This window comes from Anoplophora glabripennis, unplaced genomic scaffold (assembly GCF_000390285.2).
Source record: "Anoplophora glabripennis isolate ALB-LARVAE unplaced genomic scaffold, Agla_2.0 scaffold1247, whole genome shotgun sequence".
In the NCBI taxonomy this organism is placed as follows: Eukaryota; Metazoa; Arthropoda; class Insecta; order Coleoptera; family Cerambycidae; genus Anoplophora; species Anoplophora glabripennis.
The window spans coordinates 33,052-94,274 of NW_019417328.1; the positions used below are offsets into that span (position 1 = coordinate 33,052).

General features: G+C 31.9%; 3 protein-coding genes across 5 annotated transcripts in view; 2 read left to right on the forward strand and 1 right to left on the reverse strand.

Moving 5' to 3' along the window:
• Positions 1-24,138, forward strand: part of LOC108916080 (cadherin-86C-like) — a 34,597-nt gene extending 10,459 nt beyond the window's left edge. The window contains exons 3-5 of the mRNA XM_018722278.2: positions 16,511-16,819; positions 19,910-20,888; positions 22,227-24,138. Coding sequence (XP_018577794.1) covers positions 16,511-16,819; positions 19,910-20,888; positions 22,227-24,138 — 3,200 coding nt within the window. The remainder of the gene's footprint in view (positions 1-16,510; positions 16,820-19,909; positions 20,889-22,226) is intronic.
• Positions 24,139-34,444: 10,306 nt separating this feature from the next.
• On the forward strand, positions 34,445-42,243 carry LOC108916084 (ecdysone 20-monooxygenase). 2 transcript variants are annotated; one of them, XM_018722283.1, is made up of 5 exons: positions 34,445-34,588; positions 37,560-38,044; positions 38,176-38,608; positions 40,942-41,454; positions 41,508-42,243. In XM_018722283.1, exons 3-5 carry the CDS (start codon positions 38,176-38,178, stop codon positions 42,032-42,034), a joined length of 1,473 nt encoding a protein of 490 aa, XP_018577799.1. In that variant the 5' UTR covers positions 34,445-34,588; positions 37,560-38,044; the 3' UTR covers positions 42,035-42,243. The 2 variants fall into 2 exon arrangements, with proteins under 2 accessions (XP_018577799.1, XP_018577800.1); XM_018722284.1 differs by lacking the exon at positions 37,560-38,044.
• Positions 42,244-48,205: 5,962 nt separating this feature from the next.
• LOC108916083 (kanadaptin) lies at positions 48,206-60,681 on the reverse strand. 2 transcript variants are annotated; one of them, XM_018722282.2, is made up of 7 exons: positions 60,041-60,681; positions 59,844-59,982; positions 58,746-58,962; positions 57,048-57,368; positions 56,836-56,990; positions 54,617-55,208; positions 48,206-48,969 (listed from the first exon to the last, which is right to left on the reverse strand). In XM_018722282.2, the coding sequence occupies exons 1-7, from the start codon at positions 60,484-60,486 to the stop codon at positions 48,326-48,328; spliced, it is 2,514 nt and encodes an 837-aa protein (XP_018577798.1). In that variant the 5' UTR covers positions 60,487-60,681; the 3' UTR covers positions 48,206-48,325. The 2 variants fall into 2 exon arrangements, with proteins under 2 accessions (XP_018577798.1, XP_018577797.1); XM_018722281.2 differs by having other exon boundaries at positions 54,527-55,208; positions 60,041-60,680.
• Positions 60,682-61,223: the final 542 nt, after the last annotated feature.

The window sequence follows — 61,223 nt, forward strand, 5'->3', positions numbered from 1 at the left end:
GATCAATTGGTGATCTTAAACACTGTGGCCGTTCTTCAACAAGTCGTTAAACGCAAATCATCGAAACAGTTCGTGAGAGTGTTGCTGAGAGTCAAGGAACATCAATGCAGCACCGTGGCCCATAATTGGACATTTTGAGAAGCTTTCTACATCAGCGTACCTACCTATTCTTACGAAAGATTCACAGATTCAGTACAATTGACTCAAGCAAAATCATCTTCAGCAAGGAAACTCATTTTCATCTTGATGGCTTCGCATTTGGGGTTTAGAAAATCCACGAGTGATTGAGAAATAAATGCATCAACACCGTGTCACTGTTTATTGCGGATTTTGGGCAGGAGCCATCATCGAACTATTCTTCTTAGAAAATACGGCTAGTCAGGCAGTAACATTAATGGTGCTCGCTATCGTGACATGATAATCCAGTTTTTTTTGTGTCTAAATTGCAAGATATGGATGTAGATGACATGTGGTTTTAACAAAACGGTGCGCCACATAACATAGTTCGAGAAACAATTCAATTACTGCATGAGCATGAGTAATTTTCTGGTCGTGTAATTTCCCGTTTTGGTGATCAGAATTGGCCTCCCAGATCATGCGATTTAACGCCGTTAGACTTTTTTCTTTGTTTTTTTTTTTTGATGTCCAAGGTTTATGTCAACAAGCTCACGATCACCCACGCCTCGAACGAGGAAATTGAACGCTGTATCAACAAAATTCAGTCCCATTTATGCAAAATGGTCATGGAAAATTTCGACAAAAGGAGAGCGTATGTGCCAACAAAGCCGTGGGGGCCATTTAGCTGATATGCTATTCCATACATAACCCTATCTGAAGCTCTAGGAATAAAAGAAAATACAATTTTTAAAAAACCTATGTTTTCAGTCAAAATTACTTCTTACGTGAAATTTGGAACACCCTTTAGTATACTCTATGATTCACGATTACAAAATAAGAAACTTTAAAAAATGTACGATTGTTTTCTGTTTTGGGACTAATAATTTGCAAATTTTGGTTATTATTAAGATATTTGAAAATACTTTGAGGAAAAAAACGTTATCTACATGGATTTGAAAATACTGAGGACATCATAGTATTACACTTTTCTTTCAATCCAATTTTTCCCGGCGTTACACACTACATAACGTTATATTTAGAATCTCGTAACATCAACCCCCACTAATAATAGCTTAATAAGCATGGAAACCTTATCACTCACAAAATTAGAACTCAATTATCTTCCGTTATTAATGGTTGAACAATTAACATCAATTTCTGACATTTCGACCTGCACCACATTTAAAATTTCAAATGGTCCTAGATTCGCCACCAAATCGCATGATAAAACTCCAATGCTAATCGCAGTAATTACAGCTTGCCATAAATACTGGGTCAACGTATACTGACGACAAATTGGCGCAATGAGTGTGATCCTGTCAGAAAAATAGGATTTCCAAAATACTAAAAAATATCTCTCGTGTTGATACTAGAACTCGAACAAGTTTTTGTTTCTCTGGAGATTTCAATTTTCTTTTTGTAATTTTTTTTAAATGAAATTAAGAATTTGCAGTTCGATTCGCTGTTGCTTAGTGTAATTCAAATGTGATGATTTATTATTTAATGCGTGAAATGTACATAGTATTGAGAGAGTCTTCGCCTTATTATTTTTAATAAAGTTCACTACATTGTATGTTTACCACGAAGGAATTACTTGAGTTAACCAAGATAAATGAGGCGTAAGATTGGAAAGGAAGCAACCTCTTGTAAATTAACAGCTTTAGACTACTCTTGATGATAAAGTCGTAAGTGTCGTGAGTAACTATAAAGGCATCTCAAACTTATGGATACAAAATAAATCGATATCCAATACTTCTTGAAACACTTTAATATGAAAATTGCTTAATAATTTCCAGCTACTCAGGTTATTGTCCTTAACGTCCGTAATAATTTTAAGAAAAAAATAATTGTTTTCTTTTACGCTTTGAATGTATTTAAATATTAACGCTAAAGAAATTGATAATACATACTGTATTTATTCAAAAATAATTAAAACCAATAACGGTGTTAAAAAATATATCGTAGCTATCCAAAACTATGAAGATAGTTAATTTATATATGTACATGCCTTGGTCAATTTGTTGCTCCTTTACGTTCTACAGGGTGTTAAAGTTGAAAAATATTTTCAATTTTTTGCTATATTTTAAGTATGTATGGACCGATTGTTTTGAAAAATTGTAGTTTAACGTTTTTTGAGGTGGCAAATACGAATATGCAAACAGTGTTGGTGTTACGTCTAGGGGGCGCTAGTTATACTATCCTATCGATGTAAAAACATCTGTAACTTTTTGTATTTTACAATTAAGAAGTAAGAGAATATATTAATAGAAATTCCTCGCACCGTTGGATTGGACGCGGTAGGAAAGTATGTACCTTGGCCTGCACGTAACTCTGATTTAAATGCGCTGGATTTTCCTTTTGGAGCTATCTTAAATCTCTAATTTACAAAGACATTGTTAACAGTCAAGAATAACTGTGAACAAATATTCAAGAATCAGTTTATATTATCAAACAACATAGAACTTTATTTAACATCAGACAAAATTTTAATAAGTGCATTGAAGTCGCTGGTGGTTGCTTTGAGAAAACTTTATGATTAATAATTTGTTAAGATATGCATAATAAAATTATTCAGGCTTGGTATCTTATGACCTGCTAATTTTCTAATTTAATTTCCGCCGAATCTCAAAAACTTAAAATGTCTGTATCCCGAAAACTGTTGAGTTTAACAATTGCTAACAAGTATACTTTTTTTAAAATTGAACGTAGTTCAATAATTTCTGGTTAAAAAATTCAAAATTGTAAAATACAAAAAGTTAGCCATATTTTTACATCGGTAGGACAGTATAACTAGCGCCCCCTAGACGTGACTCCAACACTGTTTGCATATTCGTACTTGCCACCTCAACAAACGTTAAACTACAAATTTTCAAAACAATCGGTCCATACATACTTAAAATATAGCAAAATATCGAAAATATTTTTTCAACTTTTTAGTACGATATCCATCCGATTGGCGTTACAAGAATGTTTGTAATTTTAGATATTTTCCAATATCGATGTTGTTGTAGACATTGAAAGTAGCTCTGAGCATCGCATAAGTTGACCATAATGAAGAAGATTTCATACCTACTTCATTTTTCGAATACCTGTGCAAAAAGTACAGAAAAATCCTACAAGTTCACATTTTTTACAAAATTATCTGCCCCAATATAGGGTTTCTGGTCGAGACTTCTCGAAGCGAGAATTCCCGGGAAATCTGGCCTTACTGGAGACGAGAAAAAAGTGTCGAGAAATCGAGAAATTTAAAAATCACGCGCGTCTTAAGTTCTTGACTGGAGTTCGTTTCGTTCATGCGTTCAATTCGTTTCTCGACAAATAACTGAGCGGTTAAAGTGGTTTCTCTACCAGCTCATGATTTATTTATTTTAAGTTTTTAAGGCTTTAGTTTACTTTGATGATTTTTTTTTTACTGTACAGGGTGATTGACTATATTTTGACCCCCCCTTTAACTTTTTTGTTTTAAGAGTTATAAAACAAATGTGAAATACAAAAGTTGCACGATTTTTTATGATGTTTTCGAAAATGATAGTAGAAAAACAAATTAAATTCAAACAAAATGGCCGCGGATGTTAACTTTGTTAATTTAAATGGAACACCCTGTATATTTTTACATATTTGGATAGAACGTTCCTTGTCGAGCATAGTCATATAGGGTTTGTTGGGACCATCTCTAATAATAGGCGATATAATATTAAAAAACGAAATATTGTTTTTTTATTAAGAAAATAAGACATATTGTAATTGTTAGACCTCTTTCAGGCATTTCTGCCTTTTTACCAATTACGTAAGGATTTAGATTTAGTTGTAATATATTTTGACATATCGGACATTGATATAGTCCAAAATGCGTATAGGTATTTTAAGTAAATCTCACTAATTAGACCGTGTGAGGCCAATTACTCATGGACAATCTTATATATGGTAGGTCGTGACAGTGACAGGTAGTAATGTCATGATAAAATTGTTATTGTTTGACAGTTTGTATTAGTATTTAATTAAAATGGGTTACACAGAAGTAGAAAATTGAAATATTATTAGGAATTAAAATAAACTATGGAGAATATCTTAACTACTCTATCTTAATTCCTATAATATTTAAATTTTCTACTTCTGTGTAACCCATTTTAAATAAATAATAATACAAACTGTCAAACAATAACAATGTTGTCATAATATTACCTGTCACTGTCACGGCCTACCATATAACATTGTCCATGAGTAAATAAGCCCTTCACGGACTAATTAGTGCGATTTAGTTAAAATACTTATACCCATTTTGGACTATATCAATGTTCGATATGTCAAAATATATTGCAAATAAATCTAAATCCTTACGTAATTGGAAAAAAGGCAGAAATGCCTGAAAGAGGTCTAACAATTACAAGATGTCTTATTTTCTTAATAAAAAAACAATATTTCGTTTTTTAATATTATCTCGCCTATTATTAGAGATGGACCCAACAAACCATATATGACTGAGCTCGACAGGGAACGTTCTATCCAAATGTGTAAAAATATATAGGGTGTTCTATTTAAATTAACAAAGTTAACATCCGCGGCCATTTTGTTTGAACTTCATTTGTTTTTCTACTATCATATTCGAAAATTTCATAAAAAAATCGTGCAACTTTTGTATTTCACATTTTTTTTATAACTCTTAAAACAAAAAAGTTAAAGGGGGTGTCAAAATATAGTGAATCACCCGTACCTAGTTATAAGTCTGCGTAGAAATTTTATTATAAGCAGATACCTAATGTTGATGTTGATTATGAAAATATTTAGTTCCTGTTCCTTTAGTTGATTATTTTATTTTTGTTTTGTTAATTAAAAGATTGTGATTATAAGGGAGAAATTAATAGGAAGAACACTTCTGTATCTTTAAATTAAAGCTTGTTTTTTTAAGATTTCTTCCGTTAAATTCCTTATTTACTATTTATTTAATTAAAAGACATGCATGATTAATGATTATTAATAATTATTATTGGAAGAAAACTACGATTCAAAAACATTGAAATAAACATAAGTATATTGAGTGTTTAATAAAAAAACAAGTTAAAGGTTTTTAAGAAGAAACTCAAAGTTTAATTTAGTTTTGTTAGTAGAAGTAGAAACATAAGTAATTAATAAAAATACTGAATAAATAATAAATGTTAATGATGATTGTTAAGTATAATAGCATGTTTATATTTCGCACTGCAATACCAAAATTATGACTTTTTTAAGTTTTAGAAATTTCTCGAGATTTCGAGAATTCCCGGGAATTTCTAGTCGAGAATTCTCGAGACCCGAGAAAAGAAATAGGCCGAGAAATCAGAAACCCTAGCCCCAAATAAACAAGTTAAGTTATTTACTTAATAACGCTCGTCTCATAACAGCCACAGACGACCTGATGAAATTATTATTCATGCAAGAAGTATCATACAATTTTAATAATATAAAATAAATAGCTTTGTATGCTACTATTATGATAAAATTAAAATTGATCGGCGAAATAATTAGTGTTTAAGTTGGCAGTAAAGAAAATTAAATGCCTTGGCTGCTTTAATAGACTCGGCTACGCCTCTTCTATTAAATACCAGCTACGGCATTAAATCTTGTACTTTACTGCCTCGTTAAACAAGTACCTATTTTTAATGTCGTTACAAATTAAATGTTGAAGAAATGGCATATAAGCTGTCAAAAAAATTTCGAATTAAATAAGGGCGTTATAGGACATCATTGGTCGGCGTACATCGCTCGGGCCAGTTAGGTACACTGTCGACCTCGACACTTTATTATCCTTGTAACACCCTAAATACCTTAATTACTATAAATAAATTAAAGATATGTACTGCTTTAAAGTCGGTTAAATATTATACAAGTATTTAGGTATAAAATATTTGTTCTTAAAATTGTATTTATTTATAAGTTTCTAATAACTAACTGCTTCATCAGAACACATTATTTAATAAAAAAAAATGTAAAGAAAATAATCGCTATGGTCCTTGCTATCAATGTTCGTAAATATGTTTTTAAGAATATGTCGTCAGAAATGGAAAGCGAATTTAAATCAAGAATTACTCAATCACATACGAAGGTAAGATTTTATCACCTTCATGTTACTCCACCGAAGGTCACTATTTGTCATGGACGGAAAACCCTCAAAGGCCACTGAATATGACTTCATCTTTATTTATAAAAGCAACCAAATTTTCGCATTTAGGCGTACGTAATATCGACCCGAGTGGACTGTTTCGTGCTAGATGTAGTGATATGCAGCTTCCGGAAGGGCGAGTGCCCCCAGACGTCCATTACAACTGGGGATTTATTCAAATCAGATCCCCCACCTCACACGTGAACAAGGATTTGAAAGTGAAATAAGGGCTTCGTGAGTAAATTCTGCGGCCATTTTGTCTGTGATGGAATCGCTTTGCGTGGATAAGTGGATTTTCCGTTACGAAGACTGGAAAATAGTATTACATGACGCTTGACAAATTGTTATGCTAATTTTCTCTGCAGGCGTTATATTTTGCACTTTGAGGAAATTTCCTCTTTACGAGCTTGAAGGCTACTTCAAAAAAAATCAAGGACGATTTGGAACAAAAGTACGAAAGTATTTATAGCTATTATTGTTTCGTTTATCGGAAATAGCTTACGTATGCAAAAATAAAGGCAGGTCAAGTATAATGTTAAATACATGGAAAAAAGTATATAAAAAGTTTGCATAATTGTAGCATCCCAAGTAACAATTTATGAAAAAGCCTTGTACAGGGTGGTCCCGAGATAATGGGCCAAAATTCATGGTAGATTCCCGAAACAAAAATAATACATCAATATGCGGATGACACGCAAATCTATCATTCATTTGCGAGTAATGAAATTAATATGTAATGCGGTTGATAGAATTAATGCTGATTTAAAGTTAATGTATAACTTTTGTATTGCTCATAAACTTATTCTCAATGAAGCAAAGACACAGTTACTTTTATTTGGTGACCAGAGACAAATAATTAGAGTGCACCCTGATTTTCAGATATTTTTAAATGGTAAAATAATAAAACCTCAAGATAATTGTAAAAACCTGGGCGTATATCTAGACGTTATCTTAAGGTTCCAGAGTCATGTTAACTATTTGGTTAAAAAGTCTTTTGGGAAATTGAGGTTACTTTATATGCATAAAGACTCTCTTTGCAAAGAAATTAAATTAAAATTATGTGTGTAACACCATGTTATCAAGAGTCTCAATGGCTCAAATTAAGCGAACAGTATGATCTACGTTTGTCCTCCCTGATGTATAAAGTAAATAAAAACAAATATCCTGCATATTTACATGACAAGCTTGTGAAACGTAATGTTATTCATGGCCGCACCACAAGATTCCGGAATCTGAATACTGTCCCGAGGCACCGCTATGCCGAGTATTCAAAATCTTTTTCCTGTCATGCCGCAAAGCTGTATAATAGAATCGATATTAATATTAAAAATGCCCCCCTGTATCATCTTTTCGCAAACGTCTAAAACAATTCATTTTATCACAAAGAACTATGTAGTTGTATTAGCTGATGTTGTATTATTATTTATTTAGTTACGTTAGTTTTTAGTTATTTTTTTGTTATACTATGTATTTCCAATTACTTATTTTTCTGGTGGTTACGTGGAAGAGCGAGTAAAATCGAACGGCGCCACCAGTTTGCTTAAATCTTTGTTATAAATTAGTCAAATCTACCTAGAAGTTTAGGCAGATGTTTATTAAAATCTTTATAAAACATAACTATTATAACGCAATAGAACCATTGGATTTCGACAACGGCTCCTTCTTTATGTCGTATTCCGTTTTGACCATGCGTCGTCTATTTTGACCTATGTTTTTGGAAGAACTTACAATACAATTATTTCATTACTTATCTGTGTAAAAAACTTTACTTTAATACAAACAAATTATATTAACTAGGCTTTATAATGTTGATAATCAAATCGTCGATTATCCGAAAAAAACATTTTTTATAAAATATAAGAATTTTAATAAAAGTGAAAACATCGTGAGGGGTACAGAATTAGATTTAATTTTATATGTACCTATATTTCAAAAGTAATCTGTTTGTCTTTGAAAATTTTGACGCAATGAAAACTTATTGTTTCGCTGTAAATTTAGCTTTTAATGGCACCATGAAAATGTAAATAGTTACAGTTTTATTAAGCTCTTATGGCTTGCCCAGAGGTAACATACTAAGTTCTTCATAAATGGAATAAGTTTTATAATAGCTTTAAGTATTTACCTTTGACAATATTCTGAAGACCGTTATTCGTTGAGCCGTTTCTGGGTTTATAATCCTCCTATGATTACTGTCACAGAAATGTAGATTTATCAATAGTTTTATAAACATCCTATGAATGTCGCGTAGATTATTAAAAAACTTAAATTTGTATTTAGAATTTTTTACTATACCTAATTAATATAAGAAACACGACTAATTACAAATTGCAACAACCACCAAATTGTATTCAAATTGATGTATTTAACTTTACTACAGTTTTATTAATATATTCACTTTCTATTTTGCTATAGGATACACATAATTTTGTTAAATAAATACTAAAATATCAAAATTTCATAGCTCTCATAAGAAAATATTGTAGCATCGTTTTCAAATTAGTACTAAAATTTAGGTGCCACAAATTATGACATATATAAATTTTATTTAAACAATGATTACATTTTTTATTAGTTGTAAAAGCAATAGACATAAGTATAGTCAGAAAATATTACAATCTTGAAGTAAAACACAAACAGTATTAAATTGTAGCCAACAAACGAATTTAGAAAGCACTATTAAAGACAACTACTCATGTCTGCATAATGAATATCATATTACCATTTTGCAGTTAACAAGTGCGAATAAACAAGACAAGATTTTGACATCATATTGATAACCTCCAGTTTTTTAAGCAAATCCAATTATTATAATTTGTACAATTATTCACAACCGGAATAGATACCAACAACCTTAATACGTCTGCAAACGTCAGAACTAAAGCTGACCAATCTATTATAATAGAGGCGTAAAAGCCAGTGTAACCAAAATTTTTGGTGAGTTCTAAAACGTATCTCGATATTTTTTTAAAAATTTCCATAATAAATTTTTAATTAAAACAACATTGTGGTAAAGCATGTTTTAGTAAATAATTTCACAATAATATACTACTTTCTATTACAATCACAATATTATTAAATTTGCTGCTATAATACAGGATACCTCACAAACAGTGACCAAAAATGAAACCTCGTATTCTTTGGTGAATTTTAAGGAGGGTCTTTCGTATAAAGTGTTTATCTAGGACGCTTCGTTAAAAAGATACAGGGTGTTAAACATAAAAAAAATATTTTTAACTTTTTTAAATACTTAAAAACTATTAAGTGAAATAGTTTTAAATAGGGCAAATATATTTATATAAACATTGTCCAAAATCTGAAGCCTTTTTCTAAAATTTAAATACTCCAGTGGCGGAGATACAGGGTGGTATATTTTTCTAAATAAAATAATAATACGCCATTGCTTTACGGTAACAATCATGATATTTTCGGATTTGTCTTTCAATTTTCTACAAATTATGTTGAAGACTAATTTTCGAGTAAAACTTAATGATTTTATTTGAGTCAACTCAACAATACCTCCATTTCCACGAACATAGGCGCGACATCTTTTTAGTAACGAAAATGTAATTTGTTCGAAATTTATTGTTGCTTGAATCTGATGAAAAGTATATTTTTTCTTCTAAATGCTAAGGTATATTAATTTGTTTACTGTATACCAGTCGTTTAACAGCACCCCATAAAAAGAAATCCAGTGGGTTAAGGTCCGGTATTTTCTGTTCGTTTTTTAAGTTTTACTCGAAATTCAGGCTTTTTTCGAAAAACATAAGAAAGTAGTAATTTGAAGAAAACTGAAAAACGAATCCGAAAATATCATGATTGTTGCCGTAAAGCAGTGGCGTACTATTTTATTTAGAAAAATGTGCTACCGATATCATGTATCTCCGCCACTGGAACATTTAAATTTTAGAAAAAAGCCTACGGTTTTAGACACTGTTTACATAAATACATGTGGACTATTTCAAATTATTTCACCTACTATTTTTTAAATTATTTAACGAAGCGTCCTAGATAAAAACTTTATACGAAAGACACCCCTTAAAATTCACCAAAGAATACGAGGTTTCATTTATGGTCACCGTTTGTGAGTCACCCTGTATATTATTTTGTGGAATTCTACTAGAATGCTTTTTATACATTATTACAATTAATTATGACAGTCTTTTTGCACAAAATGAAATACGACAATGATATTTTTTATTATAAGGTTTTTATTTTGTTTATGTAGACTTAGTACCCACTAAGCTGCAGAAATGGAAAAATTAAATGCAGAGATCTAATTCGGTGGATAAGTGAAATTCAATAACAAGACAATACGTATCTGCGTCCTATTGCTATTAAACTAAAAAAAAAGTTTGCAATGATGTACTACAAATGTTCTAGATAAATAAATCTCAGGGTACATCAACTCGAATTCGGGAAACTTCATTTAATTTCTAATAGTAATAATGTGAATTAAACATGTGTTGTTTTTACATGTAACTATGGGAAATATATTAAGGAAAACCAAAAAAAATAGATACTAAAAAATTAAGTAAACTATACTATAAAATACATAAATTTTTCTTATTTACAATTTTGTGTGTCCATGTATTTCATTGTGTATATGTTTATGTCATTGTAGGTGGAACTGCGATCAATCTCAGTTTTGTTATGTCTAAGAACCCTGTACAGGTTTTCGATTACGCGTTAAACATTCCCGAAAATCAGTACAGTAAGTAGTTTGTCAAAAAGATAAACAGGTATTTTAAAGTTAGGTACCTATTTCGTAGACTAAACAATACAGATGATATTAGAATTGTTCCGTGTTGTTGAAGCTATCTTGTATGAAGATGAAATCTGATCAAATTAACGTTAAATTCTAGGAATATCACAAACAATTATGAATTTAGAATACTTTACTTAACTTAAATTTTAACATCACGTTTCTGAAAAGCGAAAAAATGAGAAATCTTTCCTTGATCAGTGGTACAGGTTTTTTATAATACTTTGTATACTTCAAGAGTTGCTCTCTTGGAAGGAAATAAACATATTTAGATTAAATTACCAAAACAGAATTTTACTCCCTAAATTAATTAAATCCTTTGAAAATTATTTTTAAATTTCATTTATTTTGAGATATCGCCGTCACATTTTTAGATATTTCAATGAAATTTGGCATATTAAATAAAACTTGATCTTTTTGCTAAATCGATTGCCATTTTAAATACTTCTTTACGATTCAGATTAATTTCCCTGTATCCAAATATCAGACACAGCCCTTAAAGAATGTAGTTCAGTGAAACAACATTCAAAGGCTGATATCTTATTGCGTCGACATTTGAATAGAGTTAAGTAGTCTAAATATTTAAAAATATTTAAGTAACACTATAAAATTAGCATAAGGCAAGGATACAGTTTAATTAGAATAGAAAATATCTCTAAATACTTGTTATTTATAACAGACAACAGAGGCAAAAATTTAAATATTTTTTTTCTGTGAAACGATGTATTTGGTTGTTTATTTGCAATAAATAAAACGATTTCTAACAACAAATCAGAATATAATAAAAAAACTACTTCTGGTATTCTTAGTGTTCCAAAAAATCTGGCCAAACCAAATTTCATTAAAATACCTATTTAAACAAGCAAGAATTATCTTAAAAAAATGGAATAAAAATTTATTTTTGTAGAGTGGTGCCTTTTTTCGAAAGAAAAATTGTACTAAATAGATTGATCCAAATAGGTTTATTTTCACCTATCTGAGAAAGCTACCCTTGAAGTATGGCTTATTCGCTTCCGCACACCCTGTGTTGTACACCGACTAAATGGTTATAAATATTTCCCTAGGTACTGAATTTAAAGTTGAGAATGCTCGATCCACTCTTTTATGTCTGGAGTAATATTCTGCATCTCTGCAGTGACCCACAACAGTTACAGTCGAACCTTGTAAAAAAGCAGGATTTTTACGTTCGGGCCTTTACTGAAAACGGTGAAGATAATTGAAATAACTGTGCATCAACTTCGTCAGATTTACCGCTAGTTGCGGTGAGCTGAGAATTCAACTGTACAGTGATTGAACGTTAAAGATCACGAACATATTTTAATTCCGGTTGCTTTTGTTTATTTAACTTTAAAACTCCAAACACTTTCAGTAGGTGGTTGAAGGGTTAAAAAGAAGAACTGTGAACGGTTGCGTGACTGCAACTTTTACTAGTAGAAAGTACGCGTGTCACCTACTCGGTTTACACCATACGCCTGTGTTTGCAATATAGCGATATTTAAATTGAATAATTCATGAAACGTACTATTTGTTTTTATCGCCTACCGACTGACCCATATTTTTATGAGATCAATATTTATTACTGCCCCATCAATCACTTAGGCGTCTTCTATTTTTCCATGTGGGTGGTTTTCTTGAATGCGGCTGTTGTTATTCCTGATACAAAGTTGTCCGATAAGTGACAAACCAACACAGTTATTGTTATTAATCACTCTGGTTATCATTCCACGAAAACCTTGGCTCTTCCAACAATATTAAAAGTGTTTCCAAGTATAGTGACCCCCTTACGACAATTTATTTTGGTTGAGCTAATTAGCCTAAGGCTTTTGTTAATCAAACTTGTCTCTCGCATATATTATCTTGATTAGGATGATGACTCTCAATATGTTGTATTCTACAGTGTGTCCATGTTAATTGTTTTTGTTATTATGGTTATATAGAACTTGAAATCTTACCATCCTATATGCTTAGACAAATTTTGGAGATATGAAAATATTCACGCGGTACTTTGAATTTATACCGCGAGCATTGGTTCTAAAATATATAGGATTTTAAGAATTCGAGAAAACGGAGGTTCTCCAATTTTTTGTCAGCGAACAGATATAGTCCCGTATTCGAATGCTAAACTCCTACAGGATGTTCCTTGGCCAAAATTAACACAAAAAATTCAAGTGCACTAAGGATCCTTACAAAGCTATAGTGGCTGGAAGATGGCCTGTCCACAATGATTTTTAAAAAATATCTATTTTCTAAACCAGTTAAGGTATCAGTACAGTCCGTACGATATTTATTGAGATAGAATTCCATGAAAAGAATAAGCCAATAAAGTTCTGTTATTGGAACTACTGTAACAATTTACCGCAGCAGGGGCGTGTCTTGACATTTTCCTCCAATGTCTTTCTACCTCGGATGTCCATTACTGCGACAAAAGCGTGCCTTGAAATTTTCTGCCAATATCGTTCTACCTCCAGTGTCGAATGCGGTTAATTCCAAGAAAGTGACTCAGGGGTCTTCTTGGAATCCTATCTAAATATCTAAATATTGTCCGAATCTGGTGCAGGTTTTTAGCTATTTATTGTATATATTTATACCTACACAGTCACAAAAAATTTTGTCTTTTAGATCAGACCCTTTTCCCTATGTATTTTGATGTTCTGGAAACGAATTTTAGGCTTTGGGTAACATCATCAATACTTATGTGATATGAAAATAATTCTGATTTTCAACGTTTTTGACATAAGAGACTGCGTATGAAAGGTTGAGGTACAGATTTTCAAGCTATGGAGATTCATCGATTGTCAATTGACTGTCAAGAGTGGTTAGAGCTCCATATTCCCAATGGAACTGGGTGTCTGCGCATCTCTACCTTCTGTCAAAAAACCTATAATGAACGGTTCAAGAGGATGAAAATCTTACTCGACAGGGTTTCGGATGCCCAGAAAGGGTAGGAATAGAAGTGGGCAAGCGGGCTGCACTGGTCCGTCACTTAACAGACAGATCATCGATGCAACGACATCAGATCACTCATCAGAAGCTTGAAAAACCGATAAACAATGAGTTCCTTCATCAACTGGAAAATGCTTGATCTGCTGGTCTATATCGGCATCTGTTGACAGTCAATTATTGACGATACTCCATAACTAGGAAAACTGTACCTCAAAATTTAACACTCAGTCTCTTATATCAAAAACTTTGAAAATCAGCATTTCGTTCACATGCATGTGTTGATGAGTGGCATGAGGTAACCCAAAAAATGCCAGAAAACCTGATATATCGCTCATTCGAAGGTGATTTGTGGAAACGCCTTGAAGCAGAATTTTGTCTAACCCTTAAATTCGTTTTCAGAACACACAAAATATATAGGAAAAACCGGGTACCTATGATCTAAAAGACAAAAACTTTTTTTTGTATTATTTCTTTGTTTAGGAATCGAAATTTATATGAATCTATAATCCAGAGATAAACGGTGTTAAAATTTTAGAAAAATATTACGTTTATGTAAATATCCTTGACATAGACTGACGCAATTTTAATAGGTAATGGCAAAAATTTACATTTCATCGGTTTATTTTCTATTAAGTATACAAAAGTTGCCTTTTATTTTATTCGTAAAATTATTTTTTCTTAATTTAAAATAAATTTCACACCGTTGAATAAATCGACAGTAATTGGAATACTACTTAGTTGCCAAAAAAAAACTACTAACTTTTTGTTAGAAATTCAGTTTTAAATACAGGGTAACCAATAAAAGTCAGAAAAATGTATATTGGCGTAGTGATTTAAATTCTTTTAAGAGTAATTAATATTTTAAATTTTTGTACCAATAATTTTTTGAGACTAGTAATGTAACTTATTTAAAATTCTATATATAATAAAAAAATATCTTTTTTCCGCGAAATGAGTAGTTGTACAATTACTGTCGATTTATTCAACTATGTAGTATGTTTATTTTACACAAAAAGATAAAGATTGATGACTGGTATCTTGAATAAATTAAAGAGAATTTTTCTCTTAGAAAAATAATTATGAATCAAATGCACCGATCAAATTTTCAAAATGTTCCATGATGTTGAAATTCTCAGATTTTTATCCGCAACGTCTCCCAGAAGTTTCGTTAGTGATTGACGTAATTGTATCCAAAATCAATGAATTTTTACTAACCTTTATTTAGTTAAAACATTAACCCGGGCCTCATTATTTTTATTTAATTTTATACTTTTCAAAAATTTCAACTATCGTATCAACTATATTCTTAAAATGGTCCAAGGAATCACCGATTAAAATATTTTTGTCTGGATAATTTGCTACTTGTGAAATTAAAAATTAATTGAAGATACCCTTGTACCAGAAGCACAATTCAAAGGTTATTAATATTATCTCTGTGAAGCTCTTGCTATTTTATTTCTTTTTGTTGTCTGCTTTAGATTGCATTATTATATTTATCTGTTTATTTCGCCTTGTTAATCGTTTTGAATTAAGGATTCCGTTACAAGAGCTGTAACATAACGTTCCATATCATTTTGATTATACAGACATTCCTGCAGGTATCAAGATTATTTATAAAATAAAGCCGCAGTTTATAAATTCAAGTCCGCTTCATATTTTTCATTTCTTCTCAGTAAATGTGCTTATCAATATTCTCTACAAATAGAATTACGCCATTCTGCCTTAGTTTTATTTACTAACAAATATAAATAAAGTCATGGGTATTTAAAGATATAAAAATGATATAAATGGAAGGCAATATCCACATTAAAATAAAAAAGTACATAAGAGGCGTCTCTCTGACATTTATTGACGATATAAGATATCAATTTGTTTATAAATATTGGTTCCAAACTTTGATAAATCTTGTTTTTCATTCACAGTAATTAATAAAATTGAAAGTTAGCCTGTAATCAAATATATCTCGTCACGTCGAGTTAAATTGATAATTCATTCTTCAATTTAAATTGTGGAGCAACATCAACGACAAAAATTCGATGAATTAAGTTCGGCAATTTACATTGACAGAAAATGTTTGCTTATGTTTTGCATATCGAGAACCAAATGTTGAACTAAAGAAACTTTCAAATAGATTTAAGGTAAAATTTCAATAGATCGTGTATCAATTAAAAATGGGAAAGTAATAATGTATTACCCACTCTAAATGCTAGTAAGCTGGACTGGATCATTTTAGTAATAGTAAGGTGAAAAAAGTACCTATGAGTAGCTGAAAAAAACTGCGTTTCACATACTAAAAATGTTGAATTCAAATTCATTCAATGAACATTCAAGTTGTGACTACTGTACAAAAAATTTATTATTGACATAAAGATTAACACTACTAGTCAGTTTTTTAATTACAAACGATAAATCTAATTGTACGTTGCAATTGGAGGGCTATATGAGTGAAGAATCCAAATTAGAATGTGTTTTCTTTATATGGAATCCTACTTACACTATGGATATAACGCTGAGGGTAATCGGCGAAGATCTATTTTCGTTTTTTTTTTTAGGTGAATTGCTGCTTGCCCGACCCCTTTCAGACATACTCTCCGTTTCCCACACGGGCCAACCAATTCTCCTCACGGTGACAGCTGAGGAAGTCCGTTCTAACCCCGAAGAGGCTCCAGCTCAGTCCTCGAGTGTGCAGTTGGCTGTGATACCACCAGGCATAACACCAGGTTCACCAACGTTCGGAGCCATAGAATACAACGCCTTGCTAGATGAAAACTCTCCCACTGGGACTGTCTTGGATTTACCCCAAGCTGAAATCAATACCCAACCTGGGGATGTCGTTACTTTGGAACTAATTAATAACAATGGTAAAGAAACTGTCAGAATTAATTCGATTTAATTGTTTTAATGAATACTTCTGACGTGATTTACACAAAATATTTTCTGTAATATTAACCACTGGCTTTATATCTCATACGTAGTAAATGTCCTCATTATTGAATGACCCCATTCCATTTTATGGTTGGTTGTCGTGCGTTGTCTTTGTTTATATAAATTATTTTCATCTAGTGCACCCTGTAGAGTTTGAAGTTTAAAATCGATGTTTCGTTATAAATTTTATGTATCTCATTAAATTTAGATATATTTTTTAGATGTTATATGAAACTATTTCTACCGATATATTCAGTTTACCGATAGTTACTTTGGGTATCTTGGCTCCCAAAACATAGCTCTGGAAAATAATGTGGTACCCATTTGACCAGACATTCGTTGGCTCAGAATAATCCTATTTAGCTCAATATTGGAGAATATACTGTATTTTATGATCGGAAATTAATATCCATCATTTTATAGAATGTGGAAGGTAATCGAAAGATCAGAAAAAGCCAATAGAGCATAATTTGAATGTAGAAATTTCCAAAAAATGATTAAAATCGTGGACATGTATTTGAGTGAGAAAAAAAACGAACACTTTTCGCGAATTTGCAGCCCTCTAACAGCTGAATTAAGCGAATTTGAATTTAGAGTTCTAATAGCCCAGAAATCTCTGGTCAAATGCTGTCAATTTTCTGAATAGCTCGCATAAAATTAAATGCCATTTAACACTACGCAATTATTTTGTAGTTTTCAGGTGGCACATAAATAATGATATAATTTTATCTATAAATAAACAAGTATATATTAGTCAGTTAAAAAAATACAAAAATCTTAAAAACGTCGATAAAAATTTAAAAAGTAAAAAAAATCGTTTGCATTAGTTTATATGACAAATTTCGTTACAGATTTAGCTCAGAGCTGAAATAGGTGTATCATTTAGATAGAACATAATGGAGATGTAAATACATACTGATAAGTAACAGAATGTAAAATAAGCATAAATTATATAAGTTGATACCTGATCCGATACCCGTGTTTTTTTAATGGTTTTGTCTAGAATCACATAATGTTATTCCCTAGGTTTAAACTGGATTAAAGTGCCAATGTTGCACAATATTCTGCGACGGTTAAAGGACAAGCACATGATACGTATTTGCGTAATGAATTTAAAAATGGGCATTCCCTTTCGTTAGTTACGAGTAGAATGGAGTGATTCTCTTTTAGAAAACGCAACTTTGTAAAAAAAAAATATAACTCTAATGTTAATATAAAATGATAGTAAAATAATAAAACAAATAAATATAAAATAAAATAATAAACGTGAATGTGCAAGAATAAAAAATAGATTACTTAATGATTTAATCAAACACCTGATAGATCGTACACGTACACACTTTTTTTCGTAAATATTATTTACATTTGATGAATCCTTCTTCAGAATGTATCTGTCTCATATTACTTAATTTATTTTTTTGTATTCTCTTTACTGATTCGTATATTTCGTTTCAACTTTTTCGGAAAAGCATCTTTAATGATTTATTGGAAGTTTTTCTAGTTCTTGCACTAGGCACTGAATTATATTAAGTGTCTAAGGGTTGTTGATTTTAAACCTACATTTTATTGCAGTTTTAAGTTGCAGTATCTGTTTCATTTACCTCCACGTTGACTAAATAAATGAATTTATTACTACCGTAGACCTTTTAACTTTGCATTTCCGTTGCAAATGGTATTTATTATTCTATAAAAATGTAGGTATCAGTGCTTCAAATTCTGGTCTAACTATCATCCGAAGTTGAACCACCATACCCATTTCATAGAAATCAATGAGTGATAATACAACATATTTTGAAAGTTATTGCCAATGGTATCTCCTATAGGTTCAACTCTCCTCGCTATACTTTAATTACAAAAACAACTCTTTTTGCGGGCCTGTAACACATCTTTGAAACATGGAAAAAGTAATAGAACTTAGTGATTTTGATGATGTATGTATTAGAATCTCCTAATATATAAAACATGTAGAAAAAGTACTAAGTATATGCAGAACGTTTTGACCATTCTATTAGTAATTTAGTGGCCTCGGTAGCCCAAACTAGTTTTCGAGATATTTTGAGTGAAAGAATCTTATTTTTTTTATTTTCACGATTTTTTGAAACTTTGCAAAGAATTTTATTTTGAATTTTTATTTCAAAGTTGTGGTTCCGTTCATATTTAAAATTTAATATGAAGAATGTAAGAAATATAACAATAGATAAAGTTGAAGAGGAACGTTGATACCAAATGTGTCGACACTGAAATTGTATGCAAAAAACTGTTGTAATAAAGTTTAATAGATTTAAAAAACCTGTAAAAATAAAAAATAATTATTTTTGCTTAATAAGTAGTTTGAAAATCGGATACCTAGAGTCGGTCCAGGTAACCATTTTTTTTATTTCTTATATGTAGTACCTGAGAACTCAATACATGCATCAATAATTACATTACAGAGTGTGTACCAGTATTCCATGTACATGGAATTGCAGCAAATTCTGAGAGTTTGAAATAAGATGGCTGAACTAAACTTATCGCTATCCAAAGTTGCTTCAAACGAAGCTAAATAGCCATTACAGAGCGTCAAAAATGGTAAAAAAAATTTTTTTTCAGATAACTAAAACGTTTTATGAAATTTAAATAAAATGTGTTACAGAAATTGGAAAAATACCCTCGCCTTTAATACAATTTATATTTGTATTTGCTAAGAGTTTACAACCTCACTTATCATTTTCATAAAGTCATAAAGGCAAAGGTTTTCTTCAGATTTTTTCGCTTGCAATTTTTTTTCAGTCCTATATGTTTCCCCATAAATAATTATTTTGTTATCATCACAGAATTTTTGGAACAAACTTTCTATTGTATTATTTACCTGATGATAAATAATGCCTTACGCAGTTTGGGAACCAATTGCCATTTACAGTGACACACAAGTCAATCCAAAAAATAAATAAATAATATTCAGTTAATACCAAATTTTCCTCATCCTGTAAATTATGAGCATTAGTTTCTCATCGAATTCATGTAATGAAAACATTTTTTTTTTCTAGGTACTTTCGATATTTCTCCCAACGTGGTAAATGGCCATTCCAAGTTCCAAATAACCGTCCACGACCCCAAACTGCTGGACTACGAACAGCGACAATACGTGCAGTGCTACATAGTGGCCAAAGAACTAGGAACGGGAAATTTCACCGCAAAGGCAAAACTGACCGTGGTGCTAAACGACATTAACGACAATCCTCCAAAATTCATTAAAGACGAATTCCACGGCAACGTATACGAACACTCAAATGTCAGTACAACTGTTTTATTAGTGGAGGCGACGGATGTAGACAGGGAACCAGGAAGCAAGATAAGGTACACCAAATTAACCGGTCCTGGGAGTGAATTGTTCAATTTAGATCCAGATACAGGAGTAATAACTGTGGCGAACAGCCTAAATTTAGACGCGGAAAAATTTCCGATTATAACGATGACAGTGGAAGCAGCTGATGAAAATGGAAACGGCCTTACCGCCACCTCTACGGTTGTTGTAAATCTTTTGGACATCAACGACCAAAACCCCACCTTTGAAAAATCCGTGTATGAATTCATTTTAAATTCCGACAGAATTAGTTTCACTACACCGGCCTTCGTCAAAGCTACTGACAGAGATATCAGCCCGCCCAACAACGTGATCACCTATCAGCTTGCAGAACCTCCAGAGGAGTTGGATATCGACGCAAAAACTGGTGAATTGAAACTCGTTAAAGAGTGGGACAGAAATCAAGTGACCATCCTTAAAGCAAGGGCTATAGATGAAGGATTACCGAGACGTTATGGGGAATGTGAAGTAAGGATCTATCCACCAGAAGGTCAATCCGTCAAAATCATATTCGTTGTTCCCGGAAAAAATCCCGATAAAGAGGCCATAGAGAAGACTTTAATTGCCTTGACGGGAGCTAGAGTTGCTGTTAATAAGATCAGGCCCTACACTGGGTACGAACCAGGCGCTGCTTACCTTTCCAAGGACACTACTGGTGATAGGTATCATTCTCTATTATATTTAAAAAATAATCTTTAAATAATGAACTGTTCTAAGCGCATATTCTTATATTAATAAAAGTTAATTTCACACAATAGAGAGGTACACACACAATCAAAACTATTACAATCTTTATACCTGTATTTGCTATGGATATTATATAAATCATAGGAGTCGAAACTTCTAAATTTCTATGAGTGCTCAAATCTCAATTAACAGTAAATATAGAGGAGTTTTTGTTTATAAAAGGTTTCGCATTGTTATCTATGCAATTTTAATTAAATCTAGTGGGCTGTGTCCGTATGTTATTATTCTTTATGACATTACGTTTTGTTTGAAATACAACACCAATATTGTTTCAGTACTGCAGTTTTATGGTTATTTACAACAAAATCTGATCTTTTTCAAATAATTTCACTGTAGACTTAGATTTTCATGTCAACATGGCATGAAACCATTCAACATTAAATGTTATGTAGAACGCAAATAGCATTTTTAAAGCTTTCTGCGACACAATATAGCATGTGCAATGTATAGAAGACAGAAAACTGTGTTTTAATAACGGATATCTTAATGTCGACATTCAACATTATTTTCATCAAAAAGTAACGCCTTCAAAAAATGTTCACAAAAAAATTTATTTGAGACTTAAAATAAATTTTATCAATTTCTTAGTCACGAAAGGGAATGCAATAAGAATGCAAAAAAGCAAATATAAATATTCAGTAGTAAGAACGTTGTAATAATTTAACTGTTATTCAATTAAAATTATTCTATCGAAAAGCATATTTCCAAGTTTTGCTGCACAACCTTTATAACCATTAAGACAATTTTAAATACGATTTCTGAAAATAAATAAAGGGGTTGATACCTTTCATTTATAAATTCACCCGCATCCCCTATATACCTATAGCATAAAAATTAAAACGAATAAAATAAGTACAAAAAATTAATTCTGCTGTCAATTAATTAATGAGTAGTTTAATTTATTTATTTTAAATACCGAGGTACCAGATACCTACTTTACCTAAAAGTGAAGCAAAAATATGTTTGTCAAAGAGAAAGTGACATAAAAACTAGGAAAACATTTTTATCCTTTCGATATCTGAAAATAAATATCGTAAAAATAAACAACTTAAGTACATTTACTTTCTCTTGCCTTTCAGTTTCATGCTTGTATTAGGTATGCTCTAATTAACCTATGTGGTTTATAATATTAAATACCTATATTCGACATAATTCTATCAATTTTATTTGTACCTCATGGGAAAGTGAAATCAACTTGAAATTATATTCATTAAATATAAATAAATATGTAAATCAACTTATTCGCTTTTCAGGAGCGTGGTTGAGGCTACAGTAACTTCATCTAAAGATGCAGTGGTGGACGTTAACAACATACAAAAAATATTCGACAGAGAAAACGAACAGAATCAATACCGCGAGAAAGAAATAATAAAAATAAAAGAAAGCAGCAGTGGCGACCTCTTGTGGTTGTTAATACTGTTCTTCATACTAGTCATAATAGCAGCGATTATACTAATATTATGCTGTTTGTGCAAACAGTGTCCTTTGTATATGTACGCCAAGAGGAAGAAAGACACTCCACAAGTGGAAAAAGTGGAAAAAATAAAAATAATCGGCACCGGACAAGGCCGAGAGACGAAGTCAGTCCAAGTGGCCGAATGGTTCGGAAGGAAGGAAGCCTGGACACCCGAACACGTCCTGGTTGACGCAGAAGCGGAGTCCCTAAGAAGACACGAAGTCGAAAGAGGGTCCGACCGAGGGGGCGCCAAGCGAACCATCCACAGACAGAGCCAGATCCATCGAGAACCTTCCCGGGACCACTTGTACATCCGAGAAGGCAACACTGACATTCTTCGGTTAGTAACTCGCGGGGGAGAGCAGCAAAGGCCCGTCACGCTCATCGCCGAACAAGCATATATGGCTGACAGCGGCAAAGATATCCTGATGCGACGTTTCATTGACCAGCAGCAAGCTGAAGCGGCCAAGTCACAAGTTCTGCTACCCAACGCCGTGAACCGGCTGCAGACTGAACACGAGCTCCTGGAAGCATCTCTACGACAGCAAAATGCACTACTCCGTCAGATCTTGCTGGATCGCGAAAGGGATCTGAGACTGGAGACACAGTCACTACCAGCGGGAACACAGACAGACCACGACGCTGGAACTCAAACAGAACCACAATATTTGCGACCACCGCGTCGTAAAGTCAGATCCGACAACGACCAAAGCGATGCCAGCGACGATGATGAAATAGCCATCATCAAAGCACGTGCGAAGAGAAGGAACGGTCAGAAAATTCACGTCCGGAGGAAAATTAAGACTCCCATACAAGAAGAGACGGAATTAGAAATCATCGAGAGACCACAGAAGGTCAAGGCAGTTGAAAAGAAACCGAAAATTAAACAAACTAAAACCAGTGAACTCAGACAAAAACGCGCTTCGAGTGAAGCAAGATCATCACAGTCTAGATCTTCCAAATCAGGACTAAGAAAAGACGTTTTAAGAGAAATCTCCGCGTCTCTAGAACAAAGCGACGAAAGTCAAAGCGACGCCGAAGGTTACTTTGCAAAAGAAGCTCGAAGAGAATCCAACGAAGTATTCTCAGACGACAGCCTGGAAATAAGTCCACGTTCCGAAAAGACCACAGATTCCAGCAAGCAAAAATACCACTCGGAATCAGATCTCCGAATTGTCTCATCCCAAAGCCATAGACACTCTTCAGAGAAGCGACAACAAGAAGCACTAAAATCTCAAAGCCACACAGACTTAACGAAAATAAAACCTACTTCAAAGAAAGCTGTGAGCAAAAAGCAGAGGCGTGGATCAAGATATATGGAATGGTACAAACCCACTGACAAATCGAAAACAAAAGACGCAAAATCTAACAAGGACAAAACAGAAAAAGAAATTAAAAAAGAGGAAACTAAGCCTTCAGAAGCTACAGCAGCAGTACTAAACGACATTGATTCTAGTTTTCGAAAGAAATCGGATTCTAAGAAAAACGTTCTAGGTCCAGAACATCCCCTGTTGCAACATTCAGAGCATAGGTTCGAAGCCCAGTATCCCATAATACAAAACGCACTACCGAGGAGGCCCGAAGATGACGCTGACTCGGGAATTGCGCTGTCCAAACCACCCAAGGCCCAGAAGAAGAGCGTGTTCACTATAGCGTACGATGACATGCACACCAGTCAGTTGAGGAATGATAGCACATCACCGCCATAATGTTTTATTTATTTCTATAAAGCTATTCGAAAATGTGGATTATCAAGATGTATTTTTATACAAAATGTATGTCACACTGTAAATAGTGTGGTTCAATGACTCTTCAATTGTCTATAAGATTATCCCTTTTATTTATTAAAATGTTTAAAATAATTCGAAATATATTGGATAAAATTAAAAAATAAATGTAAATAGGTTTTTTTCTTCGAATTTAAATATAATAAAGACAGAGAATCTATTAAACTTTATTTTAATTATTTTTTTAATGTGAATTTAATACTCGTATAGCTTTAGAGACGCATATAGTCATGTTTTATCGGATGAAAGGGTGAAGCTGCATTCTTTATTACGGATTTTTTATTATTCCAAGACACTAAAACAAGTTAGCGGTCAATCCTTGTTATCGGACATTACTTTTTATGGATATTTACATTACAACAGATAACGCAACTTTTACAAACAAAAAATGTACTGTAAAATGTAAACAAATTTTAGTTCTGAAATGAAAATTTTCTAAACATAAAATCTCAAATATAAATCTACCTATGGTACATGTTCGAGGATGATTTATATTATTGTATTTTATTTTAATTTCAGAAAGATATTTAAAAATATTTTATTTACCAATATGTAGAATTTATGATTTATTAGACATCTAACAAAGATTATATTTGTTCTTTAAAAATCATTACAAGATTTGGAACATGATTTTTCTAGAGTAAATATTGAGATTACTAACAAGCTTCCTGCTTGCGTTACTCATAAACATATCAAGAATTCTATGTAGACGGTAGTAAATATTTGTATATGTATTCAACCTACATTATACTGATTTTCAAATTAGGCTCTCAATGATTAAGATAGTAAAAGTCCAAAATGATAAGCAAATAATGCAGATGTCATAACAGAACATTAAATTTACTTGGCTATCGTAATAATAAATTTAATAGGATCTGGATTCTATATTCTAGATTATACATACATGTACTTCTAATTTCGATGGTATTTAGTAAATAAAATAATAAACATATTGTCACATAAATCTAGAATAAATTACACAGTGCCACATAAAAAAGTGGTCTATTATAGGTCGTAGACCAAACCACCAGATAATATTTTGACCAGCTGAATCCGAATCTAAAGTCAGAATTGCCGGATCAGTTCGTATTTTGACCCTAAGATCAAGAAACTCCTCTAGAAAGCGGTTATACAAATTTTAAACCGACTTGAATAGTCAGGTGATTAGAAAAACATTCGAATTCCTGATTTCCATACACCATCACCACTGAAGTCAATTTGAAAGATCGAAAAACGCTTTCTAGAGGCCAGTATATTAGGCCACTATATTAGGCCAGTTACACACGGGCGTACATACAACATGCAAGTACGTTCAAAAACGCGCAAACAATATTTGCGTTAAATCTGTCTAAACACAAACGTACTTTTTAGTTTTGTACAGAACATCCATGTACAAATGACGCGGAAATAAGAACTACAGCAGAGGCGTACGCTTTTATAGTTAAAGACAATTACTTTATAATTAAACATTAAATCAAGAGACAGGAAAGCAACGGACAGCGTTTTAAAAGATTTTGGCATTCAAGTTTTGAATGCGTTAATTGTAAACAATACATTTTTAATTTATACAATTTTCGCTTTAACAACTTGATTTAGTTATCTTGTTGATAATAAAATACTATGTATTGTAGCCATTTAAAACAATATTAAATTTTAATGTAAAATTTTTAGAAAAGTGTATAACAATTTAATTTTATTTTATTGAGAATACAATTCGTATAGGTACTCAAAATGATTTATTAATATCTGCATGCGTGCTTCCTAAATATTATCAATAATATTAATTGCATATAACACATAAAGAGTCTTTATAATTGATTAAAAACCACATGACCGCCGAGCTAGGCAACCAACATCACACAGCTGGTACTGTCAATTAAAAATCCACCAATATTAATGATTCGTTTACAATGAACAATGACAAACCGTTACGTCTGCGCTCGAGATAATACAATCGCTGATAGGTTGAATAAAATCTCGTTAAAAATTACAACAGAATGTTGTGTTTTAATATAATTTTGATTTTATTGTTTTAATTTTACCGAAATTTAATTGTCAACAGGAAGAAAATAAATTACTTTTCAAAACAAAATTACTGATTTTTATCAAATAATTTTTAAGGCTAGTTATTTAAAAATTATTATATAAACTACTTTAATTAAAATTTAAAGTTTTCAATTCAACTGTCACACATATCTGTGAAACGTAAGCAAATATTTTTTTTATATAGTGAAGAAATAACACACACTGTACGGACATACCAGGAAAACATTAATTAAGTTACAACTACATTGCATTAAAATTCTTATATTATTTTTTTAATTATTGTAGATAATTACACTGAAAAATGGTCCAGACGTGTCATAGAATTTACACAGTTACTAAATAACGAGACTGCTTAATTAAGATTTATTATCGAGACTATATTTTGCTCTTATATATAAATTTTTTTTTATATAAACTGAGAATATTAAACCATTCATTATTTTAATTTATCGTTTAGTGGCCATATAAATCATTAAGATTACAGTCTAACCTTATTTTTATCATTAACTTTGCCCAATTATTTATTACCCCACTTGGAATCTTATATGTATAATTTTCCTAATTTGTAGTTTGAAGGATGACGTAGCTCGTCCAAAAAATAAAAATAAAATATGTTATATTCTTTAAACTGCTAATGGTTATGTACAGGGTGTGCCAATATTCCCTGTATTGGAAAAATAATTATATAATTATAATAATAATAATAATAATAAATTATAATTGGAAAAAAACTAAACATTTTTGCCAACTTTAATGTCTAGTAACGGTTAAATTAACCTTTATCTGGAGATAAGTTTAGTAAGATCGTCTTATTTTGACCATTAATCTGTTATATTCCATGTATATGGAAAATTGTGACACCCTGTATAATAATAAGCTTAAAACGTCATAGTATATTTTCTGTATGTGATAAATTAAATTTCTTCAAATAGGAGGATACGCATTTGAATACAAAGAGGTAAGTTAAACAGGCAGTAGATACTGGAAACTTCTTTAATATTCAATTTGGTGCTTTAGTCAATTCACCTGGTTCAAAAGACGTTATATGTTAACTGCGCAATATTTGATACATAAAAACTGATATATAAAACACATGCTGGCAAAACAAAAATTATTGGCCAAATAATTAAAAATATTCTTGAATTTAAATTGTATCTTGTCTTTTCTAGAAAGTCAAGTGTACTTCTTTTGGAACTAGTGTTCAATAATAATTGTATGATTGGTATTTTTCTGCTTAAAGAATTCCCGTCCGTAGATATACCTAAAGATATAAATATATGAATAGAAATGGAATGAAGGAAAATGAATTCTACTCCATATACATACATGCATATGGACTTAAAAATTGAGCAAAATTAAAGCCAAATATTTGGCCAGTAACTGCATCGTCTGAAGCCGACATAACATTTATTCAAATCAAGAAAAAGTAATTTCTTCAGTGTATTATATGGAAATAGCACAAGTTTCGTATACAGGGTGTTCCTTAATACATAACAAAATAAGAGGCAGAGGAAACAGAAATTATTATTGAGACATTTTTCCTCTCGTTTTTGTTTTTGGGCGCCAAGGTAAGTAAGCCGATAAGTTTTTAGTATGGGTGAGATATAACCTACAAAGTAGGTATGTCATATCTTAAATTTCATTGCTACTACATTAGTTAAAAAGTATATACCATACCATACTAGCAGTGACTATAATAAGAATTTAGTCACTGATACTAGTCATGCTTAATGTAAACATTGAGAAAAACTGTCTGAATAAATTTATGTAAGTAATTTGACAATAGATTTGGTGCATTACATTTGTCCAACTTCGTCATATAACAACTTCATGAATTAATTAATCAAGAAATTCTCAACGTAGAACATCCAAAATTTTGATTTGAAATTGTATTTAAAAACGTATTTTATAAATACGAAACGGTTAAAGATATGAAAAAATATATTTAAGATCTTTAAAAGTTACATCCAAACCTACAACAATGGCATATAAGTATAAGTATATGCCACTTGACCATTGATTAAGTTTATGCCCAAAATATTTAAAAATGTTCTTTATGGTTTAATGAGGAAGTATTTGTAGATTTCTGTGTATAGAACCGTCTTTTATCGGAGGAAATTCCCACGTTTTAAAATACGCAATTCAATTTTGGTACATCCTGTATATTCTGCGTTTGTCCTATTAGATATCAGAATCGCTACGTGAATATGAAATAATGAAGCCGGAATTTATATGTATAGTGATATAGCTTCCAAACTCCATTTTACGAGGGTGTTTCAGAAAGTAGCAAAGTTAATAATTTGAGACACGCAGTTCATATGAAGATAAATTGTGTGATTCCATTTATCTACACAATGACCTACACATAGTAGATACAATTTTAGAATAAAAAGCAACAGTATTCAAGTGCAACCAAACACTGTCCAATATAATTACAGCTTTCGATGTCTATCACTAACATTTTGGGGCCAATAAAAAAGAAATGTTAATACTACATTGTATATTTTCTAGTTTTTCAAACAAATACAATTATTGTAATTTATTCTGTTCACCTTTTCATTATTATGTTCCCAAGTAGGTCCATTTAAATCCAGAAAAGAATTAACAGGATGTGTCCAACAGAACATTTGTACTCGAATATCCTTCCCGACTGCAGAAAAAATGTTTTACGAGACCATTTATTTTTGTTTTTCTTGTTAATTACTTTCAAATTCTTGTAGCGTCCTTTCGTGAAATATTAGATAGCAATACCAGAAAGGAACTAAACTAAACTAGAAGATGAAACATTCATTCTGTTAAAGTCAATGTAGACTGATATATTGATGGATCAAAGACAGATGCAGGAGTCGCAGCTGGAATATACGGGATTAAAGAAACTGTTGACATTATCCTTAGTCTGGTAACGCACGCTATAATCTTCTTGAAGGGATAGCCACAGAATCCTAAGCAGTTAGTAAAAACCCAAGGAATTATTTTCTCTGGCAATCAGGCGGAACTAAAGATCTCATGTCAGATCAAGTCTACTTTATTGCTATTTCCATGATACAGAGATGGATAAAGGGTAAGACCTAAAAATGGTGATAAGAAATTCCTTGACAGAGGCGAGCCCAGATGTTCCTAAAAGGAAGGTCGCTACGGATGGAACCATAACCTCTACGATGTTCCGTAGTCGCTTGTGTATTAACTAGTAACTTCCAATTACTACGGAACGTCTCAAAGAACTCCTACTGTCTGAGAGTTGTTCTATTAGTAACGACCTTAGAACCAACAACAAGAAACGAAATCAATTTCAGGGCGAGCAGTTCCACCTCCTCAGAGCCTTGCCCGAGGATAACAAGGATATATTAAAGAATTCCTAAGACTAAAGAAGTGCATTGTAAGTCTGTAACTGACGGCAACCAGGTCCATACGCTTCGACACAACAACCTGAAAAACCATGGTAGTTCAAATAACAGCACCATTAAAAAAATATATCAACTGTACATATTTATCTATAATATTCGTGGAATGTTAAGCTACTTTTCGTGATTTCCTCGTACAGCGCTACACCTGACTACAGAAAATAAGACCGCTAAACTTACTCGACGTTTTTCCCGGGCGAGAAAGCAGGTATATTTATTTCCTTGTCCATAGGGGCTGTGGATGTAATTATAGGAATGCATGACTGCAAGCCGCTCATCGGGAACCCATTCCTCTATTCGCAGAGATAAAAAGGCGTGCACCTGTTGAATAATTATAATGTCAGATAGATACTATGTATCGGTTCTGACTCGTACAACCCGGAAATTCGTTATTACTGCGAGTGGAGTTGCGAGTACTAAAGCCCCCAGTCACCGACAGGCTGTCTGCGTTGCTTTTGCAGCTCGTAAGCGGCTGCACATGATATGATAAATCTTCAAGGCATCTAAGGCACTTACAGAACATCGTGGTTCAGTAAGAGTGAAAAATAATCAGCTATATTCATATCGAAATACATCAGAATCAATTCAAAAACTAATAGCGTTAGTTTAAAAGTTTTAAACTTAGAACGCTCAATTAATGACGTGACGTGTTGACACGGATCAACACATTACAACACGACACATCCTAAAATTCATCACATCCTGATGTGTTAAACTGAGGTTTTAAATAGATTTCTATAAACATGGCATAATAAAAATGAGGAATCTCCACTCTGACAGACTTGTTAGATAAAGAAGAAATATTATCTGTTCCTGCAATATCGTTTATTATTTACAACTACGTACGTAAATATCATGTAATAATTAAACATAGGCATGAACTCTGTTAGGTAAAATTCGTATTTACTATTCAGTAAGTAGTTGTGTCATGTTTAAAAGAGCTTCTGAAGACAAATCAGTGTATATAAAATAATACATATTTCTATTAATGTATTAACATACCACATGTTAGTGGGTTTCCTAAGTTCTTGTACTATTAGGTGTGTTGAGTTGATTTGGTCTTTCTATTTTTCATCAAATGTTGCTCACCTTCCAATTAACATGCTTATACCCTTCATTTTTTCATTTTGTTCTTGATTCATATATCTTTTTACTTAATCATCTGACACGGAAAAATGTCCCAATCTTCTTAATTATTACAGTTGATTCTATTTGTAAATGTTTTCACCCAAAAATCTAATTTCTACTTCGGCTTAAGTGTTTCTTTAATGGTGTCCATTATTCACTACAATGACTAAGGACTATTTCATTGTTACTTAAACTGTTGAAGCTTCAGCCCACAATCCTAGTCTTTCATTTAATTTTGTCTAGATTTTCACTTTTTTTATTAACTATTTCTATGTATTTATAAAGTTTCCTTTTATTCCTTTGATCCGCGAGTTGATATGAATTTCACTAGGTATCTACGATGAGAAATCATAGATTTACGTTTTGGTTACAATAATCTTCATATTCTTTCTCTATGTAACAAATATAGGTTATATTATTTAGTCTACAAACAATTATGTTATATCTACTTTCCCCTATTCTATTTAGAAAAGTCTCATTTTCTTTTTGGTGTTTTTTTCTTTGACCAAAATTAATCCAGAAATTTTAACTGTCACAACGACATTCTACTCAACAAAGTGATGCCTCAGAACAGAGCAATGCAAAAACTTTAACCTATTGAAGGGTCGGACTGTATCATGAAGATTTTGTCCAAAATCAACTAACTCAAATTCAGTGGTGTAATTTTTACATCAGTTTTCTACATATATTTTTGTATAAGAACCTCATAAAAAACCGATTTCAAATCATTTGTTATTTTTAACCAGTTTATTTATTTAGGTATTTATTTTTTTGGGCAGCAATCTACCCAAATAAATTATACCTAAGGATTTTGGTAGTCATAGCCTGGTTTTATGATTTGTATATGGTAAATAGAAGATATAAATTTTGTTTTTGTGTCTCTTGTAACAAAATAAATAATTAAAAAATAATTTTAACGATAATTTATATGATAAAGCCCATAGTTCCCGAAGACTGATTTCAAAATATTTCCACACAATGTAATAGATAACCACTGAGCTGTTAATATATTTTCTACACATTTCATTTGAATGAGAAAAAATATGTCGCTGGTCAACTTGTCTCAACTTTTTAATATACAAGAGAAAATGTGTTACGCATACTTCAATGGATTTAATGCTATGGCAACAAATCGATACAAAAGGGTCTATCATTTTTATTATCTCCTAAATCAACAATATACTATTCAATATAACGTAATATTGCTACTTATAATGTTTTATTTAAAATTGTTTATATCAATATAAGAAAATTATTGTAACCAAAAAAAGCTATATTTCTATTAAATATTGTTAATTCCAAAAATTTAAAATTCGTGTTGCTGATGTTGAACTGACTTAAGTAAACTTTTGAGTGAAATATACAGTAAGTAATTACTCTTACTGGCGATAAGAAAATCATATTAAAATATCTGTAGACGATACTGGTGAGATAAAAAGGTATAATCGTCATTTAGCGTATTTATAAGATGCTGTAATAAAGCAAACACTATCACGGCTATAAAACGCATGTTGATCAACAAATACAAACAGAAATAGATTTGTTGTGGTGTAAAAATCTTATTTACCTACTTCTCCATTGTAAACAAATTTACTGATGGAGCCAGCAATCTTCCACATAATAAAGAGCACAGTCCACTTAATGAGTAATAAAGTTAACTTTAACAGTTAAAATATATTAAAAAAAAACATTCTACTTCACAGCTTTATGTTGATTTGCAGATTAACATGACGACACGTTTTTATCAAATAATGTCAGAATTGATTCAAGGTGTGATTATTATACAGGATGATTCTCTTTTTATGATTTGGACTTAGGGCTTATCATTCGTACACTTGTAGTATAACAACCCTAGGTTCGATCGAAAAATAAACGTACGTAGTTGTGGCCAAAAATATGTGATTGTCATAAGGAATACCTACGTTGCGTGTATCTATTTTTATTGACCGGAAGGCGCTGGCTACTAACTTTTTTTGAGGGGATGTATGGTTTAATTTTTTAAAGCAAAGACAGAGTAAATACACCTAACTTTATTATTTATGTACAACAATCTTCAAATTGAACATGTGACAAATAGAAAGAACAACAAAAACATTAACAACCATTTAACATAAAATGAGAGTGCCAGGCTCACCTAGAGCTCCTGCGAGCAAAGAGCATAGCAAAGAAACCCACGATCGTTGCTCTTACCACCCAAATACAAATACAAAACAACCGCTAACCAAAGGCACAAATTATGAACCTTTGCTAATGATAAATAAGACCTGTCTCATTTAATGTGTCACTAAATGTCATCTGATACCTCATATTAGTCATGCACACGTCCAAGTAAAACTGAAGAGGTTTGGTGTTAGTTAGCCGGCAGGGCCGGAAGGTACTGGAGTCCCATACGGGAGGCAATCCAGCTATAGTTGAGATTTCGGAAGATCCTTCATAACACTGGAGTCCCATACGGGAGGCAATCGAGCTTAATCCAGATTCGTTCAGCACGGGCGAAAATGTTAGTAAACTCAACAAGGCTCGTATAGACGTATGACATAAAGTCAGCACAAGAAGTCAAAGAACAACGTAGTCAGAATAAAACAAGTTAGATGTGAAACAAAGGAGTTGCTATTGTAATATCTGGGCAGTCACGACAAAATATACATATTTTAACATGTAATAAATAATGAGCAAACTTTAATAATAATTGTAACAATTTTATCCTAGAAAAATATACGCCCCTGAGCGTAAGACAATGAAGGCTAAACATACACAGAATTATTATCATGAAACATCTATGTTTTTCGAACAACGTAATCATGACAAAAACAAATTAGATGTGAAATAAATAAGTCGTTATTGTAATGTCTGGGCGCTCACACAGTACATATATTTTAACATGAAATAAATAATGAGCAATCGTTAATAATAATTATAAAAATTTTACCTTAGAAAAATATATGCACTTGAGCATAAAGCAATGGAAGCTAGACATACAAAGAATTATTATCATGAAACATCTATAACCATCACAATCATAAGATTACATAGAACAATTGACAACAAAGTACTTAAAGAATATTACCTGCTATCTAATACCGGTTAAACACTTAATTTTCCACTAATTTTGACACACTACCCGCCGATCGTCTTAAAACAAATTTCTTTCATAGTTTAAGAAAAAATAAATAAAGACCAAAAAAAAAAGGTTTTTTCAAGAGCTTATGTCTCTAAAAGGAAGCCTTTGAAAGAAAAAGTGTATACTTCAATATGACATTATTTTGACGAGATCTATCGATGGTTAAAGTCCTAATAATAAAAAGTGAATCGGTCTGTATTAACAACAATCAAAATCGAATGTTAAGGTCTCTGGTTTCAAGGGTCCTCTTATTTTTTCCTTTAATTTTTAGCACAGTTAAATGCGTTAAAGTATATGTAACTGCATAAATTGGTAAAAATAGTAACAACTGGTTACATTCGTGTGTTCATTCATCAGCGCATTCCATAGCAATGAACTCGAACCTTACCAACCTTGGCATTGTTTAAAAAGCTAATGACGTAGTCTAGATTTGGTAATAAATTACAATATATTAATAAAACAATGATTAATCAAAATTAGAAAAAATCAGGCAATTATCAATAATCATTCAGTGTCGTGTTTACCCTTACCATTACCATAACCACAGTATTTATTCTTTTATCATATTATGTAAAGTTGATTTTAAAGTACGACATTGTAATTAAAAAATGTTAGTTAATAATGTCTTACGCTGTCAGTTTCTTCAAGATATTGCCCCCGAAACAAACTATATCTAGTAAGTAAATAATCAATTATTGGTTAGCACCCCTATTTTCTCAATAATTATATTATTATTTTTTATTAGTTAATGTATAGTTATCAGCAATCCTAGTACAGTTATCATAATTTTGTAAAGTAGTTTAATCGACTATAATTCCAATTTTCAATCTACAAATCATCAAATTGTAACTGCGATTTCGAAATCATAGCTTGAAATTTGTCCAAACTAGTACAAAAGGGGATACATTTTTAGAATATTGATATTTAAAGAAATCCAGAAAATCTCATTTCATAAATTTGTATATGTTGTCCGGGCAGGTGGAGCAGAAAAAGTAAGCATCCGTGGAATCGATTTGATTTAAACATTTCTTTGCTCAGAAAGTTGTCAAATATTATGTAGAATGAGATTCCCAGTTTGCCTATTGCAAAAAACATAAGTCAAATTCACTAGAACAAATATACGAAAATTACGAAAAATTGCCAATTTTTGCCACATTTTTCGCTGTAACTTTAAAACAAAGCCTTAAATCAAAAAAATTTGCTCTTGTTTTTATGTTTATTTGATAATTTCCTATAAAGTTATAACAGCGAATTGAAAAATTCGAAATTTGTATTAAAAATGGGTGAAAAATAAGAAATATGGATATTTTAAGCATTCTGTAAATAGAGTTTATGTTAATAAATATTAGCGGAAGCTATGTGAAAAGATGTTTGTTATATTACGTTTCTACGATAAAAATATGGAAAATATTTACTCTTGTATATTAATGCTATCTCTCAATTTGAATTGTTCGTCATTTGATTAATTCTACAGTGCCTTCATAAATGTCCGAGACATTAAAGAACGCAGTTAACCATTAAAAAAAATGTAATGTTAAATGTACCTATTAAACTTACAAAATTTCATAACTGACTTTAACAATATGACTTAATTACATTTTATGAAGCTGTGTCCAGAGATTTGCTTGGTTTTAGGAAAGCCCTAATGCCTCGGGCATTTATGAAGGCTCGTTATAAATATCATTCAATCATATATGAAATACATGACATACATTAAAGTGACTGCATAAATGCAAGGCTCAAATATAGTAAATAAATTGTATATCTAATAAAATTTTATTAATTATTAATAGTATACAAAAATAATATTTCAGCTCGGGTACACGAAGTAGTTTATTAAAAGTGCAGGTAAAAATAATTTAACAACAGTACCACCAACAGAATCTGCAGCAAAATTTCACGCATATATAGAGTTTACTACCAAGTCCAAATGTGGATGGGAAATTTATTGAACCCAATAGACTGGTGATGGAAAATATATTTAGCAAAATGTTTGCGGAGGATAGAAAATAATATGATTCTCATATAATTAGTTAATTAAATTTTATCCATGTAATACAAAATTACTGATAATACACTCATTTATCTCTGTTATGATATGCTGGTTCTTAATAAATAACACTTATCAGTAACCGAATACAATTTTAAGATAGGTGCAGCAACTTAATACTAGATATGTATGGAATTATAGCCAATTTATTTTTTATGTATCATTTCATTCTTTTGTTGCGTTGAGGAATTAAAAAATGCGTGAATAATATGGTATCTCTACGTTGAATCATAATTAACAGTATTTTTCTATTTTTAAAATTTTTGTAAAATAAGTTGTCAATGTCAAAGGTTTTTATATAAACAAATACTTAGGTATTTTTCGACAATTACAATTACTTTAAAAGTAAAAGTAAAACGTTTGTTAACTTACAAAAAATTATTTTATTTCTAACAAAGCATATAAATATTGATTTTATTTATTTTTAATTCAAAATATACTTTTTAATGTTGTAACCGTTACCTATAAATATTAGAATACAACGATGCAAAAAGGCTATGGGGATAGGTATATTAAGATATATTTTTAAATTACGTAAGTATAATTAGCTCCACAATATACCTCTTATAATTAACAGATGTGATTGTGACAATATGTTAAAACTGAAGAAAGTAGGATTACCTTATTTCAATTGCTTCTATGGTTATTTGATGACAATACACGAATACACTTTTTGAACTTAATTGCATATTCAGTATGTCTACTTTTATTTATTATCCGTAAAAACTTAATTCTTCAACAATTTTTTTTTTCATTTAAATGGCACCGAAAACTACTTCTGCTCCTTCCACGGCTTTTAAGATGGCGATCCAAGGCCTGCTATGATTTTCATTATACCCCCGAATTTCAGTATAAACACTTAGCGATTTTTTATTTAAAATCTGATAAGGTGTTAATCAGAAACCCTGTAAAATTTGAAAAAATAAACCATACGGCTTTTAAGATGGCGATTGCTACTATGTTTTTTATATCCTCGAAATTTAATAGTTTTTTACGGATTTGTAATAAAAACGGATTTAAAATAAAAAAAAATGTTAAATTATCTTGAAGAATAAAGTTTTTACGAATTTGTACATAAATAAAAGTAGACACACTGCAGATATGTATATTATTTTGTTCGTTACCTAAAACACGGATTATATATTTTTTTAAGTAATATAAATTTTTTCATTGCGAAAATTTTATTTTTTCGTATAAAGTGCCTCTGACCGTTGCATATTATTTTTTCCGCAGAATCCACATATTTTGTATTATTAATTTTATATACGTTTTCTGTTAAAGGTGCAGCAAGTTTTGTTGCTATCATAAGGGTCTATTTGTTATTTAACAGCTTATTGCCATTTTCTTATTATTAAGTGGCTGCAAGGTTTATGTAAACAAAATAATTAGACTTATGTGATAATAATGAAATATATGTAGATATAAATTTGGTAACAAAACGTTTTTCTTTATCTCAATAATTTTTTTAAAATACAGTTTGAGAATAAATATACAAGCAAAGAAATGAAAATCAAATCTTCAATCGTCAATCGTCAAATCTTCATATTTTTTATGTATCAATAAATATTTGATGAATACTTTATTTTTTGTTGGCCAGAAGTCAATCTACGAGTGTCTGCAAAAATACTTGTTTTCGAAAATGGCATAACTGCTCACTATGGGAACAAAAAAAAAATAGTTCCGCCTGGCTACTCCTTGCCGAGAGAGTTCATTGTGGAGGGGGTGTAATAAAAGAAACAAGTGGATTGCCCTTAAAAGTGGCATAAGGTATTAAGGCTTCAAACCCGATACGAAATAGACTTTATTAACAAGCATCAGTCATATTTATCCAATGTGTTTGACTTCCGTTAAGGAGTCTGGAATGCTAAGAGATGAACGGCTGTTGAACCATTCTTCGTTCACAGTATTCACAAAAGGCCCTCGTGAGATATAAGACTGACGACGCGGTGCCTTAGTTTAAATCTCCTGTCACATCGTGTGAAGAGTGTGTAAAATGTCTTTATTATCAAACGTCGCGATAACATAACTCCGTATAATATTATGTAGACAGTTTCCTTCAGTATTCAAGATAGGAACACCAAGGTTAGTACAAATAAAAAACTTTGTTTTTTTAACGCAATTTAAAAACACAGCAACTTATTTTACTTTTGTGTATGAACAGCACGTGTACCGTGAGAAATCGAATAAACATCATCAATGTTATTTTATTTTAGATGTTCGATCAGTTATTCGAACACTTCAGTACCCTGAGCTATTTGGTAGTCGTGCTATTTTTTATATTGCTGGGATACCGTCCACCTTGGTGGAGCCGCAAGTCTTTGGATTGCAGGAAGCGCGATGTGCAAGATATACCGGGCCCTCTGTCTCTCCCGGTCCTGGGCACGCGATGGATCTTTTCTTTCGGCAGCTACAGCTTTGAGAAGATCCACGAGTTCTACGAGGATATGCAACGGAAGTACGGTACCATTATGAAAGAAGAAGCGTTGTTTAATGTGCCAGTGATAAGCGTTTTCGAAAAACAGGACATTGAAAAAGTGCTCAAAAGTACCAGCAAGTTCCCTATTCGTCCGCCTACCGAAGCAATTGCATGGTACCGAAGAAGTAAACCCGAAAGGTACGCTAGTACCGGACTTGTTAACGAACAAGGTAGGATTATTTAAAAAAATACATTTAATTTTAATTAAATACAAAAAAGACCTATATATGTAATTCACGCGTACTACCTGTAAATAGCTAGGTATATGTTACCCGTGCAATTTATTAAATCGACTTTAAAATAAAACGTCAAAAACAATCAAAAAAACCTTTCAGAAACAATCAAGCATTGAGAGAAAGATATGATTATCATTATACTGCTAATGAGTTAAAATAGCACTATTTCTAATTTATTTTTCAAACTAATCCAAACCAAAATGAGATATTTTAAAAAAGCAAAAGATCAAAAAATAAATTATTGTCTTTATTAATACACGTATTTTTTTCTGCACAAATTTATTAAAAATGTAAACAAATTATCAGTGATATAACTGGTTTAAAAATAAATTATACATTCACTGTCCAGCTGTTATTTCCAAATATTTTTTAACTTTTAATTTCGAAGCGGATGGAGTGATTTATTTATAATTATAAATCTAATAACGAAGTACCTGCTCAAGTAAATATAGAAACAAAAAATAAGTAATACAGTTAATATTTAATAATGTAGATAATATCTGTAGTTAGAACACAATAAAAGCATGAGGATAATAACTACCTATTGTAATTAATTGGTTCCGGTTTTTTAGTTTAAAATGTATAATTCGCATTTTTAATAACAATTACAAACAAATAAACAAACCCCTTCCCTTTATTTTTTATTTTTTTGTATACTTACTGTGCCTTTTAGAAAGTAGGAAAATACCTATTAATCTATATATACGTACTATAACTCTATTTTTATTAGATTAATAAGAATAAGAAAACGAGGTTGTTTGTTGTTTATTTTTGTATGTACAGTTGTTTATTTCCTATTATTTTACAACAGCACATACCTAAGGTTACAACATTTTAAAAATGTAAATCATGGATGCATATCAGTGTGCGCATATTAATTATCTGCGTCTGTAGATTATAAAATATTGGTATAGAATATATTATTTTAATATTTCATTTAATTAAATTTAACATAAAAATACATATTAATGGAAAAGTGTGAATTGCAAATCAACTTTTGAAACACCTTTCCTTTCCACAAAAGCATACATTCCGTGTCAACCTGAAATTGATATTTAGGTAGTCACAAGGATTTATAGGTATTTAAAAATTGTAAAACATTTATCTAGGAAGATACATATTTATTAATTAATGAATATGTTAACTGGGGAAACATTAGATTTCAGATGACGAAACATCAGTATATCGCACACGTGGTGCCATCTCATGAGTAAAAGTTTAATTGTACTTGTTGCGAGCTACAGATTACATATTTCTTTTAATTTATTTGTACCCAAGAAAATATTTTTGCATATCTTAGCACTCTTGGCAGGCCATTAGCAATTATCCAACTTGTGATAAGATATACAGGGTGTTCAAAAAATAGAAAAAGTCAAATGTGTCTTGGGTGTAATAGCCTTGTTTTTTATTATTTACCAAAAATTTTACTTAAAACGGGAGTTGTTCGAAAATAAACCTCTAAAAAAATCACTTTTTTTCTTGTTATCTTATGAGCTTGTAGAGAAAAAATATACTTTGGCAAAATATAAATACCTACAATAAATATAAATCCGTTACTTCGATACTGATGAAAAGTATCCACAGCAATACATATTTATTTAAATTTAACTTACCCATATTACAAAAAAATTGCAACCCATTGCACATAAATTATATACCGTGTAAGTAGCCCGTTAGGAACCAGGATAGTCTTATAAAATGTTATTGGGACGTTCAATTCGAAACAATTTTTTTTTATTGTGAAAATATAAGGTCCTGCCAAAAATTGTGAAAATAACTTATATACAAACTCATATACCAATCATAATTTCAGGGTCAGTAATTGGTAAATTTTTTATCTTCTGGCATTTCCGAAGTGTCCTATACTAAAACGGCAACTTTATAAATTTTAAATTGTAAGTCTTATAAAAAAAACGTTCTGCATTATAAATGATAAAATTTAATTTAAGTACAGGAGTTTTAAGTTATGTTGATTAAGCCTAAATAACCAGATTTCCATAAAGTGTTTTTCTCAGAAATGGGTTGCCAATTAGGTCATTAGGTCAGTTAAATCTAGAAGGCCATCATACCATGTATATAAAAGAAATTATAGAGGTGTCCGGTATAATACCTAGCGGATTATTATTGTTCTACATAATTATGTGTGAAGTAAAAAAAGCCTACAAATTAAATATAATAAAACTATAAAAGAATATGTTCCACCAGTTGGTGATAAAAGACAAGTCTTTCAAATTTATATTTTCAATAGTTATATAATCTTGTTCCAGGAGAAAAATGGCACTTCTTACGTACCAACTTGACTACAGACTTAACAAGTCCTAGAACTATATCAAGTTTCTTACCTCAAGTACAAGACATCGCAGAAGACTGGTGTTGTTTATTAAAAGAATTACGAAATTCAAACGATGAAATTTCAAATTTAGAACAGCTAGTGGAGCAAGTGGGCCTAGAGACATCGTGCGCATTAGTTTTAGGAAGAAGAATGGGTTTCCTACTTCAAAAAGATATATCTGAAACTGCCAGACAATTAGCAGAAGCAGTACACCAACATTTCATTTCTACAAGAGATACTTACTTCGGTCTGCCAATTTGGAAGATTTTCAATACACCTGCGTATAGTAAACTAGCAGAAAGTGAGGATATAATTTATACGTTAGCTTTAGAGTTAATCTGTACAGCAGATGAAGCTACGAAGGAAAGTGCAGTATTTCAGTCAGTGTTGAGGGCAGATATTGATGAAAGGGAAAAGACTGCCGCCATTGTCGATTTCATTGCAGCAGGTAACGACATTGTATTTAGTATATTATGTATGAAATATATTTAACTTTTTTAGGTATTCATACATTGAAGAATAGTTTAGTATTCCTTTTGTACTTAATAGCTAAACATCCAGAAACTCAAGAGAAAATATTAGGAGATTCCAGCAAAACATATTTAAAAGCGTGTGTTACAGAAATGTTTAGAGTATTACCAACTGCAAATTGTTTAGCAAGGGTTACCGAGGAGGATTTAGAACTTTCTGGCTATCGAATAAATGCAGGTAGTGTTTTGTTATGTCATACTGGTATAGCTTGCAAAGATGAAAGGAACTTTAAAAATGCCACAGAATTCTATCCGGACAGGTGGTTAAATGAACAGAGATCTCAAACCTCAAGTAATGCCACATTCTTAGTTACGCCGTTTGGTGTAGGAAAAAGGATATGTCCAGGAAAGAGATTTATCGAACAAGTACTGCCACTAATACTTGAGCACACGATAAGAAGATTTGAACTAAGGACTGTAAAACCCATGGAATTACAGTTTGAATTTTTAGTGTCACCTAAGGGTCCCACTTCTATGATTTTTAAGGATAGATTTTAATTATCTTTTAATTCTTTCAGTTATTGGGAATGGCTAAAAGAATTGTTTCAAGTACAAAGTAAGATACATAGGTTTGTATGGTGTTTTCGGCTGTGTCTGATCAGGATTCAATTTTGTATACATTTTAGAGTGTTAGTTAAGACTCAAAAGGTCTTATTTCTTTTACTATATTATATGTTTCACATAGTTTAATAAATGTTTTAATTATTTCTGTTTTCCTTTCTTACTGTAAATCAAAATGGCACAACATAAAAACTATTACTATTCCACTAAAAATAGATTAAAATAAACACAAATATTAGACACTTACCTGATTCGAGGAAATGCCTTAAAAATGCTTTAATTTTCAATTTACTATATAGCAGAACGGCGGAATATTTAACTATACTCCGCGGTCGAAATTATAGAGAGTGATTCAGACATAATATAAAAATAGTATTACCATAATGCGTATAAAATATAAAATGATTTTTATACGAATCAATATTATTTGTCTTTGTGCCGCTCGCTACGCACATCGATAAAATCTATAATCGTCTATAGACTGAGTTACACTGAACGTCGATCTATATTCTATCTCTGTCTTTTGCACTTGTTAGGGAATAGGGAAATGCTTTTTTAGTGGGTGTAAACAGACTTGATTTATCCGTCCTGAGAAACGTCATAGCATAAACGTAGACGAGGGGGGTCTAGTTCAATGACTATAATAAATTTATAAATTAAAGAAACACAACTGGGACATTTTAAAATGCTGTAATAATTAAAATGGATCAAAGTGCCGATTATAGCAAACCCTAAAAAAATATTAGATGTTATGTTTTATTATCTTTTTTCAATATTTTCTATATTTTGTTGCCTTTTACGCAGACACGCCAATGGATTTTCATTTCCGGCACGCTTCATCCCCCTTACTAGTCCAACAGCTAGCGATGAGTCACTCTCTATAATTTCGACCGTGCAGTATAGTGATTTTGTTTTTAGCTCTAGTAAATTAGATTTTCATAAATTGGTGTTTAAATAGTTACTGAAGAAAAATCATGGGCCATTAACAGTCTGTATCACAGATTAGTAAAAGGTTTTATAGACTGGTAAATCGCTACTTCCCGCCAGTCGCGTTATGCAACGCTTGTTTTGACAAATTTCCATACTACAAAGAAACAAATTTTACTAGTTACGTACTTTAAAGTCCATATTATTTAATTTTACTTTAAATATATAGGTCGGATTTATAGGTATACAAACCATTAAAGAAAACATAAAACACACCACAGAAATGAGACGACCCGCAAATCCAAAGCCAAAGGCTGTGCAGAAGGGGGCTACACTTGAAAAAACGTGGACAAACACCCATTATCTATCGACATTGCCAGTGCCGACGCCAGGGATCGAACCCCGACCAGAATAGGAAGCCTGGTCGAGAATTGCTTGCCACCTCACTCTCGACCGACTACACTACTATGGCGATTAACATTAAAAAAGCAAATGATAGACCATTTTTTTCAAAAAAGCCCCCAAAAAGGCGCACATGTGGAAACTAACTTTTACAAGATAGCAAATTGTGAAGTTATATTTACGATTTTTTTTATTTGAAATTTAGTAATACCACGTTATCCTATACTCCTTGGAATGACCTACTAGGATTAATTTTGTCAATTTTTAATAATTTTGTAAGTAAAAGTGTAAACCGTTGTTTTTCGATTTTAATTAAATAAATAAAACAAATAATATTGATAATTTAAAAATGGATACACTGTGATGGCATTTTGAAATTTTTGAGGGATGTGCAAAAAACAGATTTCAGATAAATAATTGCTAATTCAATTTTCAAACAAGCAACTCGATATTTGTAATTTAGAAAAAGATTTAAGCTTTGAAAACTTATATGCACTTTTTAAATGTCTATTTGTTTCTTACTTATTATGTTAATGGACTGTACGTCTCTAAATTGAAACACCGTATCATATCATTGTTATTTTTGCTTCATATCAAGAAATCAGAAATATTAAAAAAAATCGTAACTTAAAACCTGACTATCATGTAATTTTTTATATACAAAAAACTTATATTTTTATGCTATGAATCTGTAGTAACATTAACAGAGATTTATGTTTATTCCCATCACAAAATGATTATCACAAATTGTGATAACATTTCGCTCTACCATAAATTGCCTGACACCCGACACCTTTAAAATAATCTCTATTCTTCTCATTCTCAAACAATTGTAAAGTGGCCACCTTATGCTAATCACTATCCCTCTATTCTAGAGATCAATGATCAATGTAACGTACTGATCTTAATTGTACAGTGTCAGTATTAATTTGCCACACTTAAATTTTATTTTAGATAGTCAAAATAAGAATGTTTGAAAACATTTGAGTGATGAAACTTGGATTAATTAATGAATTACCTGATTATAGGCAAAAATCCGCTAAACTCACATATAAATTCATTAACCAGTGCCAGTCGGAGAAATACTAGGAGCCACTATCAGTTAAAACTCAGGTCAAGGTCACTGGAAATTTTGAAAATGAGAACACTGTAATTTCTAATCTAAACGATTTCAAAGAGAAATTTCTTCCATTTTAATTGAAAAATTGACCATTTTCGAGTAACCACTAAAAAAAGTTACAAAAAAGTATAAACAAATAATAAAATTAAAATGTAATTAAGTTAAAAAATATATAACTTGAAAAATGCCTGTTTTTAAAATAAAATGGAGAAGATCTTTTTCCATCGAAACATCATAAAGTAACAAGCAGTAATGAATGGCATCAAATGTATGAGGCCTTTATTTGTAGTGACTCCCTGGTTAACAGTTAATTTTTACCTTTATTTAGATGAATACTCAATCTTCAAAGATAATTTAGAAAATGTAACATTTTTTCAAATTTTCATCCCGAAAACAAAGGATTGCTAAATATTGCGTTTTTCTAAATGTAATGGCTTTCTAGCGGACTAATAATTTTTAAAAAATTTAAATATGCGACCAAATTTTTTTGGCTCCAGACAAGGGGGTCCACAAAAAATAGTCCTAAGGGGGTTACCCTTTCAAAAGCGTAGCAGCATCAGATTCAACATGTCATAAAATCCTTGTGTACCAAATTTAGTGATTCTCGTACAACAGGGTTCTGAGATATAAAAAAAGATTATTCTTAGGAGCGGATTTCAGGGGGCTGTAACTCCGACACAGGGGGCACTTGACAAAAATAAAAAATGCGGGTCCCCTAAATTTGTTTTAAGAATCTGTGACCAAATTTTGTTGCATTAATTTCGGGTATACACCTGCGCGAGAAATTTTGTCTTTTTAAAAGCCAAAGCCATGAAGTTGAATTTTCTACAGCAGTCAGGTTTTCTTATTGCTCATCAGTTTTTCGTTAAAATGTTGACTGTATGTGGTGCTTTGACGATATTGTTTGTAATTATTGATGTCATTTTCATTTTCATTTACATTTTTTTATTTGATTGAGTCACACTGAAGTGAAAGGAAGAAAGTTTTTCAAAACATAAACTATACAGGGTGATTCATTAATAATTGAACATACGCTACCTGGACAATCCTGGGCTGAAAATATGAAGAATTCACATATAATGAGGAGATAAAATATGATTTCTTATGGAGTCACAGGTGTTTTATTTAAAACATTTTTGCCCATTATTTTAACCCTGTTTGGTATATTATACTTGGTATAACGTTCAGATACTTTAGAACATATGAATAATAATAATGACAAATACATTACATAATAAAATAAAAATGATTGTGCAGCCCTATGTTTAACTTTAAGTCTCGAGAAATAATGACTTTACCACTATGAAGGAATAGTAGGTTAATTGCATAGAAAGTATTGAATGAAGACTTGAAAAATTGTATCAAAGTAAAACCACCAGTGGCGTAGAACTTAGGAATGGGAAACTGCCCCTCTACTCCAGTCGTACGCCTCTGGTAGTAGCCATGAACGATTTTGTGCATTTTTTAATATGTCTAAAGTATCCAAACTTTATGCCAAATATGATAGGGAAATATCGAACAGGGTTAAATGGGCAAAAATCATTTAACATTTTTTAAATAAAACTCCCTGTAACTCCGTAGCCATATTTTATCTATAACAGTGAATAGTATTGTGTTAATTGTTCATATTTTCAGCCCAGGATTATTCAGTTAGTGTATGTACAATTATTAATGAATCACCCTGTATAATGTGTTATAGCGAATACTGTGTTGTGAAGAATTATCGGCTCTCTCAGTACGAGATATTTCTGGTTAAGCAAAATTAATTTTGTTTGTAGGCTTCCCTAGCCGTCGTTAATGGTTGAATGATTTCCGAGCTGGTTGCCACGTCGTCAATTTACAACTCTTGACGTTTCGAGAGACATATCGCTCTCTTCTTCATAAGTTACTCTGAAGTAGTTTCAGACTCACATAATAAATTATATTTTTATGTTTCAGTATTCAACTTGACCTTCAAGGTCATTTGAAGGTCAAGTCAATTTTTTAAAGGGAACCTCTACTTTTTATTGTGGATTTGGAAAGAGCAGGAAGTTTTGCGTCCAAGGATGGTCTTGACCATGACTTTGGCAATGACCTTCAAGGTCATTCCAATGTCAAAGTTGTTTTTTCATTGGTAACCCCCATTTCTTATTATGGATTTGGAAAGAGCTGAAATTTAACCTTCAAGTACGACCTTGACTACGACTTTGACAATGACCCTCAAGATCATGTCAAAGTCAGGTTAATTTATTTACATTAACTATTATTTTTTTTTTGATAAGTTAGGAAGAACGGAAAATCAAATATACGAATATGACCATAATCAAGCTCTTGGCCTTGAACCAGTATTTGAGGTCATTTTAAAAAGTTTTCAAGAATTTTTAAAAATTTCAGTCACTATAAGGCAAGGCTAACGATCCCAAGGAATGACCAACAATCTCGGCCAGTTAAGACAAGGCTTACAACCTGTGGTCAAAATGTTCTCTGTCAACATTTTGGCAGATTCCTAGACGAACATAAGAAATTTCAATTGCACTCCTTATCATATCAGGTGTAATATCAGCGCAAACATTGACTATATTTTTGTTTTTGATCTTCTAAATCTCGTGGTTTAGGAGCGTACACTTTATTTTTTATGTAGCCCCAAAGAAAACAGTCAAGTGGACACGGATTAGAGGACCTAACTGGCCCCTCAATAGTTCCTCTCCAACCTATCCAACGATTATATCAAATACTACATCTCTCAATCGTCCGAAAATGAGCAGGTGCACCTTGACTTAATTGGTCGGGTATACACACCACCTTGCCTTAATTGATCGGGTATACACACCACCTTGTCTTAATTGGTCGGGTATACACACCACCTTGCCTTAATTACTCGGGAGTACTGCCGCACCGGGACTTTTGGATCTCGACCCACATTTGACCTTGAATGTCATGGTCAAGGTCATAGTTAAACATAAAATTTCCTGCTCTTTCCAAATCCGCGATAAAAAATAGGGGTTCCTATTTAAAAAACTTAACTTGACCTTCAAATGATCTTGAAGGTCAAAGTCAAGATCAAATCCAAGGTCACCATCAGATAGCCAGGGAAAAATCCTTACACTTTTTCTCAAAATGCATTCTTCCAAAGTTTGTGCCGTACCAGAACTTTTGGAAGTCGACCCACATTTGACCTTGAAGGTCATTGTCAAAGTCATGGTCAAGGCCATCTCTGGACGTAAAATTTCCTGCTCTTTTTAAATCCACAATAAAAAATAGGGGTTTCTATTTAAAAAACTTAACTTGACCTTCAAATGACCTTGAAGGTCAAATCCAAGGTCACTATCAGATAGCAAGGAAAAAATCCTTACACTTTTGTCTGGAACATTTTTTCCCAAAATGCATTCTTCGAAAATTTTTCTGCCGTACCGGGACTTCTGGATAACCCTGTATATATGATCATATTGTGCAGTATTTATCCTTTCTCTACACTTATATGAAAGGCATTTTTCAATCCGTAAAAACTATCCACTTGGAAATTGTTGCATTGGATTCAAATTGAGAAAAGATCTTAATTCCGTTGACTGGAATACCCGTCATTATTAAAATTATTCCACTTACCTCCGTTATGTACTGTAGGACACACCAAACAAAAACAATATTCAGAACTATATATAGAAAAATTTATTGTATGACATTGATTACTTAATAGCATTTTATTTTCTTACTCCGCTATAAATCTAACAAAAAATATTAACAAATATGAACTATTACATGTTATGATACGTAAAATACACTAACCAGTTAATTAAAAGTATTCAGTACCCCAATTTATCGTTCAGACTAGTCCGTCCATCACCTGTCTGGTCCGAGGGTGGAACCCACATGTTGTAATCTTCTCTCGTTGCGTCCTCTTCGTAGCCCCTTTGCCTTTCAAGTTCGGCTTTCTCTTGCCTGTGCTGAATCCTTCTTTGATTTTTCTTTTTCTTACGTTCATCCAAATCCGCAACATCAGATTCCGTATCTTCTTCTATAGAAGTACTTCTACTAGTACTTGTGGGCTCAGATTTTTCACTGACTGAACTTATAGTTGTAGTAGAACTCGTACAAGCTTCTGTGTCTTCCCCGACAGATTTCGACATTCCTTTTTTATAAGCCTTGAAGTCTTTGTCGATAGCCTCGGATATATTTTTAATTTCATTGCCCATCTTTTTTACCTCGTCGATCACCTTGTATTTTTGTTCCGTCATTATGTTAAGCTCAGTCAGTAGCCTGTTTAATTCCGAGGACACTTTATGTTCCAATTTCTCATTGGGTTCGCAGTGCCTCAAATCTGATATTAGTTTCATTACTTTACGTTTTTTTGCTGCTAGCATTTTCCAGTCGACGTGCATCCTGTCTTCGTTGGCAGCTAATTTTTTGAGATTGTTCAGTATTTTCTCTAACTTTTCTTGATGTTTATCTGCAACATAATACAATTTTATCTTTGCTGAATATTTCCCCATCTCTTGACAAAATAATGAGAATGCAATGATGCCAAGTTGCGGAAAATTTCCCATATTGTGGGGAAAAATAAGCTTAAAATCAAGTTAATGGGAAAGAATGAGGGAGACAAACGGCAATCAGATTTATTTGTGCGAGAAACTGCAAGAAATCGCATAGACATTCTGTGATGTTTTAAATTGAATCCAAAGTTTACGGATCTCAATTACTCAGATTTTGAAGTGGTTTATTATCGAACATTTTGAAAAAAGAAAGGTTTGTTAATTAACTAATTGCTTGTAAATTCTTCATTTATTTACCGAAGCCAAGGATTTAATATAATTCTCTATACTGTGTTTGTAGACGAAAATGAATGATTTGTAACTGTTGTTAAGAAAAATGTTTGAAAGAAATAAATGCTGTTCTATACTTCTAACTAGGCAGTACTTATTGTGGGAAAGTAAAGGTGTGTTTCCTATGGGGTGGCCGCCACACAGGGTTTGACACAAGTGACTGACGCCAGAATACACCATTTCCTATGAAGCGTTACTCGTGAGTGATCTGTCTTCAATATATGTAGTAGTATTTTGTAGGTTAAAATGTGCGGAAACAAAAAGAAATTGTTATTGGATTGGAAGGAATTGAGGACGAAGAAATTATACTGCTAAGCGTGTACAAAGAAAACACACAGGTTCATATTTTATTTAAAACTAGAACTGACGAAGGCTTTTTTCAAACTATAATAGACATTTATTGAAAGATTTTCACCAATGTTTCCCCTTCCTCTGTAGTAAATAAAACTTTGCACATTGTACAAGCACGAGTTTCACAACCTGCGCTTGACGCTTGACTGCCTCGAAAAGTAACAGTGCCACAGCCTCTGTAGCCGCCAGCATTTGACGCTCGAAAAGAAACGGACAAATTTTATTGGCACATAAGCAGTACTAGGTGTCAGACGCTGTGTCATGGTGTCTCCTAGCACTTCGTTGATACCAAAGAGATATTTTTTGTCTATTAAACAGAAATTGTTATTTTTGTATCTAGAAAAGAAATGAACACGTCAAATTTATCATGTTCTTAAAAACACTAAAATTGACAAAACAAATAAACGATTCCTAGCAATTAATTTTATTTGAAATGGGATTTGTTGTACAAACTTAATAATATTAAAGGAAATAAAAGAAAATATGGAGTAAAATATAGAATGAATATATGTTGTTATAAAAGCAACTAAAAGAATAATTTGTACTATAATAATTAATTTTGGGTTGCAAAATATATTATTTTTGAAGTATATTATTTTATAAAAATAATTTTCCGTTAGTTTAAAATTCTAGATACTTTTTGTAATGGGGAAATTTTGTCATTTCCCAAGGGAGAAAAAGGAAAAAATAAAAGGCAATATGGGAAACTTCGTTAAAATGCTATTGGCATCACTGTGCTAAAGTCCATCTAAAAATTCTAAAAATTTATAAAAGTAGGACGATGTTGTTATATCTAGTTTAGAAATTTCTCACTTAGAAAGTGTTTTAATTTTGTCATATGTTTCACATTTTACATATGAAATGGAATAAACTGATTTTTGCAAAAGGAAAGTTTTATGTTTAATTTGTTTTTTTTTTATTTATATATTATTAGCTCCAAATAAGCAAGCAACTTGTTGATTGTTTTGTTAAATAAATGGTAATGGTGTAATAGGGTTGTTGCAGCATTTTCTCAGAGCTTTTTTCTCTCCCCAAAACAAGGAAACAATAATAATGAGTTCCTAAAATCGTCTTAGGTGCTCTACAATCCTTCAAAGAATGGATGTAAACACAGTTTTTGATAAATTACTAAAAAATTATTAAAGACTTGGTGCAATCTAGTTGTCTTATAGTAGTTTTTGTGTGTGTGTGTGTGTATGTCGGAGGGTCGGAGGGGATTACTTTTCACCACGGCACTTAGGCATCACTAGACCCCTTGTACAGCCTCCTTCCTTACTCGAGTATTTTCTTCAAACCATCCTATTACTACACGGGTGACTTGGTGGCAAAGTCTCGTACAAATTTTTATGTATGATAGCATGGTCTTGAGTTACAGAGATTAATTGCTCTATTCTCATTACCATTTTTATCGGAGATCACACGCTGGCGGAAGGTGTTGAGCTACCCAGGGTCTCTGGTAGGCTGCCACAACCACAACCCCGAGCCTGCCTTAGGTCACCCATCCAATTTCCAGCCTTCGTCCGTGATGCTTAACTCGGCAGATCGAAATCCACCGGCCAAGGCACCCGGCTAGGCAACCCCTTTCTTACAGTAGTTATTTACACATAAAATTTGACCAAAAACTAACAGTGTCGTCAACGTTAGGTCAGATCTAAGAAGTTTCAAGTATTAATAAAAGTTATTTGACATCGCAGAAAATCTTTTACAGATTTAAATTTTCAAATAAATCTTTGTGCCTCTTTGGTTTTTTCACCGAATGCACTGTTTATACTTAAAAGTCCAAAATCTATACTACTAAATTAGGCAGCAGCAAAACTATATTGTATAAATTAAAGTGAACCTGTGTCAGTGTACACCCACTTTTCTCTCCAACCGCAACTAATGCACACCCATGATTGTATGTTTAGATAGCCTAGGTTGCCCCACTGATGTCTTAGTTTGGTCGGGATTATGGTGGGCTTTGTGGTAGTTGCGAGTGTGAGAAGTAGGTGAACTTAGAGCTCGAAATTTTTCGATTTCGATGGAAAATGTTTAGAAATAGTAAAATTTCTTAGAATCTCACATTTTCTATGAAGCCCTCGACTCTTTTAGAGTGGGACATGAGGTGTTCCACAAAGTTTTCGATTATTCTAGGCCCGGAAGAGAGACGTTGCAGAATAATCTCAAATCAAATGTCCTACAACGACCTGTTCTATAATGTTTGGTGTCTGAGAGTATATAAGGTGAATGTTGGAGCACTTAGCACAATCCACAATAAGAATAAATAATAAAAAAAATAATAAAAAATATGTAATGAAATAAATAAGAAAACATTAAAAGAAACAAATAAAAATGTGAAGTGAATATTAAATTCAAACTGAATATTTCAGTGAAAATAATATTATAGAATCTCTGATAGAACGCCTGAGTGTATATTATCATTTTAGTGACTGGAAAGCGGACAGCATGAGCCACCTGCCAAGTTATAAATAGAAACAACTGTTTTATACAGCAAAAGAATGATGTTAAAATGATGTTCGATAAAGATAGAAAATGTTAGAAAGAGATAGCTGTTAAATATAGAAAGAACAATTTTATAGCAAGGAAGAACGCCATTATAGGGGGAAAACGATGTTAAAAAGAAATGTTGTAGACTGAAGCCGTTGGAAAGACAGAGAGAAGACGTATCACACCATCCACTTTCGATATGACACGAAAACTGCACAGAAATACAAAAACACTGACGGAGGGTAAATCGTTTTGCTCTAATTTCATGATGTATATAATTATGGAAAGACTGAATTTATTTGTTTGAGTCATTGAAATATTCCAATTGCAAAATTTTAATTGGTTCTAATTTTACCTGGGGTAAAAATACACCTAAAGAGTGACCGCAAAAAACCTGTAATTTTCCCCCATTTTTTTACATTTCGTAGAGAATTTAAAAAAATACATAAAAAAATGTTTTTGGTCGCAAATTACTTGTCGTAAAAAACTGAAATGAGCATAGCTTTTAGTATTTTGAAAATTTTAAAAATTACCCCTACTTAGGGGCTGAAAAAATGCCAAAAATGAAGAATTTAAATATTACCAATTGATATAAAAACTATTAGCATGTGAATTATCTTAATATATATTTTTTTGGAATTTTTGCAATTATTCCTGATATTCTCTATTTTGGGGGATGATTCCACCCCCTGAACGCGCTAAGGGTGGATTTTCTAATTCAACATGCTTATTTCAGTCATGAGAATAAATCTTTCTTTGTATCAAGAATCATTCGATAGAAAAATTCACATGCTAATAGTTTTTATATTTACTGGTAATATTCAATTCTTCATTTTGGGCGTCTTTTCAACCTCTAAATAGGGGTAATTTTTCAAAAAACTAAATGCTATGTTCATCTTAATTTTTTACGACAAGTAATTTGAGACCAAAAACATATTTTTATCTTTTTTCTTTAGTTCTCTGCGAATTGTGAAAAAACGGTCGATTTTTGCGGTCACTCATTCTCATGGTTTTCAGACCTTCCATTGTGAACGGTACATTCTAGAAGAAAAATCGATAAGTACAAAAATTTTGTTAAGAAATGGTTTATTTAAATAAAATGTTAAAAATTTTTTAAACAGCTAAAATCTTTTACAGCCAATCATGGGCATAGCTAGGGAGTGTGCCGCGCACACCCCAGATAGCCCGGTACCCACCCCAGAAAAATATCTAATATTATCATTGTATCTTTGTCATATCATTTTTAGAATCAAATTTAAAAAATGTGTTCAAATTTGATATTGTAAGTTGCTAATTTGCGACGAAGCAAAACTTGTAGCTACGCCCATGGAGCTATTCTAATTCTGATGCCATTGATTAGTTTTTCTTCAGATTGTACCAGTAGGTAGCTACTAAGGAGAAATTTAATGGTACCAGATTTAAAGCCTACATACTTTCATGTTCAATCTTTGAACGATGGTAAAGCCCATACGAATCATTTTAGGAAAAATCAACTCTTTTGTTTTGTTGTTTATGTTAACTAGAACAGCATCTGCTGCGAGAGATTCTAATTGTGTGGAGAAAATTTAAAAAATAATGTTAAAAATATTTGAGAAATGTTTAAAAATGTGTCAGACGTACAGAAAATCTTGTATTATTTTCTAAAACAAATTGACCTTGCCCAATATGCCGTGGGGCAAAAATCTTGGCCACTGAATACACTGAACTTGAAGAATCAGCTCTAAAAGTTTGTCACAACGTCACTGTTATACCTAATTATTGCTAATACAACAATTGAAAAAAATATTGATTTATTTATTTTGACTGCAGAATTTTCATTCTTTTGGATTTATTTTAATGCATTAATAGAGGGATTAATTCTTTGTTAATAATAAATGCTATGTTTTGTCTACAATCATAACACTTAGAAAGCACACACCGACAGGTTAATGCAAATCGCTTTAATTTTGTCCAATACCGATGTGTTTGATAACAGTAATACAAGTTAATAAATAAATAACTCCAAAACAGTGTTTTTTTAGTAAAATTTAAGTAATATTTTTCTTAAAAAATTTTAAAAATATACTAGAGCCAAATTTCTGTAGTTCTTAGTTTTTTTACCACTGATGGACATATTTATATTAGAATTAAGTGAATTTCATATTTAATTGGATAAATAATTAAGTTTTTTTCAAATTTCAATACTCAATACTTGAAAATGAAGCATGTCCAGATATTTTCCCAAATTCAAATTTTCAGATTAATCCTGAAGAATCCTGTACAATAGCAAGAAAATAGTACCATTAATATGACAAAAGTGTTGCCTGAAAATGCAAAAGATATTTTTTTATATTCACAAAAAAATACCTGCTAAAGGCGGGAGTCCTTTCTTAAGTATCTTTTCAAATTTCTTGAAAGTCATAGTATTGTGAAGGGATTTTATAGTATTAAATTCACCAGTTTCTGTTAAATCTTCATCCGATGAATTTGAAGAAGATCCGCTGTTAACTTCCACCTCCAGGGCTGTATTTCCACTATTCTGCTCCTCTGATGTACGAGTTTCAGTATTACTAACAGGTTTCTCGTCTTCGTGTTCATTTTCTGCTACTTTCTCCTCATCTTCCTCTTCTTCTTCTTCTCCATCAACGTCCATACTTGAAACTGATTGATCAACCGCGGATCTAGTTGGCAGCTGAAGTTTAACTTTCCTCCTTTTTCCGATAACTGGCAAAATTTTACTTTTCACATCGCTACTGGTGCTTGTACTTGGAACTGGCTGTTGGGGCACTAATTCTGGTAAACTTGCAGGTTTTGCGATATTCGCCAACCTTATGACTTTGGCGTGCTCATCCTTCATTTTAGACAGTTCTAGTTTCAGCTTACTTAATGTTTGTTTGTCTGGCTTAGTGTCTTTCAGTCCTTTCATAAATGAATCCAGTGTGTCTTCTTCAGTAGTGGAATTATTATCATTGTTACTTCTTTCTTGGGCTTCTAATATTCGCTTCTCTAGATCCGCAATTGTCGCAGCAATTGATTTCTCTTTTTCAAGCTGCAAAAAATTACATGTAAGTATTAAATTTTATTTGGAAGGATGAAAGGCAAATTGAAAATTATCCACTACTAAATTAAAAAAATTGCATATAATCAGGGTGTCTGATACTCGGTCATTCGGTCATAATTAATAAGGTCGTCGTTTCTACAGGGTGTCTTGGATCACTTTAGAACAGAAATTCTTAATAAACAAGGGGTCTAAAGCTGATATCTCTCGGAAACCAGTAGCTTTAGACCCTGATTCATTAGAATTTTTAGCATAATATGTTCGAAGGAAAACACCCCTGAGGTTATGACATGGACTGCAAAGGCACTCCATATAAGTCATATTCTGCATAAAATGTTAAATAAATATAAAATATTTATTTTTTGCGTATCACGTTTCATCAAAACTTCTCAAAATAATATCAACAAGTTCACTGCTCATGCTAACATTGAGTTGACATAAGCATTTATACAGGGTGTCCCAGAATAACGTGTACAACGGAAGACCACAGACTCGTGAACTCAAAATAGGCAGATTTAGGCTAATTCACCTATATCCAAAATCACTTGGTTAGGCCGCTAGATAGCCTCAAAGTACGTGAAAATTTTTTAAATTTTGTAAATAACTCGAATACGTATTATTCGATTTTGATTATTTTTGGCGTGTGGACTTTTCCTTTCAATTTACACATTTTGGTGTTATACAGAGTGTTTTTTAAAACTCACAACTCCTACAAAATTGATGTATGTTGATAATATTCGTTCATAATTTTTTCCTCTTTTGAGCAATAATGACAACTATTTTTTATTTGATAGGTAATACCATTTGGAAGTTTTTGGACCTCTTATAAAATTTTGATTAAATGAGCTCTTGCTACCTTAGGGGCACCTCGGAATAGATTGTAATTTAAAAGAAAACATCTGTAATTTTAACTTTTGTTGATTCGGGTCAAAGAGGTCAAAAATTTGAAATACAAAAAGATTAACTAACAATAAATTGCTTTCTTTAACTTATTTTTCCAATTCATGTGAAGAGTTCCCGAAATTCCTATAGTGAATTAAGTATAGAGGAAAAGGTCACTAAAGAAACCGCAGAGGAAAATAATGAAAATAATAACGTGAAAAAATAATTCTCGGCAAATTAATTTCTTTGTATTTTTCAACAAATTTGTGACTTCATTTTTACAAAGTTTATTATATGCATTCCTTTTATACTTAAATAATTCAAAGTTAAATGTAATTTTTTTTATATATTTTACACTAAAAATAAAAAAAAATAGTTTTTATGTTGCCTAGCTGGCATTACCAACAAAAGTCAATAGTAGTGATCACTTAAGTGTAAATACAATGAATTTAATTGTAACAAAATGCCAACACAAATATCTAACTCCATTGATGAATCATAAGCTGAAATTGTTTATGTCTATCGGAATCATAGAATCGATTTATAGCTGCTAGAAAAATCCTATTATTCTTGTACAAAACAATTGAAAATAAAAAAAAGGACGATACGTGTTGACAATTTTTGACAAGAAAAATTTTTTGAGAAAAAATGCAAAAGGATATGGAAAGTGACACTGACATTACTTAAAAATTATTACATAGATTGACTTTATAGAAACAGACAATAATGCACTTACCAAGCTTTCATATGTTTCTGCCTTTTCCGGAACCTTAGCTTTCATCCTCTTTTCACGTTTCTTTTCTATAGTACCAGTCCTGTCAAGAAACGTGTCTTCGTCACTATCATAAAAGTCATTTTCTTCCCAATTTTTAGCCTTCCTTTTACGAGACTCTACAAAAAAAATTAAAGTCAGATCAAGTTCCTTTTTTTTATTCCAACACACCATACCATGTATAGCTTGGCGTAGCACTCCATGCCTATCCAATATACGACAAGCTTCGAGTGCACACTGCACAACAGCTTCTTTCTTTTTTCCCTTGTGAAGAACCTCAGCTACTATCGGTCGACCCAATTCGTCGTCAAGGGGAAGTTCAACTTTACATAGAAACTGACCTAACCCCTGTTCGTTACAATCGTATTCTAGTTCCAAACCCTCCCGCTCAAAGAAGCCTCGCAGTGCCTTTTTCGGATCATCCAAATACAGTTCCTCGTTAGTAGTCTGCGCAAATGGATTCTCCGATAGATCAGTTTCTTCATCGGCATCTTCCCCTAACAAAGTATATATTTTTTAATAAATTATAAAAAACTGTTTTTGTTAATGACTTGTGTCAAAATGAATGTACCACTAAAACCGAGTTCCAATTTCAAAACTTAATTTCCTGGGAAGGGCTAATTTTATGTTGACAATCTTTTTTTAATTAGGAATTTATTCTTCAGTAAGGCAGAAATGTTTACTTGTTATACAGGGTGCAAAAGAAAATACATTTTTTACCCCAAAACTTGCAACACCCTGTGGGTCATTTGAAGTAAAAGTGAGACAATGAATAGAAACACATTTAAAAATGTTAAAATTCACATTTAAAATTTCATGAAAACAACTATTGGTTAAGTGCAGAATAAATTTTATTCATCAATATCCGTTATTCCCACATTTTAACATGTAATGAAAGGATAAACTCTCAAGGCGATTATGAGACACACTGGAAGGCGACATTGAGACAATCGAGAACAGAAGTAGTCAACCTAATGCCTACCGCAAACAGTGGGTGATTCAAACTTTCATAATGGGCGCTAAGGTGAACTGACTAAACTTCGGACTGTCAAAAAATGATGCTAGAAATGTAATACAATATGTTCAACATACTGTGCTAAGATACTCAGGAAAGGCTGGCAGAGCCTGGTTTAAAAATTCTCAAAAAAGAAATTATTAAATCTGAAAACACCAGAACAATTAGGTCCTAGTCCTAGTATATTATATGAATTTGTATGATTTACTTGAACACATTGTGGATAAATTTAATTTGACTGGTAAATCTTTTCACACTTATAATCTAGAGTAGCAGTGCTTAACTTCCTGTTTACTGCGGACCGCCTTTCAATATTTTTTTGTTGTTGCGGACCCCCTGGGGTCCGAAGACCACAGGTTAAGAACCACTGATCTAGATGAATGATTTTCTTCAGATCAATTCAAATACAATGGAAATCATTGCATAAAAAATTCATACAATGGACGGAAAAGAATTACAAACCTTCCGGGAATTTATTAAGCTGTATTTGTTAGATCTGAGGGTGTCAATTGCAGTGCCAAAGGATCCTGGCAGACTACAAATATCATAATTTGTGGACAAACAAGTATTCTCACAAATTAAGCCTATCAGCAAATAATGTACATATTCTGACAAATTTTAATCTAAATTAAAATAAACCAGCTTTCTTTATTTTCAAGTGTTTATAATAACTTTGTTTACAGAACAATTAGAAATTTAATAAGCAAATTTTAAAATTCGCAGAAGGTTGAACGTTCATTGTTGCTAATGCAATGTGCATACTTGGCAATAATTACTGATACATTGCAAAGTTAAATAATTACTATAAATTATTTTTGTTTTAAAATTATGTAAAAACAATTTATGGAAAGCTACAAACCTAATCCCCAATCTATTCCTCTTTCTTCTTCCTTCTTTCGCATTTCTTCTTTTCGTTTTTCTGCCTCTCTAATTTCTTCTTCACGTTTTAATAACTCTTCAGCGCGCTTTTGCTTTAATTCAGTAACTGTAAATTCAGATTCTTGCTCTGCATCATCTTCAGGGCCAGTAAGAATATAAGATCTTGTACTACATCCCAATTTGAGCATATGGCCAACCTAAATATGATTAATCAAATATGTTAATTTTTGTTTTATTAAATGTTCGTCATTTATTTCCATATAATTCTCTAAAATATTTTATCTTGTATGCAAAAAGTTTATAAATCTGTCCCAATAAACATTTTTAACATAGGTATCAATAAAAAATATAAAACATATTATATATTGATCAAACATTGCTAGGCTTCGTCTACTGTCAGTCAATATAATAAACAAATGCTTTTTGTGTTAAATCAAAATTTTACATAAAATGGAATCATCCAAAGAAAAACAGTTCAAAGAACAACTAAATGAAGCACTTCAAACTTCCAGCAATACAGAAAGAAAATCTTTTGGTAAAGAAAATGTGGGAGAAAAATTACCAAATTTTTTAAAATTTGCTTCGGAAATAGCATTAAAAAAAAGCATGGGTAACACATCACTTCAAAGAATAAAAGATATATTTGAAAAAACAGAAGCTATGAAAGAAGTCGCAAAGGAAAAGAACCAACAATTGGAACAACAATTCACATTTTTAAAACAAAAACTTAGTTCAAGCTCCGAGTGTTTACTAAGAATTAAGAAAAATATTGAAAACTTAAAATTTTCATACCAAAAAAATGTCTTAGAAATGCATAGTTCATTAGATACTGGTGAAATTTTAGAACCAAAAAATGGTACGATTAAGACAAAAGAAGATATGGCAAAACATATGGAGGATATCAGAAAAAAAATTGAGGATTTACAAACTAGAATGACTGCTCAAAGAGAAAAACAGCAACATGTGACAGAAAGTTATCAGGCAGCTTTTGAACGAGTAGTAGATACCCTTCAACAAATAGAAGATGGATCTTATATCTCTCAAGACTTACAAGATGTAAAACATTAAAATTACTTACTTGTACCCTAGCATAGACTTTAGGTTTAAGCCTGTTTTTATTTAAAAATGTACCATGTGTACTTCCTAAATCATAAATATAAAATCCGCAACTATCACTTTCCGTACTTTGATATCTATATTGCAAGACGGCATGATATCTAAAATTATGATCAATAAAATTAATGTACATATAAAAATTATCGTTGAAGACTTTACCTGGATATTGTAGGATGCTGCATAGAAATATTACAGCTAGGTAATCTTCCAAATACCCAAAATGATCGTTCCATTAAATTGATTGTTTCTATAATAGCACCATTTTTTAACACTTCAAAAACGTAATGTTTTCCATTTGACTGGGGTAAACCAGACCATGAAGGTTCTTTATAAGGTAACGGTACACTATTATCCGTGGTTTGCCGATCTGTCACTATTTCCAAGTTTTCTGAAACAATTAATGACTCTTTTGATACAGAATTTTCGACATTTTGCTCAATAACATCTTTTTGTTGGTTTTCCACAGGTGCGGGTGGCTCATTGGAAGTAGTTTGTACCATTTTTCTTGGCAAACGACCGATTTTTCCTATCAATATAGGTTTTTTAAAAATACCATCTGCTTTTAATTCAGTAATTGTACGATCAGAACCGTTTACTGAATCCATTTTTATAACAAATATTAGTGATGTGTAAATATTAACCAGAAACCACTATTTATTAAAAAAGAACAACAAATAAACTGTCAAGCAACCTTACACATAACCTCCAAAGATTTTTTTATATCTGTATCTGATGGCTAACACCGACAACAGAGTAATAACAGACTAAAAATTTGACCCAATCACATCAGGTCTTGGTACTGAAATTACCACAAAAGACCTAGACACCAACTTTTTGACCCTGCGTGACTACCCCAACGATATCCCCCCCCCCCTGCCAGCTAACCTTTTCTGCAATCAGAGACAGCCAGGATCAAGAAACGAAGACAACGACACACACACCCCATACTCTCCTTTCCCCTCACCCACCCACGCTAGCCAAAGGGCCACTTTAGCAAAGCGCATCCCAGGCTGCATAGCCGCACTACCCTACCCCAAGGATTTTATATTATTTTTTGTATAAAATCCTTGACCCTACCAAACCATACCACACATAAACATGACACCACCGGTTTTACACAGACGAGCCGGCAAAGCAAGAAGAGCACCAGAAAAAAGGGCCCTAGCCGGCGGGGCTCAGCCTGGACAAAAGGAGGTCCCACAAAGCGCCTACACCGGCCGCATTTCAGTTCAGAGCGAACAGCCGAGCAGTTCAGAGCGAACAGCCGAGCTGAGCGGACGTGTTTGTTTGTGAGGTGAAGTGCATTGCAACGAGCAAGATCTACTTGCCTTTATTAATGCTA

Excerpts from the sequence above, each read along its gene's own strand:
- LOC108916084 (XM_018722283.1), top strand. The coding sequence starts at position 38,176 with ATGTTCGATCAGTTATTCGAACACTTCAGTACCCTGAGCTATTTGGTA. Across the intron at positions 38,609-40,941 it reads CGGACTTGTTAACGAACAAG|GAGAAAAATGGCACTTCTTA; the intron begins GTAGGATTATTT and ends ATCTTGTTCCAG. Across the intron at positions 41,455-41,507 it reads TGTCGATTTCATTGCAGCAG|GTATTCATACATTGAAGAAT; the intron begins GTAACGACATTG and ends TAACTTTTTTAG.
- LOC108916083 (XM_018722281.2), bottom strand. The coding sequence starts at position 60,486 with ATGGATTCAGTAAACGGTTCTGATCGTACAATTACTGAATTAAAAGCA. Across the intron at positions 57,369-58,745 it reads AGGAATAGATTGGGGATTAG|GGGAAGATGCCGATGAAGAA; the intron begins GTTTGTAGCTTT and ends ATACTTTGTTAG. Across the intron at positions 48,970-54,526 it reads AGGACTCCCGCCTTTAGCAG|ATAAACATCAAGAAAAGTTA; the intron begins GTATTTTTTTGT and ends ATTATGTTGCAG.